Consider the following 72,089-nt stretch of genomic DNA (forward strand, 5'->3'; position numbering starts at 1 on the left):
AGAAAGTCAATCATACATCAAGACCAAGAGCAGCATAGACTAAAAGATACTCTGGACGAAGACAAGTTGTTTGCAATACTGACTATACCATCAACATCAAATACTCAGATGAAGAACAAGACAAGAGACACATGAGCTTAACAGACGCAGACGAAGACTTCCGCGCAAACACTTATCAAGTCTCAAAAGATTACTCAAAGCATTGTCTATGATCACACAAAAGCCCTCAACGTAAAAGGCGTGATCTAATTGAAGGAACAAAGGAGAAGAGAAGCACGCAAAAGCAGAGCATACATGTGTCAGAAAAAGTGCATCACTTTTTTAGAAAAGGACAACGGCTATATTGTTGCATGACCAGAAAAAGACAAATAACTTCTAGGTCTCAAATAAAGTCAAGCATTGCTGGCAACAAGACAGAGAAGAATACACGAAATGTCTAAAAACAGGAAGCAACATTTAATACAAGACCAAATGCATTAAATGAAAGGATCAAACTAGTCATGAACAACTATATTAGCTTTAACAGACATATGCAATAGGAAAATTTTACAGGCCTATAAGTATGCAATAACATCAAACCGAAAAAGGTTGGCAAGGAGCAACAAAGAGATAATCATAGGCTTTGCCCTGGGGAATTGATGAAAGAGATGATATCAAGCCCACAAGACAGAGGTACCAGAGATGAACGTTCATAATCATATACACAATGTAATATAACATTGTTATCTCTGTAGACTAGGGTGTTCAAAATGTCAGTCATGAACAAACCTTAGTGAGTGTTGTAAACCTATGTACCCGCTCCGTGAGAGTAATCCAAACACTCAAATACAAGCCTTTATAGGACTAAGGTAGTGAAACCTTAGAGAGTGTAGATTCCATATGTATCCTCTTTGTGAGAGTAAACTATACACTCAGACCAAACTTGTCTAGCCAATACATTGTAAAGCCTGAAGAGGCTAGGAAAAGAATACTTGTAAAGCCCGAAGGGCCTTTGCAAAGAATACTCACTGCTAGCCAGAAGTGGCTAATAAGAGAATACTAGCGTTGGTGAGTGAAGCCGACGGGCTAGGAGTGGTCGAGAATACTTGGGGAACCAGAAGTGGTTTAAGAATACTAGCATTGGTGAGTGAAGCCGACGGGCCAGGAGTGGTTGAGAATACTTGGGAACCAGAAGTGGTTTAAGAATACTAGCGCTGGTGAGTGAAGCTAGCAGGTCAGGAGTGGTCGAGAATACTCAGGTCCAAGAGTAGACGACAATACTCAAATGTTCTTCATTTTGATATCTAGTGGAACCCTTCAGTTGAAGGAGACTGGATGTAGCTCAGTTGAACGAACCAGTATAAAAATAATTGCTTTATTTTTCTTGTTTAACTAGGAACAAATCTTCCCTACTAATTAAATCTTTGTGAAAGACTTCGTCCAATATTTACATATCATTAAAATCATGTCTCAGACGAGATGCAAATATGTTTAATAGATATATTACAATGAAAAGATTTATCTACTGCTTGTCTCTAAAACGAAACTATCTTGAGAAAGGAAAATGTAAGAACTTCAATAATTATCATTATGAAGCATTTTCCCTAGCAGACGATAAACCCTTTAGACACATTGACCTTATGTTAAATAAATTTTGCATAATAGTCTAACGTTTAAAAGTGTTTTGGACGAAGAACATTACTCTTGGGAAAATGATTTAGAAAATTCTTTCGTACACACACACACATATTCAACCCCCGCTATATGTGTTTTTTCGCTAACTTCAAATCGAGCTCCCTATGAGGAAAAAATAAGGTAGAAGAAAACTCGCTCTACAACTCTCACTAAAGCTCCCACAACTTTATTCCTCGAGAATCTTAGCTCTACAATTTTTCTTAGGCTTCAAGATCCACCAATCCCTATCTCTAGTGAAGATCCACTGCCTTAGAGTCACTCAGAAGTTGGAAATACAACTCGAAGTTACTAGAGACATTCTCTCTAGAAACTTGAGTTATAACTTATGAAGTTCATTTATCAAATTTTCACCTTATATACCTCAGTTTTCCATGAAACAACTCTCACATATTTAAGTTATATCTTCTATAACTTATTCTTAGGGTTATTTCAACTCTGACTCTCATTCCAACATAAGCAAAATGACATGTATTAACATAAAACATCATTCTAAATTACATATATGAATAATGAACTTAATTAAGAAAAACATGGTGTTACAATTACCACCGAATTAGATTGATTTAATGAAAATTTTAAATAATATGTAGAATAACTTTATCAAATAAAATATGTGAGTCTTAATTATGCAGTTACCACGGCCTATGATTGACTTAGTGAAATGTTGAAATAATATGTAAAATAGCTTAGTTTGTCAAAAACAAAAAAAAATTGTGAATCATAATTATTCACTTACCATTGATTAAGATTAACTTAATGAAATGTTTTTAAAAAAAATGCAAAATAGCTTAGTTTATATAAAAGAAAAAGAAAAAAATGTGAGATATAATTGTACAATTACCACATGCTAAAATCAACTCGATGAAAAGTTGGAATAATATGCATAATAACTTAGATTATATGAAAAAAGATGTGAGTCATATTGACTTAGTGAAAGGTTTAAATAATATGTGACTTAGGAATGGTTGGAATATTACGCAAAATGGTTTAGTTGATATAAAAAAAAAAATGTTAGTTATAGCTATACAACTATCATTGACAAATATTGACTTGGTGAAAGGTTTGAATAATATGCAAAAACAACTTAGTTTATAAAATAAAAAAGTTGAGTTATAACAACGCATTTATTTATGACTAAGATAGACTACATAAAATATTTGAATAAGGTAAGTAACATTTTTTGTTTCAACTTTTTTGTCGGTATTGTACAAAATAGTAAATGTAATAATGAGCTCAATATCTTACGTTTTAACCTTTTGTCAGTATTATACAAAATTTATAATAAAAAAAAAACATACTTTTACATTAAAAAAATTGAAATTAAATTAACTCTTAAAATTATAAAATATAAAATATGATCCTTTATTCATATTTTATAATTTATTTGAGAAATTTAATCTATAATTTTTAAAATTAAAAGTATCAATTATTTAATAATTTTAAAAATTAGTATTAAATCATTTATAATTTCAAAAGCTAATTATTTTTTATAAAAAATTCAAAAGCTAATTTACTTCAACATATTTTCATTTCTTTATTATTATTATTATTATTATTACTATTATTATTATTATTATTATTTGAACTCAATATCAAGAAATTACAAAAATTTACTTACACTATTCAACCAATTCATTCATTCATTTATAATAATTGCTCAACCTTTAAAAAGAATCTTGATATCTAAGAGATTAGTCCTTAGATTTTGAATGAAAATACATTTAATTATAAATAAATAAAATACAAGTCATAATTATGTACTAACCACCACTTAAGATTTACTTAGTGAAATGATCGATTAATATGAATAAAGTTTTATGTTTTAATTTTTTTTCCGGTATTGTACAAAATAGTAAATGTAATAATGAACTCAATATCCTATGTTATAACCTTTTTATAGGTGTTGTACAAAATATAAAAAAAAATTAACATAATTTGAAATTAAATCAATTAACTTAATTCTTAATATTATAAAAAATATATCAAATGTGATTCTTTAATCATGTTTTATACTTTGTTTGAGGAATTTATTTAATAATTTTAAAATTTATAAATATTAATTACTCTCGCTGAACTATAATTTTTTACATTGTTTAAGGTTCTTGGACATCACTTAAGAAAAGTTTAATAAATGGTATGTTAAATCTAAAATACCTTTATTTAATATCTTAAAATATGTAGAGTAAGAATAATTATGGTTATCAAGTAGGAATATTAATTGTCAAATAAGGATATACATGAAAAAAAGAGTAATAAATATCACTTAGAATGTGTAAAACATAAGTTTGGAACCTCTCCATTTCTTATCCATTTATATATTTTTAGGTGTATAAATGATATTAAATGTTATTCAAAAAAAGTAATTAACATTTAATATCATTTATACACTCCAAACTATAAAAATAGACAAAAAAAAAAAACAATGGAGAGAAAGAAATGGACAAAATCTCCATTTGTAAAATATCAAAAGTTTTGGATCAAAAGGAAAAGTCTAAAATGCCAAAAAATTATGGTTGGAAAGGAGTATTTAATAATTTTAAAAATCACTACAATATATTTGTTTATAATTGTGTTAGGAGAAACATATTTGTTTTATATATTGTTTATAAGTTTTAATTATTTAAAGAGAAGGAAAGTATAATTGTAGTTTATTTGATTACTTAATGGGTTAAACGTGGGTTAAGGGGTTTACGAGGGGTTACACCAATTTATGTTTTTATATGCTTCTCATTTTTTTTTTCATTTTATGTTTTAGTGCTCTGAAGAACTAGGATAACTAGATATCATTAGAGATTACCTTGGAGATACATGCCTTGCATCTAGTGTTCACCAAAGTAAAGGGAAATGAGTAGTCTCGTCCTAGGCGTAAAATATATGTTGGGTAGTGAGATTAACCTCCAATCTTTTCTTTGTCATGTATGTTGTATAAGGGAGCAATCCCAAATTCTAATTTTAACTTGTGTTTTTGTATTTTACGTTATTCTCTGATATTCTAATTGATGTTGTTGATTTGTATGTGTGTTTAATTGTATGTAATTACTGATCTTATGAATCTTGGATTGTCCATAAGTTCTTGTGGTAATTGTAAGGAATGATCATATTAGGTTAATATGAGATAATTGAGATGAGTATGTGAGATTATGTAAATTGATGACTTAATTATATAGTAAAAGACTTTAATTTGACATTTTATCTATTGGTTTTGGATTTTTAAGGTGTTAAAAAATGTGTAAGGAAGGTTAGAAACCTATGAATAGTTTAATATCGGATTTTGGACTGTCGTAGTTTGCTCAAGTGAACTTAAACTTGCTCAAAGCGAATTTAGGCTCACTCAAGTGACCTTAGGCTCAGTCAAACTAGTCCATGACAGAGTTTTGGGTAATAGCTCGCTTAAGCGAATTTTAGCTGACTCTCGCTTAAGTGAATAAATGATTGAATTTGCTTTTGTGGTCTTCGTGAAAGAGTTTGACCTAGATGTTATCTTTCGATCTCCATTGGAGTGACCCAAAAAGGAGGTTTAGAGCACAAGTTATGATCCAAATAATGAGTAAAGGTCAAGCTGTTAGGTTCAAGTTAAAATGTGATTTTGTAATTTTTAAAAATAGTAAACAACAAAATCAACTCTTGAGGTTAACATAAAAGTTGTGGATAATTTTCTTAACTTTCTAAAACAATTAAAATCAACTTAATAGCATGTATATAGCTCTAGATATTGTTTTTGGAATACATGAGGTCATAAAAGATTAAGTTACGAAAATGTAGTTTGTGAAAGATGAAGATGATAAATGGCTTTACCCTTTAAGTGTTTGATCTTATGAATGACTTGAGGTAACTACATCAATTTTTAGGAAAGTGAAATTATGATAGAGAACAATTGTGAATAAGTTATGATGTGAATTGATTGTTAACAACTTGAAGTATTTTGGTAATAACGATACTGATGAAATTGATGTGTAATATCAATAATGTTGTCAAACTAGTTAAATTATTAATTTAAATGCTTTATTTGTTATTGATATCTTAGTGACTATGGTTGAGGTATTAATATATGATTAGATGATTTCATAATAATTCTATCTTGAGATTTATCGAATGATGTGTAATTGTTGAGTTGAATTGCAAACATGTGACTCTTGTGAGAAACCATGTGTGTGTGCTTGTGTGTAGACCATGTGATGGTCACATGATGTGAAGTCTAAGTTGAGATGTAGAAAGGTTAAATTTAGGGCATGTTGGCCTAGTAGTGATGTTAGTAATGCATGTAATGTGTACTTGTGATATTGTGATAATATGATAATCACGTCGAGTCTTGTGTGACATGTATCATGTGCATAAGTGTTTTGATGGATACAATACAAAATATGTTGTCAAGGAAGGTCCCCCTTGTGCAAAATCTTAGAGATTCATGATCTTGAGGATAACCAGGTTTCAAAGCCTCAATTTCGTTGTTTGTGTGCATTGGGTGTAACTTGCACGACATTGCTATCCTCATGCACCATGGTGTATCTCCTCCTAATGTAGAATGCAATGAGGGTGTAACCTAACATGTTTTCCTAGGCTACTCTTTGTATGCCTTAGGGCAATGCATCACGATGTAATTTTATTGATGCTACATGCACGTGCATATTATAATTTGTGTCCATTGCATTATATGTGTTCATGTGTAAAAATGTGTTGAACCATGTTATAAAATCGTGATTGTTTATGCTATATTATAGTGAATTGTTATGCCTTATTCTATGTGTTTGGTTATCCGACTATGTTCTACACCATGAGCCAAATTGAGATGTTTCTCACTTTCCTTTCCTGATTGTACCCTTGTGTATGTTATTGTAGGTGAGGATCATCATGAAGTTGATGATATTGGAGATGAAGCCTAGACCTTGTAATAGGTTTTTTTCTCTAATAGGATGCGACATCGAGACAATAATTAGGATATGAATTTTTGTTCTTTACTCATGTTAGGATTTGATGTTAGTTTCAATTAATGTTATTTTATTCAATACTTATATTGGAACACTATTTTGTTCTAGTTTGTAATGTAATGACCCTCTTGAGGACTAAATTTTAATAAAAAAAATTTACTCTTTTAGAAATTTTGTTTTCAATTTTAAATTATATGTTTATAATATGCGGGGTAGATGGTGTTACAAATACAACCTTTATAAATTTTTTTTTTTTTTTGTTCGTCCCTGGAGTATCCACCGCCGACAGCAGTGACTAATCTCCTCGCTACATTGGAGACACCTCAAAAGGTGGGATAGCTGGGCCCAAGATTTACTTATTCAAATTCAATATTAAGGAAATATAACAATTTATGTATACTACTTAATCAATTCAATCATTTTATTATAATTGGTCAGCAATTAAATGAATTTAAATACCTCGAGATTAATATAGAGTTTTCAAATAAAAATAAATTAGTTTATAAATAAAAAAATAGAAGTCAAAATAATACATGACAATTACATAAAATTCGATCGGTGAAATGCTTGAAAAATATGAATAACTTTTTTGTTTTAACTTTTTTTCCCGATATTATACAAAATAGTAAACATAATAATGAATTTAATATCTTATGTTTTAATATTTTTTGTTGGTATTGTAAATAATAAAAGCTTGTTTTTAATTAACATAAAAAATGAAATTAAATATAATTAATTTGATTCTTAAAATTATAGAAATATCAAATATGATTCTTTATTCATGTTTTTTATATTTAGTTTGAAGAATTTATTTATAATTAAAAAAATTAAAAAATATTCGTTATTGATAATTTTAAAAATAAATACAACATTCATAATTGAAAAGACTAATTTACTTCAACACATTTATTTATTTCTTTTTTTTATTTGATCTCAATATCAAATAGTTAAAATAACTTACTATCCTATTCAACCAATTCATTCATTCATTTTTGAATAATTGGCCAATAGTTAAATGAATCTCAATACATCAAGAGATAGTCCATAGTTTTCGATTTGAAATACATTAGTTCATAAATAAAAAATGCAAGTCATAATTATGCATTGACCACCACTTAAGATTCACCCGATGAAATGTTTGAATAACAAGAGTAACATTTTATATTTTATATTTTTTTGTCGTTATTGTACAAAATAGTGAATGTAATAATGAACTTAATATCTTTTTTTTTGGCATAATACAAAATAAAAACATATTTTTAACATAAAAAAATTGAAATTAAATATCAATTAACTTAATTCTTAAAATTATAAAATATCAAATATGATTCTTAATTTCATGTTTTATAATTTTTTTAAGAAATTTCGTTTTGCAATTTAAAAATTTAAAATATCCATCATTTAATCAATTTAAAATTCAATGAACATTTACAATTTCAAAAGCTAATTTACTTTAACACATTTATTAATCTTTTTTATTCACACTCAATACCAGGCATTTACAACTTCCAACTACTCATACTGCTATACCAATTTATTCCTTCATTTCAGAACAATTGATCAATTGTTAAATAAATCTCAATACCTCAAAATAATTAATCAACTACTAAATGAATCTTAATACATCGAGAAATTAGTCCTTAGTTTTCAAATGGAGATACATTTGTTTATAAATAAAAATAATAAAAAATAGAAGTCATAATTATGCACTGACCAATGCATTCACTAGGTGAAGTATTTGAATCTTAACAATTTTTGTGGGTATTTACAAACTTTTCACATAAAAAAATACTTAAACTAACTACAAGTAAACTTAATTCTTAAAATTATAAAATATGATTCTTTGTTGATTATTTATAATTTCAAAAATAAAAAGCACCCATTTTTTAATAATTTTAAGAATCAATACAACAACACTTAGGTTTTCAAAAACCAACTTACTCCAACACATATTTATTCACTTGAGAATAACAAAACAGCCCGTAATTAAAGAAAAAGAAAGGGGGTAATGATATAATAGAGAAACAATGACAAAAAAAATAGAAAGAGAAAGAAGAAGAAGAAGAAGAAGAAGAAGAAGATAGAAGAGAGAGAGAGAGAGAGAGAGCTAAGGTGTCTCGTGAAGCAGCAGGTGAAGAAGCTCAAGCAAAAGAAAGAAGAAAATAAATAATAAAAATAAAAGCTCACATCTTTTCTGCTCTCTCTTTCTTTCTTTCTCTGCATAGCTTTCATCACTCTCTCTCTCTCTCAAACATCACTCACATTCATTCCTCGCTTTCACGAGATCCCCATCACTCTGCCATTGCCGCTGCAAAGAGAGAAAAATAAAGAAAGACACAGTTTTTAAGATACCCTTCTTCTTCTTTCGGCCACTGAGCGAGTGCGTGAGGTACAAGAACAAGAACAAGAACAACAAAAATGTCGCATTCCGGGAACCCCATCTCCGAGTTAGGGCTCAGCGACCGCTTCCGCGACTCACTGAGTTGCTCCGACGACACCAACAAGCCCGATTTCCGAGAACTCGATTTGGGTTCGCCGGTTTCCACATTGCGCCATCGCCACAGCACCGCCGCCACGAGCAGCAGCAGCAGCAGCAGCGGCTCAATCGGGTCGGGTCCGGGTCGAAACGGGAACGCCGCGGTTTCCAAGAGATCCCATTCCGGCGAGTTGTCAAACTCCGGCGAGATCAGCAGTCCGAAACCGGGTCACCGGCGATCCAATTCGGGTCAGAGTTTGAGTCAGAGATCTCCGTCGTCGTCCTCCGCAGCCGTGAATTCGCCGCCGCTGAACGTTCTCCCGGCGGGGAACATTTGCCCCTCCGGGAGGGTCCTCAAGGCGGCGACGACGACACCGGCGGCGGTGAGCCGGAGCTCCCGGAGCGATGTCCTCGGCTCCGGCACCGGGAATTACGGCCACGGGAGCATAATGCGCGGCGGAAGAGGCGGCGGAGGTGGAGATTCGGCGAGTGCGAGGATCGCCGGAGACTCGGTGAAGCGCGTGGATCCGGAGGAGGTGAAGAGAATGGGGAATGAGGAGTATAAAAGAGGGCGTTTTTCTGAGGCGTTGTGTCTCTATGATCGGGCAATTGCGATTTCTCCGGGCAATGCTGCTTACCGGAGCAACCGCGCCGCGGCGTTGACCGGCTTGGGACGGTTGCCGGAGGCGGTGAGGGCGTGTCAGGAGGCTGTGGGGTTGGATCCTAATTATGGGAGGGCGCATCAGCGGTTGGCAATGCTCTTTCTAAGGTGAATTTATTGCGTATTCAATGAGGGTTTGCAAGATTGATTTGGAAGTAAGGTTTTAAAAATGGTGATTGATGGGAGAGTGATTGATTTAGGAAAGCAAAAGCAAGTTTGGATTTTGGAAACTATTTTTCTGATGTGAATTTAGTAATTGAGATTAATGGGGAGTTAATTTGAAGTTAATGAATGTTTGTTAGTGGGTTAGTTTTCATGATGTTGGATTAGATGCCTTTTTTGTTGTTGTGTATTTTGGATTTGTTGCTTTACATTGTATGTGGTGTGTTATATTGATGTGAGAGTTGTGGGGTGAATGAAATCTGAAATGTGACAGGTTAGGACTCGTTGAGGATGCCAGGAAGCACCTTTGTTATCCTGGGCTGCAGCCGGGTCCTTTGGAGATGCAGAAGTTGCAGATTGTGGAAAAGCATATTGGCAAATGCGCGGATGTACGGAGGATTCGAGATTGGAAAAGTGTTCTGAGGGAAGTTGATGCTGCTGTTGTTGCTGGAGCAGACTCTTGTTTTCAGGTACTATTTGATCATATGAATGTGAGTTGAACATGAACATGTTATTGAGGTGTGAAAAGTGTGAAAAGTGTCTGAACTGGTTGGAAATTGAATTTACAGCTCTTTATGTGTAGAGCAGAAGCCCTTCTCAAGCTACACCAGATGGATGATGCCGAATCGAGTCTCTCAGGGATTCCCAAATGTGAGCGGCATCTTGGTTCGTTATCGCAGGCAAGATTTTTCGGGATGATTTCTGAGGCTTATTGCTATTTTGTTAGAGCTCAGATTGAGATGGCTTTTGGAAGGTGAGTTCAGAAATTCTAAGCTTCATCAGAAATCTATGCTGGCAAAGGTATGTGTTGGAGAGTGAGAATGGATGGTGGGTGTGTTGCAGGTTTGAGAATGCAGTCACAGCTGCTGAGAAAGCTAGTCAGATTGATCCCCGAAACGTTGAAGTTGCTGTCTTGCTCAACAATGTGAGGATGGTGGCTAGAGCGCGATTGCGTGGTAATGATCTTTTCAAATCAGAAAGGTTCACGGAGGCTTGCTCGGCTTATGGGGAAGGTTTGAGGCTTGACCCTTCAAACTCTGTTCTCTATTGCAATAGAGCAGCATGTTGGTTTAAGCTTGGGCAATGGGAAAGATCAATTGAAGACTGCAATCAAGCTTTATGCATCCATCCAAATTACACAAAAGCAATTCTTCGAAGGGCTGCCTCAAATAGCAAGGTAAATTGACTTTCATTTTGATACAATTCATTGAGCGCGTTTAAATACAAATTATAATTTCTTTTGAGGACTTCTTTATTGGAAAAAGCTCTTTACTTTCATCGGGGAAGCTCTGAAAAACACTTTTAAGCTTGTATCCAAATAAGTTCAATGTCATACTCAAAGGTAAATGGAATCATCCCTTGCCTTATTATGCAGCTAGAAAGGTGGGAAGAAGCAGTAAAGGATTATGAGCACTTGCGACGAGAACTACCAGATGACAATGAAGTTGCCGAAGCTCTGTTTCATGTGCAAGTAGCATTGAAGAAATCTCGTGGGGAAGAAGTACATAATTTAAAGTTTGGTGGTGATGTGGAGGACATATCGAGTCTTGAGCAATTTAGAGCTGCAATATCCTTACCAGGTAATCAAAATGGATAAGGAAAAACTTATGCAACTCATTTTACAGCTTCGTTATTTTGCAAATCTCCTGATATTATCTCTAACTTTACAGGTGTTTCTGTTGTCCATTTTAAAACTGCATCCAACTTGCAATGTAAACAAATATCGCCATTCGTGGATACGCTATGTAGTCGCTATCCATCTATTAGCTTCCACAATGTAAGCTTCCTTTACACACTCTGTTTGGATACAAGCTTATAATAGTTTTTGAGAGCTTATATGCTATAAATAAAAAACTTTTTCCTGTATAAAAGCTTCAAAAAAACTCTTTTAAGTTTGTATCTAAACAGATTGATTGTATTTTTTAACTTGCTTTCATGATATTTGGCAATTTAGAGATAAAAGAAAGCATTGTGGCAGTTTTTTCTTATGCATTCAATTTTGTGTTTGATCAAAGGTGGATATTCAAGCAAGCCCCGCAGTCGCCACTGCTGAGAATGTTAGGATTGTACCAACCTTCAAGATCTACAAAAATGGCAGTCGAATGAAGGAAATTGTATGTCCTAGTCATGATATGTTGGAACACTCCATTAGGCATTACAGCTTGTAGAACTCCTGACCTTGTACTGCTTCTGATGTATACTGCATTTCTACCGTGCCACCCGAACAAGCCGCAAAACTCTCCACAGTTCATCCAGTCTTATGATTCCCCTCATAGAATGGTCTCTTGATACCTGTGACATATTCAGAAAGCACATAATAATCTTGTTAGCAGCCAGTGCCAGTGGAACCAGGACATAATCTAGTTCCTTTTGCAGTTGTTATTTATTCATTCATTCCTAATTGCTTTCTGGTTCCATGTTCCGCCAACTTTCCCTTTGTCAATTTTCTTTTCTCATATCCTTTTCAGTTCATGTAGACCAGCTGTTCTTGTTTCCCCCCAGTTTCATTATGGGTGAAAAAAAGAGTAGAATTTTATGTCTGTATAATTGATTATATTATCAGTTTACATTTACATTTAAGATATATAGTTAGACAGAAGGGAGAGGAGGTTGATGCTGCTAGAGGAGGGTTCATGTACATGTATATATGTGTTGATTATATACACCAAACAATGGAAAGCCTTAGAGGGAGATAGGATGAGTGGTGGGTACCTAATGGGTTGGTGAAATGAGGATGAATATGTTGTTATTGTTATTATTTTCTGTCTTAGCCATTTAATCAATAAAATTTCCCATTTTTTTTTCCTGCCGTTCCCATATTATCATAACTTTACTGTTTTCTGTGCACTCTTTCTTTTGGATAATCATGTTATGGATATGGATTAATCACCCGTTTTATTGATAACTAATCTTTATTAGAGAATTTGACTAGTTATTTTTAGTGAGATTTCTCTTTTCAACTACGAATTTTTAACTTGACTTGAATTCAATTCCAGATCTTGCGTAAGGAAATCGAGTCTAATGTCATTTAGATTAAGATTTGTTAATTATTTCTTTGTCATTTGAATCAATTAATGTACAATGATATAGAGCCATGAGAATGAATTGTCATTTATTCAATTGGGCAGGGTAGGAAAAGATGACTTGGTCTTGGGATTGGGAAGCAGGTGGTTATGGCATTTAAGTTCATAGCTGGACTTTTAATGTTAAGTTTGACACTAAAGGGCAAAGTACATGTGTGTTTTAAGTGAAGGTTGGTTTTGTTTTAGAGTGGAGTGCACTTGGGTGGTTGATGCAATTCAGAACTCTTAGCTTTTATCACATCCCTCTATGATGAAAGGTGGACCACCAAATCATGTTTAACTTATAAATCTTGTTGATAAAATATATAATAAGATGAGAAACATGGGAAGCACAAGAATAAAAGTAATGTGAGAGAGAAAGGGCTTTGGCAGAAGGGGGGGTTATGTTCACGTGGGCATTTAAGATTCTGCCCTCAAATGGAGCACTCAACATTACCAAAAGACAGCAAAATTTCGTTTGATGTGCTGCTCTGTATGTTACCTGTAGTCTAGGAGGAAATGACAACTCCACCCCACGTTGGTGACCCTTAATAAGGGAGTCATCTTCAATTTTCCCACAAACTTAAAACTATGCATCAAGTTTTGCTTGGCCCCAATTAAATTATTGTTAAAATACATTTCTTTTGTTATTTAATCTTATTATTTTTATTCACTAGTTTGGTTTTTATAGTTTCATGGATTTTAACTTTTAATCTCTACACTAAAATGGTACGCTTGTAATTATAAAGGTTAGAAGATGAAGTTAATGAATATATAGGGATTAAGACGGTACTTTAACATTTTTTCCTTATAGATTAGATTATTAAGATTAAAATGTTTTTTTTTACCTCTTAAAGTATCTTTATTGGATTTTGTTAGTTGTTCCGTTGACTTTCTGTATTTATTAATTTTTATTGATATGAAAACGTTCACCTAATATAATATTTATCACAATTTATCATGTCATCAACTTGATTAAGTTAGTATAGTAAACGGATGAAAATATTAATTTATTCTAACAAATATACTTAAAAAATACTAAAATAGATTATTTTTTTTTAAATATTGGTACTTGAACTCTAAAGAAAATTACCATCAAGATCAAAAATATATTTTAGCTATAAATAATCAAAATTAAATATAATCCCATGATTATTAAAAAGTACAAAGAGACTTTAATTTTATGTTAAATGAATTCACACACTATATTCATATATGAAATAGTGTACAAGTTCATGGTAGGAGTTTATGCGTCAAATTTGATCATGAAAATTATTTGAAGTAAGCATCATGACGTTTCAATAAGTTGTCATAAGTTGAAATACTAATTCAAAAAGTTGTTGTAAGTTTAAATATGCTCTGTAGAAGTCAATTCAAAGATGATTTCATCTAAAGAATTGCAAGAGAGAAACTGGGTAGAGAAAAGACAAAATTACCATAGCTACATGTTTTAGAAAAAGTTTCAATGTTTGAAACGCAGAACTAATAACTTTTAGGAAGAATTCACTTTTTCTGAAGTGATGAGATGTATTTTTAAAGATAAAGTGTATTTATAATTGATTAATTATAAAAATTTATGATAAAATTAAATTATTATAAAATAAAATTTAAAATTAATTATAATATTATCAGTTAATTTTTTAATTAATGATTATTCTCTTTTACTTTTTAAAGTATAATTCTTTTACTCCTGAGAAGTTTAAGACAGATTATTAAACAACATTGTGGGAAACAAACATCAGCCATTGGAAAGAGTGAAAAGAATATTAAACCGGTTGTGATTTGCAAGTAATGTTGTATGGTGGAATGATCTTCCAAAATTAATGATAAAATGACACTTAACAAAATTTTTAAACATAATATTCACTGATTTGGGATTGTTTATTGGACTAATCTTTTGGGAGTCTTCAGCATTTTTTTATTTTTTTTGTCAATATGGGTATATAACTTGAAAACCAATATGAAACTTGAGAAGACAATAACCAACTAATTAGTGAAGGATTGTCAACAGTTCAAAACCAAACTGCACACAGTGTAGTTACAGATCTCACCATTAAGTATAATCAATTTAATTTTAAATTTTGTTTTATGAAGTAATAAAAGAAAAAAGTTAACAGATGAGAATCATGCTGTTTAACTTTAAACTGCAGAGGATCAAAATCCAGAATTATCATATTTAACTGATATAACAATTAAATAAAACATAGTCACTAATTTATCATTATCATCTCAACACCAAAAATAAAATGAAACAACACCAAAAATTTTTTTATCATTATCATCTCTCACACTATCCGCTTTAGATTTGATATATTGTGAATAAAAGTTAGCTATATATTTATTTATTTATTTATTTTGTTAGAAAAAATTATTTTTCATCTTTTTTTTTTATTTTTAAATATTTACTTTAATCCTTTAAATTTTAAATTTGAGTTAATGTCATTTTTCTAAAAGTAATAATCATTTTAGATGTAATTTTCAATATATTTTTAAAAATTGATTCAAAATATTAAACTTATATATATATATATAACATCTATTGAACCTGTTCAAATTAGGTCATAAATATGGTGAAAATAAGTGGGTCTCAAACAATAAAAAAAAATTAAAAGAAAAAGTTAATATCAATTTTTTCTATTGCTTGTAAGACTATATTATGTGTTTTTTCACTATATATGTAGGTCTTTTTTTTTCAATATTAATTAAATTTCATAATTTTTATAAAAATGAATTTATTAGCACAAGTTTCATGTCTTGAATTAGCAAAAAAAAAAAGTGATTGATGTCAAAAGAATAATATTACCTCAAATTTAAAAGTTAAAAAACAAAAATGAATTTTTAAAATATAAAAAATCAAAATATTTTTTTAATATGATAAATGAGGAAAATATTGAAAGAATTATATGAGAATAAAAGCTGTGTCGTAACAAGAATCACTATCCTGAAAGTAAATTTTTTATGAACTTCTAGTACAATCTAATAACATGTTCAAATTCATGCATTTGAAGTCAAATGATCTCACAAACAATGTCCAAAAAATTATAGAGAGAAAAACAATCTAATAACATGTTCAAATTCATGCATTTGAAGTCAAATGATCTCACAAACAATGTCCAAAAAAATTATAGAGAGAAAAAGATGAAATGTAAAGAATAATTTCTGTTACTCCTAAGATATGATGGTTGTATCCTTTTATAGAGTAAAATATTATAATGTTGACATTCTATTGTACTGAGACAAATGTTATAATGTTCTTGAATGACTATTAAAGTGACAAATCAAAAATTAAAGTAAAACAAATGCTGTTAATATTCATAAAATTAGAAGTCTTTATAGTTAAACGAATTTTTTTTTAAAATATTATTATACCAATAAATATATTTTAGTCTTCAAAGTTCATGGGATGAGATTACTTGCCAAGTAGTATTGGATAGATATGTTTCTCTTTTATGAGAAAAGAAAGTAATAGAGATGAGAGATGGGTGGTGCTAAGAAAAGGAAGAGGACTTTGCTGCTCGAATTGATTGAAGCCAAATGCATTTCCACAAAATTAAATCTTGTACCATCACTTCCTTTTCACGTACACATATGCAATGGAAATTCATTATTTTTAGTAAAAAAATATAACCTTTTTAGTAAAATAAAATTGAGAATTTTTAAGTAAAGATGATGCAAAAGCTCTATAGAAACATTTTATCAAATAAATCATTAGTTTGAATCGAACTAAAATCAATCTCTCTAAATATAATCTTGTTTAAATTTTTTTGAATAAAAAAGTAATTAAAAGAAGAGAATTTACCAAATAGCAAATTATATTTTTTTACAAAAATTAACCATCACAAAATAATTAAATGTTTCATATAATACTTATAAATCAGATAAATGTCATGAACAAATTAAAATTTTTAATTAATTAAATTTATTAAAAATATATAATAAAAAATTGGTGAAACCCACATTTTATTTAACAACTTTTTCTTAATTTTCTTAATAAATTTTAAATTATTAAAAAAATGCATTAAGATAAATATTTTAATTTTTTTTTTTTTAAGAATAGGTGGTTTGATGACGATGGATTTGATCGATGATTGGGAAAATCCCAAATCCAACACTAAAGACACAGTCACACAGCATTTGGAATCTCTCCCTGAATTTGATCAAATATCGTGACACCATTTGTTTATTTTTTAATTTCATTTTTTTATTTTTGTCTTTTTATTTTTTTTTTAATGCTCAACCTTTGAATTGCACTGAAAAACGAGTTAAAAAAAAACACTAGAGTTTTGAATATGCATATAGACTTCATGTTTGACCTATCTGCTATAGGGAGAGGACCCAATGAATGGGAATGTTTAATGTAAAAACGTACCATTTCATATTTCCTTTACTTTTCTAAATATAATTACAAATATCTTATTTTATTTTTCATAATCTTATTTTTTTTTTTATAAAAAATGAAATAATGTTTTTGTAACGGGACATGTGATGTTGCTAAAAAGTTATGCAGCTTTTTTTTTCAAAAAAATAATTATGTAATTTAAAAATAATTTTAATTATGGTATAATTGTAAAATAACAATATTATTGGAGTTAAAATAACAAAATTATGTCTATCGTGAATTAACAAAACATGTGGTTCACCAGAAACTAATAAATATTGTTATATCTATGAGTATTAAAATAAATGGTTAAGATTTATTATTTAATTTTTTTTAGATATAATTTATATGATAATATTGATTTTTTTTTTTTACCTTAGTTGTTTGCACATTCTTGCACCAGCTGTTGTCGTCTAACGTCGACAATCATTTTCTCTAGGGAACTTAGGGTTTGGTTCACCTTAACAAGTGTGATATATCCTTGGTTTACCTTTACCTTGTCAAGTGTAACATATACCTTCCAACAATGATGTAATCGGAGTTGTAATGTGCTGTCACATGTTTCTAATCAACATTTTTGTGTGCTCTACTTTTGTTGCAATATATGATTTCATAGTTTTTAACAAATTTTAACTAATAAAAATAAGTGTGTTAAGAGAAGTATATTAGAGGATGTGTTATTAGTATTTTTTTTAAAAGATTAATATATCTAATTAATAGATAAAAGGGTAAACATTTCTTATCCTTAATTTGTGAAAACATCCCTTAACCAATAAACATGCTAGTCTTTTTTTTTCCTCTTACTTTTTAGAAATACCATGACAGAAAAATTGTAGGTGGAAGTTAGGATGTGTAAAATTAACTTATGTCAAGGTGACTGCTGCTTTTAACTTACCTAGCATCAATTTCAAAAATAAATAATTAGGAGTAGCAAAGCGGGGCAGTTTGGTCCTTTTTGTTCTAGTCCACCAATGGCATGCCAAAAATAGATTGGGTTAGGTCAGTCCGCCATTAAGTAACATGCTGAAAAATAGGCTGTAAATGTTAGTTTGTCTCGCCTAAATGCGGGCTAGCAGGCTGGCTAGCAGGCTGGCGAGCCAGTCCACATTACATTAAAAAAAATGCAAAAAAAAAACTACAAAAAAAATTATCAATGGATTGGCGGACTTGACAAGTAGGCAGGTTGGAATGATGAGTCCAACCCGCCAAATTTTAGCAGGCCAACAGGCTGGCCCGCGAACTACGACCCATTTTGTCATTCCTATAAACAATCACTTTTGTGTAAATGATATTAAATGATTTTTTTAATTTAATTATTTACTATTATTTTCATCTTTGAATATATTAATAAAATTATTTTAATTATATATTTATTTAAAATTTGAAAATATGTGATTATCAATTCATACTCTTAATTCTTTTATTTTTTTTTAATTTAGATACTAATATAATAACTTCCAAATTTAAATACCAACCAAAACTATTGATTACTCGAATTTAAGTTATAATATGTTTTCAATTGAGTCATATGACTAGAACTATAGTAAAAAAAACGAAGGTTCAGTTATCATGTTTCACTAATTAGTAAATGGTAATAGAAATTTCAACCCTGGTTGAAAAGTATTACTTTATCAACACTTTAACATTTTTTTCATTATTTTATTGAAATTGATTGAGTGAATAACATTGCTCAATTGTTGGTTATGGTGAAAGAGAATAAAAATAATCAAAATAGTGAATAATAATATAAAACTTCAATATAGAACTCAATGGCTGTGACTTAGTTAACAATATGTCGTGAGGTTCTAGAAGATGAGTTGAGATTGATTCATGCAAAGTACATCCTTAGAGAAGGACAAGAAACCTTAATTATAACTAAGTCTCAAAAGAGGATAATTAATTTCACAATTGATCCAAATAACCAAAGTGGACTTTACTTACATTTTTTTGGTCCAAAAAACTTAAAGAAATTCGAGCTCAATTCTACTAAAACTTACATGTATTTTTATAATTTTTTAATAATTATTGTAAATATGTGTTTGGACTTCATGATAAGACCCAATATATTTTCACAAGCTATAATTCTTTGAGCCTGTGAAAAGTTTTTGAAGTAAATGAATAAATTATGGTTATTAAAGAGATATTTTTAATTTTTAAGTTATAAAAATAAATTCTTCAAACAAAATTTAAAAACATCAATAAAGAATTATATTTGATTTTTTATAATTTTAAAATTAAATTAATTGATATTTAATTTCAATTTTTTATATTAATTTTTTTTTATTTTGTATAATAACGACAAAAATATTAAAACAAATATATTGAACACATTATTACATTTATTATTTTGTGTAATAATGAAAAGAAAAAGTTAAAACACAATGTTATGCATGTTATTCAAATATTTTACTGAAACATATCAGTGATCAATGCATAATTATTACTTGCATATTTTTTTATTTATTTATAAACTCGTGTATTTTAATTCAAAAAACTAAGAATCTATTATTTTTATTTAAAGGTTGACCAGTCCAATTATTTATAAAATGAATTGGTCAAATAATGTGCATAAGTTATTGTAATCTCTTAATACTACGTTCAATTCTACTAATTAAAAAAGAAATGAATGAATATATTAAAGTGAATTAGGTTTTTGAAATTATAAATGTTTATTGATTTTTAAAATTATTAAATAATGGATAGTTTTAAAATTTGAAATTATAACTCAAACTAATTAAAAAAAATATGAATAAAGAATCATATTGCACGATTTTATAATTTTAAGAATTAAGTTAATTGATATTTAGTTTCAAATTCTTTTTTTATATAAAAACATGTTTTCCTTTTGTATGATACCTGAAAAAAAGTTTAACACATAATATATTGAACACATTAATACATTTATTATTTTGTACAATATTAAAAAATGTTAAAACATAAAACATTACATAATTATTCAAATTTTTCATCGAGTCAATCTTAATCAATATAACTGCATAATTATGATTATATAATATATTGAACATATTAGTACATTTATTATTTGTACAATACCAACAAAAAAAAAAGTTAAAACATGGAACGTTATGTATATTATTCAAAGTTTTCATCAGGTCAATCTCAGTATAGTAACTACATCATTATTATTTACATTTTATAAACTAAGTTATTTATTCAAATATTTTATTGAGTCAATCTTTCTCACCTCTTTCAAGAATGTGTTTATATGAGAGTCAAATTCAGATCCTCACCGCAAGCTCAACATGTGCTATATTTCTACAACAGTATTTTATATAACCTCTAAAACACATATATTTTTTTTTATCATGCTATTATTAAAGTCTAAAATTAATCTTCTTCATACTTACATTAATATTATTTCTTTTAACATTATTTTTTTTATTAAATCTAAAATTTAAACTCAAGACTTAGAGACTTGAAAAGTAATCGTAGTATCAGTTGGACCAACTACCAACGTTCATACATCTAAAACCCATTATTTTTTATAAATGTAAATCTATTGTTATTTTCTTTTAATAAAATTCTTATATTTATTGATTATTTAATTACTGTAATTGAGCTCACTGATAACAAAATGTTATGAAAATATAACCTTTGTGGTCAAGACTCAATTTAGATACAAGATTGCATGCTTTGAGAGATAGGGTGATGTGTTGCCCTGTCTTTTGTGAACGTGATGCATAGAGGGTCATATTCTTGGTTGCTTCTTTCTTTCTCTTATTACATGCATGACGTGATTCTCGTCTTCCAATATGATGATAAGGGTTTGATCATGTTAATTTGTCGTAAGTGGTTGGAGTTTTGCCTAAAAATGCCATGTTTAGAAATTAAAGAAAGAACTTTGTTTAGTTGAGCCACGGAAGGAGTAATGATAACAAAGAGGTCCATTAATAAATACATGGGAGTACAAGTTCTCATTTATTTACCTCCTAAACCCAAACAATAAAGTTATTGCTTACTTCTACTTTTTAATATTATTAAGGGTGTACAAAAATCTAAATTGATCTATAATTCATCCGATTTAGATTAAAAAAATTTAATCCATTTACAAAAAATCTCAACCGATTCTTTTTACAAAATTTGTTCAATTACTCAATCAATTTTTACTAGGTAAATCCGTTCGATTTCTTAAAAAAACCAATTCTAGATAATCATAATAAATTAATTTAATTTTAAAAAATTTGATCCATATTTTTAAAAAGTCTAATCGATTCATTTTATAAAATAAGGTAGTTCAATTTAGTTGAATTTTAAAAATATACAATCTAAACATTGTGTTTTCGTACTTTGCTATTCATTACTTTATACGTCTAAATTGTACTCTTTTTTACCCATTTCTCTTGCAAACATTTAAGAAACAAGTGGGGAAGTGTTTGATAATTGATACTAGTACTACAGGGTGAACAACAGCTTTAAATAACTAACCGTTAATATAACCGTTAGTCACCTTCATCTCACATTGGGAAAAACAAATGTAAAAATACTTCAGCGTTGTTAAGATAAATTTCTCCTACAAACTATAATAAACTACAGTTTTTAGAATAGTTAAATAAATTTAGTAGTATAAAGCAATTTTATCTTATAAAAAAAATATTCAAACAAGACTTTGGTTCATGTTTGTTTTATAGGTTAATGTCCTCCAAGGTTCATTTTCATTCTTTTGTTACTTGGGTGTTGAAGGTGCATTAGAATGACTGCTACCACAATTACAACCTCAATACAAAGATACCTTAACAAATCTCCTCAATTGTTGAATTGCTGTGGAATTTGTTCTATAATGGTTGCAAAAATTGTTTAAAGCTATTGAATATGCACGATTGTTGTCTTCTCTACCCTACTTTCTTACATGTACTCTTGTGGACCACAACAATTATTGTCTTCTAAAGCCTGCATGTTGCTTTGTACGTTCACATTGATAAAAATTGAAGAGATAAGGAGATATTTATAACTTATAACGGTAACCGTACAAGTACATGCTTAGCCTCTTGTAAATAAAAATGGCTAAAAAAACTATATGCTTATTTTTTAAAGCTCTTGGAAGATTGTTAAAAAGAATTATTTCTTTAAAATAAATTGAACTAAATACACAGTACACCACTGCAAGTCTGAGGACGAGTATTTCAGAAGAGGCTAGATTGAGAAGGTTGAATGGGAGGTTTAAGGAATTATAAGGACCTAAGTTTTTGAAATAATTGAGAATATCCAGCAACAAATGACTACACGTTCAGAACCAATGATATTAGTTACTCTGACCAAACAAGTCTTGGAATGGTTCATTGACATGAACTCTAATGCTTTATAAAAAAGCATAAACTATAACTAATTTGTGCATAATTTATTATTATTTTTTTTATATCAAATCATATCCAAATTAAAAGTTAAAAAATACCCCCTTTGGTGTTAAGATCTAATTAAAAAGTTAACATCTAACAAATGTTTTTCTGCAACAAACGATTTTCTATACACAGATCGGAAATCAAATTCCTAATCACTTATCTATTAAATGTTACACTTGGTATTTGTGTGCCGCAAGTTAAATCAACTTTTAGAAAAACTAACAAAATCTTCTTTAAATTAATTTATAGATAAATTAATTTTTAACTTGCAAAAAAAAATGCTTTATTTTTCACAAAGAACAGAAACTAATTCACAAATTTAGGCCTTTGATGTTTGTGAATAACAAATTACTTCACAGACGATGATTGAAGCACGTTCCAAATTGTTTGACAGATAAATGATCACATTCATACAAGTTTGATGATTGAAGCACGTTCCAAATTGTTTGACAGATAAATGATCACATTCATACAAGTTTCAAGATAACGCAGCTTCCAAGGGAAGAAATTAACAGGTAACTGGAAGCTACGAGGAATATTAACTCCCATAGTTGATACATGAATTTCTCCAAATTTTCAATATAAAATGATGATTACAATTGTTATTTGGAGCCATAAGTTTGAAACCAATCATCAGGCGCCACTAGCATACAATCGGGTCCATTCCTTTGCTGCAGAGTTCAATGCCACATTTAACAAAAAGAATATGTAAGTAGCATGTTTGATGGCATCATTATCAACTAATTTTTTATATACAATCACACAGAAAAACACACCTGTCTCGACAGCCTCGGCCTCATTAGATTTCCAATGTTTGGCAATGTTCTCAGAAAGTGGATCATCTGGGTTTGGTGCACTCAATAGAGCTTGAATGCTACAAAATGCCAACAAACCCATTATTAGTACATAATGGTAATACACCTTACTACTGATAGCATGTTTATAAAATAGTTTACATTGACTTGCCCCACAACATTCCCCTCATTGTGCGGCATTCTTGTAGGCCACGTTAAGAGGCAAGCACCCCATGATTAAAACTAAAGGGTCCTTTGGTTTCAGAAAACATTCCGTTTTTATTCTTTAATTCACTTAGTTTCCTGAAGTTTATAAAGGAAAAAAATGAAAATAAAAGGCTGATTTTACTGTTTCTTACATAATTTTTTTAAAAACAAGATAAAATGAAAATAGAAAATGTTCTCTTGAAGACCCAAAATAAGTCAAAAGTCTCAAGGGCACAAAGATTCTATTTTCTCAAAAAGTTATACCAACAAAAAAGAAAAATCATTCTTCCATACCAGCACAGTGATTAATATATGGACAAAACTTAAATACAATTCCTCAAGTACGGTTAATGTTGTTCTTCAATTAGAGTTAGGGTTTTACTTTGGTAGTAGTATATTAATGAGATTTACATTAAATGCAAGTGCATAATATCGAGGTAAAACTCCAATTCTGATTGAAGAACAACACTAACCACACATAAGAAACTATATCTAAATGTTGTCCTTAATATATTTTAAAAGTGTCTTTTCCAGACTCAACTTAGTATGCATATATGTATTTTTCTATATATGTATGAATGGCATGTTTTAGGCAAATTCTACATGAATACAAGACTGTTGTAACACCAACTATTATTAGGCCTGTCCCACTTCATGATAAACTGGTCGAAGAAAATATTAACATTTAGTAGCCTGAAATTGAATGATAACAATATACCTTAGTAGAACAGTGCGTATCTGAAGGGCAGGACTCCACTTATCTTTAAGAATATCCAAGCATATCCTGCCAAGCTAAATTAAAAAAGAACTTGTAAGAGAAAAATAACTCCTGAAAAAGAAATGAGAATTTAGGGGAAGCAAAAATGCACCTTATCGATGTTCGGATGATATATTTTTGTTAGAAACCTGACCTGTGAAAAGCAATGCACATTTAAAACCATTGAAAAGGTATCATAGCCAATAGAATAAATAAGAGGAAACTGAACAATACACATGATTTTGAGATAGAGACGCATAATACAAGATTTTTGAAAAAGGAAGAAATGAGACCCGAGAGCAACTGTGGACAATTCAAATCCCAAGAAGATATACAGAAGAGCTGTAGGTACACTATTTTCCTACACTACGAAATAAATTCATAAATTATGGTCTCAGGGTGCTAATTAGTACCTAGTTCTATATCCTAAAGGAATCATGCAACTTACAACTGTAACTCAGACCACATAGGAAAGCTCTTATGAATTTAAAGGAAATATAAAAGATGTTATAATATTAATTCATATCAGATACAAGTTCTTATTGAGCCAGTTTCAAGGGAAGGTGTGAAGAAAAAGACAGAATAGAGCAGAAGCATGTTCTAATAATTGCTCAGAGATCCTATACATTAGATCTCAAATGCCAAAAACTAAAAAATATACAGTTACTAAAAATCTTAAACTATAAGCAATTATAAAGCTAACACTTTTATACTTTAGTTTCATTTCCATTTGGTGTACAAAAATTTGGAAGAAACTTCACACCAAAAGAATACTATGGTGCCATTAGAGAAAGTAACATTAAACAAGTACCTTTGGAGCAGCCATCGGATATTCTTCTGGCAAAAATAGTTCTAACTTGAAAACTCCACCTAGTGATACAAACAATAAACATGTAGATTAGTAACAACAAGAATAAAGGACTAGTACATTTTTAAAAGAAGACAAATATCTTCACCATCATTGATATTAATATTAAATAAGACAAATAACCATCCACTCCAGCACTCCCAAACCCAGAATCAAGAAAGTATGAACAAACATCTGATCTAAGAAAAACTTGCTACTTTAAAGTTGAAGTTAAAAATAAGAACTTTAAATTAAAAGTTAAAGTTGTTTGGTATTTCTATAGCCTTTTAAGCTTAGAATTACTCAAGTTAAAATTTATTAGCTAAAGTGTTTTTGGATCTTGGGATTTGAAATAAAGAAAGAAAAGAAAAAGTATAAGCCAACAGCTCCAAAACTGGCTTTCTTAAAAGCTCCATTTATGAAAAAAAAAATCATTGAAAAAGCTGCTTTTTTCAAAGCTCATCTTCTTAAAATTCTACTTGGTCCAGCTTCTCCTCCTAAGGAGAAGTTCAAAATAAACTGGGCCAAAGGCTACCTCATAATATAGCAACTACTTAAAAAAGACAAGCAGTCAAAAGAATATAATCTAGATTGATAATTCCAAAACCATGTCTTTCAGGTATGAGTGCATGACCAAAACCCAGTCCCAACACTCCATACTGGGAACCAGAATATATTGAAGTTATCAATCAAAATAGAAGCTCAGAGCAGCCAGCCCCAAAAATGGGATAGTGGATATCAGGACGACCACTATTCTAATACTTTTTTTATATATATTAAATGCATAATATATGTATATATATATATATATGCTCAAAAATAGAAATATAAAAAACTCAAAATTCATAAACTATTCATAGTTAATAATAAAAGGTCATCGTGCCAAAATGAAACATACAAGTGGCTGCTGCTGGGTAGTAAGGAAAAGAAGAAAAAAGAAAATTAATAGTGAACAGTTAAAAAACGATAGAGAAAGAGGGAAACAGAGAACAAAAAGGAAAATAGAAGTAGATGTAGAAGAGGAAGGAAAAAGAATAAACACAGCACAAAAGGAAAACACAGCACGGAAACAAAAAAAATCTGATAGTGTAAATTCCCAGAATACCCCCACTAATTATCACTTAGTACGGGTACTTTGGGGATCTATAAACAAGTTCCACGGATCTGAAAACAACTTCGGGGGCCACACAACTAAACTGAGATGTGATGATCTCCTTGTAGCGGCCCAGTGTTGCTCTGGCATGATAGCTCCACTATTGATAACTATGGAATATATAAGGAACAGAGGATAAACAAAGAGTTCACCCATCAAATCTTTTTCACATTAAATTTACATATTTTATTTTGTTTCTTCCTAAACAAGTATTATGATCTTCAACTTCCAAAGGTAAACATTGATAACACTGTAAGCAGTAAGCACGAACAACATTGAATCTAGTTTGATCATCAAAAAATGTTTTAGGAAATAAGAAAAACTTGGCCTCGCTATTTAATCTAATGCAAGTGAACCTACAAATAGCTAATGCAAGTGAACCTACACTATAGATGAACTATAAAGAGGTTTCTTTACACCTGAGAAAATAACCCTATTGAAATTGATCATCTAGATTGTAAGGAAAATAATGTCAACAGTCAAAAAAAAATGTTGGGTCACTGTTAAGGAAGTTAATAATAATGCAACAGACATTTAACTTGATAGAAAACAGTCAGACACTCAGACTCAAGTGTAAAACTGGGGATTAAACACATGATAATAAGACAAAAATACACCAATCAGAGAACTGGTATAAATTAATACTCCATATCATGTCACAAACGGTACATCCAGAAAACTACCAGCAACCTTTTATAAAATAGGCCACAAGTAGAGTAATAGTTTGTTGAGTTTCGCAAGTAGCTCAAAACTAGTGTAATAGTTTGTTTGGTTTTGGCAAGTAAACTATAAGCAGGGTAATAGTTTGTTAGGTTTGGAAAGTAGACCACAAGTAGAATAACTGTTCATTTGGTTTGGCAAGTGGACCACCGGTAGAGAAACAGCTTGGTTGGTTTGGCATGTAGGCCACAAGGCCCACAAATGGAGTAACAGTTTGTTTTGGTTTTGTATTTTTGAAATCGAAACCCACTTCTGAGTTTTGAACATGATTTAGTGTGTGCTCATAAAATCATTCTCACACTTTCCAACACATTAGAATGTGACTGAAGGAAAAGGATGGACCGGTGTTGAACAGAGGTATAAACATAAAAACAAACACAGCTCTAATGTTTCAAATCTTGTTTGGCTGCCTTTTCATCTAGTTTGGCCATGAAGGGGTTTGAAGAGAAGCAACATTTACTCGCATTTAAGGTTGGGACTTGAAGTTTTAGAGGAACAACATTAAATTTACATTTTATATTACTTTTCAGATAAAGCTATCCAGACATAAATCATTTCACTCCATGCCCATTTCACCAAATCAATTTTACAAAACCATCCAAAATAAACCTTGCAAACGCTCACTCAAACACATAGTTAGATAATCAGCATACAGCTAAAAAAAATTAAAATGTAATAGCGCTCAATTTACGTGGCAAAAATTCATTCCCAGAATAAATTTGACTGTAGAATTTATTCGCTTACATAAATTCTCATATACTTCCTAATTCCTAAAATTACCCAAATCAAAAGGAATTTTGTTCCACATAATTGTTAAGTATTGTATAAACAGAGAAAAAATATTTTAAGTATTTGAAGGTGGCATTATTATGCTCTCAAACTCGATACTACCTTCATAAGGTGATTGGGTCGGCCCAAGGATCATCACATTGAAATATCGCATGTTTTCTTCAGAAGGGGAAGCACTAATTCCCGGAGCTGCATCAAAAAATCATTATAAGATCACTGAGACAATCAAGTAATAACATAAGAATAAAACATCACAACCCTTGTATCATTATTTGGATCATTAAATCACCTAGGTAAAAATACTCAAGGTGTCTTACAAGTTACAAGACACTAAGTAAAGCTAAAAAAATCGACATGTACTATTCAACTTATGGCAAGCTTCTAAAGCACTAAAATCAACTGAGAACAAATTTCTCATACAAATCAACAAAGGGAAAGCTCGAATAACAAGTTACCTGGCTCACTGAGCAATCGCTGTGTTTCCTATTGACATAAAAAAAGTGTTAAAAAAATTCACAAAGATCAAAATTCATATACAAAAATTAGAAAAACCCAGAACAGCAGTTCATTTCCAACGAAGATCAAAAGCAAAAGGGTAGCCAAATCCCCAATTTTTAACACCAAAGAGGCTTCAAAAAAAACTTATTTTTATTTCCCTTCTCGTCGCAACTGAAATCAAGCAAAAGGCCAATTTGGAGATTCACATGTGATAGCGGAAAATCCATGAACAGATTTCGAGTTTTTAGTTTACTCAGCAACTAAATAAAACAAATCGATCAGAAAATGATATTGGGGTAACAACTAGAAAATGGGTACGGACCTTGATGATTCTCCGAGGGAGGTTGCTGTTCGCCATTATCGAGTTCGTTCGATTGCAAAAAGTGCAATAGGGTTTCCAAACAGAGAGAGATTCTTTCACTAACAGAGATATGAACGGAGAGAGATTGAAAACTTTATTTCCAAGCAATAATTACGTCATTAAAAGAACAGAAAGTAACTTTTTTTTTCTTTTTTTTTTTCTTCTGGTTGTTATAAATAATTCAAATTACTAGTGATAACTATATATTTTATTTAAATAAATGAAAGAAAAAAAATGAGAGAATAAAGAAGTTAAAATAAAAGATCTAATTATATTTTTTTGTTAAAAGTATTATTTGATTTTGTCAAAAATTATTTTTTTAAAATGTTGATTACATTAATATTACTTTTTAATATTATTTTTCTATCAATTCAAGATTTAAATTTGAAATTTGAGGATTCAGACCAATTGTAGTATAAAAAACTAGTTATATATAATTAAATCAATAAAATGGTTCAATAAAAAATATACATAATAAAAAAAATCACTTTTCTTAATCATACTAGAATTTTAGCATGTGTATTTTAATGATTAAATGTTTATTATATATAAAAAAAAATTATAATAAATTATATATATAAATAAGTATTTTATTAAATATTTTATTTATTTATACATATGATTTTAAACATTCCTAGATATTTTTAAACATTAATATTATATTTTTTTATTTTAGATAAATAATTTATATTGTGATATAAAATTATTTTTAATTATTAATTTATTTTAAAAAATATAATTTAATTTATAAATAAATATGATAAATAAAAATTGAATTAAAAAAAAGTTAAAAAAATTTCTAAAAGTATTATTATAGAAAATAGTTCCATCGTAGAAAAAAACACTTGATGCCTCCGTACATTTTTTAAAAAAACAAAAATAATTGAAATTCAATATGAGTGAGCAACCCATTAAAAAAATATAAGGGGTAGTTAACAAATTGGGATGTGAGAAGTATGGAAAATTAATTTATGGGATAGTAGAGAAGAAAGAGAATAAACACAAAATATATAAATAAATAAAATAGAAAAAAAATCAGATAAAGATTGCTTCAAAAGGACAAAATGATAATAAAAAAAATATACACAAAAAAATATTATTTTTTATCAATATTAGTGTGGTGGAAACACTTTGTGTTTCTTTATTTTTCAAAAATAAATTAAGAATTTTGGAGATAATTGTGATGAAAAATATTTTTGAAGGCTATAGAACCTTTAACAAGAGCAATGTCAAGAAAAATGTAAAAGGAGTGAGCTCAAGATGAAGGTAAAAGACTTAAGCTTCTATTGAGCTATAAGTTTATTTCATAGTTTATTTTTTTTTTTTTTGTATATTTTCGTTGTAAATATTTTCCTTTACTTTAATCTTGTATTATTTTTATTTAAGGGTATAATTAGTAGATTAAGAGAGGTGTAACTAAGTCTTGTTAGACTAATTTGAGTTTGGATAACCCAAACTCCTTTTGACTCATTGGTATTGGACGTCCAATTGCTTATGCAAGTAGTTTGGATGTCTAAACCAAGTCAAACTTGTCATCCAAGTTACAAATTAAGTCACATGACTTTGATAATGATATCTTAACAAACTTGTTAAATGTAATCATTACTTAGAATTGTAATGATTAGATTAGGTAGTTAGAATTAACTTAAACTAACCTAAGTTATTCTTAAATTAGGATTAGTTTAGCTTACTCCATAAGTTTCTAGACAATTAACTAGACTTTTAGAAATTTAACCAAAATTGGTTAGTTTAAGTACAAGATAGTTAATCATGATTAGACTTAATCATGGTTAGTCTAACTTGTACCATAAGCCAACTAAATTTTATATATTGTAACTTTGACCCATTTTGTATTAGTTTTTGAGTAATATATATGATTTGGACGAAATTTCTTTCCAAATTCTCTCTCAAAGCTTGCTTCTCTCTTTGAAATTTTTACTCTTCTCTTGTCCTTTTTTAAGTGTGGTGAGAAATTGAAGAGACTTATCACTTTTTAGAAGTGTGACGTCATCTAAGAGAGATCCTACATGTTCTTGTCTATTAGAATTGACTTCTAACATCAATAAAAGCCATTGAAGAAGCGTGAAGGAGTCCAAGAAGTGAAAGATTCGTCCAAGAAGCTTGAAGGAGAAACTACATTAGTCTAGTCTCTCCTAGGGTTTCCATCATATTGTGTATGATTATAGCAAGAGATAAAAGAGAGGAAAAAAATATAATTGTATAGGTAGTAAGAAGTTTTTATTTGCAACTAGGGATGAGAATAAGTCAGATCAAACCATGTATATATAGGTTAGGTCTGTTCTACAAAATTAAAGTCTAAGTGTGACATATTCTTTATCATAGACTTTTTTTTAGGTTTGACCTGACTTTTTTTAAAGAATTAACATATTTAAAAGCCTATTTTATATTATAATGGTAATTAGGTTAATAAACGATTTTTAAAAAAGAAACAAATTTATTTTTAAATACGTTATTGTGAGTTATTTTTTAATTTATGTGATAAAATATATTTTACTCAATATTATTAAAATTTAAAATTTGAAATATATACAATGTATCAAAAAGGAAAAAGTGAATATTTTTTGTTAGAGGGACAATTCATGTTCAATCATATGTATTGACGTACACTTACATACAAACCATAAGCCTATGAATCTATAATGGAAAGGGATAATTATATAAAAAATATTTTCTCTATCTAATTTGATTTATTCTAAATAACTTACTCATATTTTTAACAAACTAAAATAGTTATGATAACAATTTATAAACTAAAAAAGAATACTCATTATGCATGAAGATTTCACAGGTATCGAGATATACAAAGTTATAAAGAGAGAATAGATGAAATTATTTTCTATTAAAAGGACAACTCATGTACATTTATATACATTAATGTACACTCACGCACAAATTATGATAAAAGAGGGTAATCTTGTTTGGATAATATATGTATATTAATTTTTTATTGTATTATACAAATAAATAAATTAACCTATCAAGTTTAACAGATTTTTTTTATAAGTCTATATTCAACCTTTTTAAATAAATATGTTTTTTTTTTTAAGTCTAAACTTTTTTTTATTAAACGTGTCAAACTTTAAAGAGGATAGACCATAGACTCTTATTTAAGACTTGACCTATTCATATTCTTATTTACAAAAGAAATATAACATAAGGAGATTAAAAGCCTAAATGTGAAAACGAAAATTTTGGTATAAAAAATTGATTTATTTTTTTTATGAGAGTTGTAAAGGACAAAATAATCTCATTAGAAATAGATACCAAAAGCAATGGGGAAAAAGGTACACCTTTTATCTATTATTATAGATAATGTATAACTATAATAAAGATGATAACCTTTTTTCCATGTATACATTTTCTTTTCGATTTTATGCTTTTAATCACTCCTTAAATTACTCTACAAACTATTCACACCATTTGATTAACTATCTACTAAAATATAATTTTCATAATTTATTTACTTATTTATTTATTTTAATAACTATAATAAAGGTAATAGTTTTTTTTTTGTGTACACAATTTTTTTTTTGATTTTACCCTTCTAATCACTTGTCAAATTACTCTACAAACTACACACATCCTTCAATTAACGAGTTTTTTTACTCAAATAATACTATTTTAAAATTTTTTTACCCAAATAGCAACGGTGCAAATTTATTTCCCCAACTAGCACCATTTACTGTTCACGTTCAGAACGAGCTGTTCGGAAACCAGAATGGGCTGTTCCAGATTAAAAAATAACACATGATGAATGGATTAGAACGAACCGTTCTGAATCCAGAACGGGCCGTTTTGGCCTATAAATAAAAAAAATTTGGTTCAATTTTCACTTATCAAATACCAAAACTCAGAAACTAACATCAAATAATTAAATTTATTGAATATTAACATTATAATTATAACTAAATAAATTTATTAAAATTCAATACAACAATAAAGATCAATGGTGGCTGAAACTGAATTCATGACCAATATTTGGATATGTCTTCCTAGTGTGACTAGTGGTTTCATGACCAATATTTGGATATGTCTTCCTAGTGTGACTAGTGGTGTGACCATGCGAGTAAGGGATATGAACTTTCTGGAACTTGCTGCAATCAAACCACATTACATTTAGCATTACTATAAATCTCCTAGTGGGTCATGCGAGCAAGGGATATGAACTTTTTGGAACTTGTTGCAATCATACCACATTTCATTTAGCCTTACTGTAAATCTCCCAGCGGGTCATGTGAGCAAGGGATATGAACTTTCTGGAACTTGCCGCAAATCATACCACATTTCATTTAGCCTTACTATAAATCTCCCAGTAGGTCAAACTTCCCTCGGATGTTGCATTTCTTCCAACTTTGTGGCCAAATCCAGAACTCAAGAGAACTTTCAAGGGTCGGTCAAAGTCCAGTAGGATTATAACAGAGATGAACATTAGAGAACAACATAATCGTGTAAAAAATTGTTCCTACTGTCACACCCCTGGTCATACTAGGAAGACATATCCAAATATTAGTCATGAATTTAGTTTCCGCCACCATTGATTTTTATTGTTGTAATGAATTTTAATAAATTTATTTAGTTATATTTATAATATTAATATTCAATAAATTTAATCACTTGATGGTAGTCTCTAAGTTTTGGTATTTGATAAGTGAAAATATAAAAAAATGGTATGAATCTGTAGGTCAGAACGGCTGGTTCCGGATTTAGAATGACCCGTTCTAGTTCCACTTTTTGTGTGCTAATTTTGAATTTGGAACGACCCGTTTTGATCCATTCGCCATGTGTTATTTTTTAATCTGGAAGAACCCATTCTAATTTCAGAACGGCCCGTTCTAAACGTAAACAATGAATGGTGCTAGTTGGAGAATTAAATTTGCACAGTTGTAATTTGAGTAAATTTTTTTTAAAATAGTATTATTTGAGTAAAAAAATCTCAATTAACTACCCACTAATATATAATTTTCATAATTTTTTTTATTTTTTCAAAATAAAGAGGCACAAAGTATCTTTTTTATTAGTATAAATAAAAAATATAAGAAAACATAAGAGAGAAAAGGAAAGTTAAAATAAAAGAGGAAGTTAGTAATAATAGAAAATAAAAAATGGTTTAATCAAAATATGCACATGAAAGAAAAAAAAAATTACCTTTCTTAGTAGTATAGAAAAAATAAGAGAGAAAAAATGAGAGGGAAAAATGAAGTTAAAATAAAGGAGGTAATTAATCTATTCTAATATATAAAAGGAGTAATCCTTTTAGTAATTATCTTGATCTCCATATTTTGTAGACCAATTGGGCCAATATATTTTTATTATTTAATCTCATTTTTTTTTTTCATTTTCATAGAGATACGAAGTGTCTCAATCTCACTAGTTATAATAAAAAGAACAAAATGGTCTAATCAAAATGCTTTTAGACAAAAGAAGGAGATCACCTTTATTAATAATATAGAAATATAGATATTATATATAAAAGTTTAAATTGGACACTTTTATATATCACATATATATTATTAATAAAGGTGATTTATTAATAGTATAGATTAATATCTATATATTAAATATGAATAACTATCTTGTGTAAGAGTATTTTTAGTTATATTTTTTATGAGAGAGTTTTTAGAAATTCCTTTAACTTCTTATATAATTTAGTTTTTATTTATCATAATTATTTATGAATTAAAATTTATTATTTTAAAATAAATTATCTATAAATAAAATTAATCTTGTACTATAATATAAATTATTTATCATAAATTTAAAATAAATTTATATCTTTAAAAACATTTATTTATACAAATTTGTTTGTATATATAATTTATTATAAATGTTAGTTATATATAATAAATATTTTTTAAAATACTAGTTATTACTAAATACTAATGGGAGAAAAGATATTCATTGCTTTTATATATTTATTTTTTAAGAAATGTTAGCGAGACTTATTCTAAGTATCTTTATTATTATTTTCAAACCACAAATTTTAGTGAGTCCTACTATTAAATCATGAGAAAGAGTGATTAGATGAGATGTTGACTCCACAAAATTTGTGATTTTCAGCCAATAAGAAAGAGAGATTGAAAACTAAAGAAGAATTAACTCTTACAGGATACATATGTAATAAATTAAAAAGGGTAAGAAGACTTTACTCCTTCCTTTGCCAACCAATCCATAACAGAATTGTCTTGTCTCAATGTATGTTTGAAAGAGAGGTTCCCAAGAGAATTGCATGGATGCATGAATAGTATCACATTGCCAATGTTAGAGTAATAAGCTACAACTACATTAGAAATGAACTAGACTGAAAGAGTTGAATTTGTTTCAAAGTTTACATGTTTGTACCCAAATTCTTTTGCCACTTTGAGACCATAATAGATAACATAAGTTTAACAATGGTACTTGTCGAAAAACTACAACTTCCCAAGTATCTTGAAAGCCAATTACATAGAGCATCACAAAGCACGTCTCCATATCCAATTGCACCTAGATTTTTGAGGAAGCTTTTGTCACTATTAACCTTGATGATGTTGAAAGGAAGATGACCCCATTTCACGAGAGTTATTGGTTTCATATGTTGTGAAACCAAATTAACTTTTGGAGTTACATGCAATAAGCATATAATTTGATTATGAATGTACCATGTGGATCATATATTATTGTTAAACATTGTTTCATTTTGTGCTTGCCAAACAAACCATCTAACAAGAAATTTCAAACGTAATTTGATGTTTGCTTGAATGTGATGATGAAGACAAAGCGTCTCATCCATAGTGTAAAAAGATGGGTCTAAATCAAGTTGCATCATTTTTCTAATTTTTTTGCAAACAAACAATCACAGATGTTGGGAATCCAAGTATCCTAAGTCATTTCACACCTACAACAAAAGATACCACAAAAAGATGAAAGAGTTAGTTGGAAAGCTTCCCCAATTGGAAATCTAAATGAAAAATTTTATATTTTCTAGATGCTTAGATTTCCACACCCAAGATCATGACTCTGCACAAGTATGATGAAAATTTAGCTCCTAGTTTAACCATGCATAAGTGTATTTCTTATCATAATTACCTGAAGATGAGTGGCTCCATATGATAGTATCATGCACAAAATGATTTAGGAAAATATGAAGGAGTGTTTGATGAATAAATATCATGAGAGATTTCGGTGGTCAAAAAGTCAAAGTGCCATTGTTCAACAACATAAACATCATGCACATGAAGGTGCATATTTCTCATAAATGATGTTAGTATTACAAAACAAAGTTTCCCTTGACAAACAAGGATCAAACCAAATGGATGTACTACAATGGTAGAAAAAATAATAGACATCGATTTTCAAACCTTTCAATTATGGCTCAAGACTTGTTAAGCATCCCTATTACTATTGTTGGATCTGAATTTTCATTTAGTATTGGTTCTCAAATTCTTAACAAGTATAGAAATCACCGCTTATCTAAAATATATGGAAGCATTGATATGTACTCGTAATTGGTTGCATGAGTTTATAGATGATAATTTATTTAATGAGAATGTAATTATTTATTATTTATTTTTCATAACCATCTATTGCCTTAAATTATTTGTTTTCTTCAATTAAATATGATGTAGATGAAGATAAGGAAGAAAAAGATGAAAATGACGGAAAAGTGGAGCTAACTTTTTCCCAAAGGTGCATCTAATGTCCTTAATGTGGAAGATGATGAATAATTTGTATTTTATTATTGTATGACACTTTATTTCATTTTTGAAGCTTACTTTATGGTTTAAAATATTAAAACTATTTTGTATTATGGTCTTGTAGACTTGTTATCAAAGGACTTATTTGTAATGGTCTTGAAGTTGGAGAACTATTTTTTTTATATAGTTTTAAAAGACAAGTTTATAATAGACTAACTAGATTTATATTGGAATAATAATTTATTCAATTGAGTTTTTTTTTTAATTTGGGTGGATTGAGGTGGGTCAACCCATCAAAGTAAGCTAACTCGCCAACCCATTGCTAAGTGTGGTGGGCTTCATTTTACAACCTATTTTTCTGGGTGGCTAATCCACCCTGCCCACTTAAGGTAGATTGACCCACTTTACCACACCTACTCAAGGTCACCCTAACAAAGACCGCAATGAGGTGAAAATGAAGGTAATTTCACATATTCCACTTTAGAGACAAGGAAATAGTAGTGGTGTAGTTCATAATCAAATCAACAATATTAGTAGGAAAATGGTCAACCTTAAAAAGCTCCAATCAACACATTCATAAGCTATCCAATTTTAAAAAATGAAAACAATTTACTATTTAGCCTCCAATTTAAATCAACATAATGAGTAGTTACATCCATATAGGCTTATGTAGTTACAAATGTCCGCACATCAAAAGTCAAACATATTCTACTTGGAATAGTAGTTAACTAATTCTGTATCTTTTCTTCAATTAAAAACACTTTATTGCAATCAATTGTTGAAGTGTTTATACAATTGGGTTTAAATTAAGATTTAATATTTTATTTAATAGCCAAATCCCTTCAAATTTAACATAATTATATGGAAGATCATGAATGATAATAACCCTAGTAAGTGCATCTTTATAAGTCTTAAGATCAAATTTTCATTACTTCAATAAACTAGCTTTATTATCCAACATGACCTCAACATCATGGTACATAGGAGATCCAACACATTTAATAATATGACATCTTCAATAACTAGTACTTAAAATAACTTTACATGTATATAATTTCTCACAACCATTACATTTGCATTTACCTACCCCATCAACTAGACCAATCTTTTCATAATAATTTCATACCACAAAGGTATTAGACTTACTTTTCTTAGCCTTTTTAGTATCTTGGTCTTATTCATTGATAACCTTTATCTTGCTTTTATTACCAATAGTAGTAATATAAGGATCAATAACAATAGTAGGTTTTTACTGTGTTAGGTGAAGTTTCCATTGTATCTAAATCATCTTTCATACTATTAAAAATATCATCAACATTCATGACTGCAATATTCAAAATAAAACAAGTTTACTCATTTAGTTTCAGTTCCCACAATGGTTTAACAAGTAACAACAGGCCAATATAATTCTTAGTTTTATTCACAAGCAACAACAACAATCAATAAAGCAACATCAAACTAAAATTCAATTCAAATTATTAGTCCATACAACACAAGACTTAAAAAATAAAATAAACATACTTAGTATTTGGTAAGAGTTGGAACCAAGGGTAGCACCAACAATAAGCAATAAAGTAATAGATGATAATTGAAATGAGATAGGAAAAATGTCAAAACAAGAAATAGAATCATTAGCTAGATAAATATATTTGAGCAGTTGAAAAGAAAAAAATATATATCATAAAGAGAAAAAAAGTTTCTTACAGAGTGAAGTGGTATCCTATAATCCTGTTGTCTAATTGGTGACAGTGAGTTGTTATCGTTACTCTATAAGCACAAGTGTGAGCGTGACTGCGTTTTCATCCTCTTCAACAAACAAAATAAACATGATGAGTCATGAGTTCAAGCCATCAAGGGGCAATGTGAATAGCAAAACTCTCACAGCAGCTAACCTTATCTCTATGCTTGTATGTTGTAACCACAACTTTGTAAGCAAATACAAAAGAGTGAAAGACTATTACTATTATGGTATTATTATATTTTATTCTATTATTTTTATAACACATTACAAATGGATATTAATTTAGATTATTTCAATTATTAGTTTAATGGGCTATCCCATAAACTTGTAGGCCATCCCGACTTAGGCCCATTTGGCTTGTTAAGCTTAGTGGGCCAAGTCAAAATGACCTAATTCTATTTAGTTCATTTTTTAAGGCCTAACTTGACCTTATTTGTGGGCTGGCCAGGCTGAACCCAAACTGACAACCCTATCCACCATGCCAAAGATAGCATGACTATCAGACACAACGCTTGCCCAAAAATAAGCATAGGGTGCATGAAACCACTTGCACTTCATCTCAACAAAGCTTGACCACCCAACTTTTTCAATGTAGTGCTTCACTGGGAATTCTTCAATGGTTAGCTTCATTAGATCCATGAATTTCCCAAGGAGGAAGTTAGCCTTAAGAGACTCCTTTATCGAGACCTTGGTTTTGCGACCAACAATCTTAGGTGGCATTTAGTAAAGGCAAAAAAGTGCGGGTTTTTTAGAGAAGAAAGTTCTTTAGAATCAGAGGTTTAGATGAGAATAGTTAAGTGTTTGAATATGAAAGAGAGAATATGGTTGGTAAGGTGGACAAATGTGGAAAAAGAAAAAGTCGGTCATTAAATATTGATTCAACAATAACTCTAACTGTTCCACTTTTCTATCACACATTTATCCAAAACCCTTTTTGCAATCATCAACAACATTAAATGCAAGACAATGTGTGTACTATCTTTAGTCTGTCATATACTTCAAGTTAAGATGATCTCTAATGAATCTAAAACATTATTTAGCTAACACTTTTGTAAAGATATGAACTCATTAATGATCAATATCTATAAATTTTATGTCAAAAACTCCTTTTTGTACATAATCTCGAATGAAGTGATATCTTATTTTAATATGCTTTGCTTTGAAATGTGGTATGGGATTTTTGAAAAGATTAATGGTACTAGTATTATCACAGAAGGCATATTATGTTCAAAATGTGAATAGTCTTCTAGTTGATACTTCGCCTAATGAAACTAGAATGGATATGGTTGATGTTCCTCTTCAACTAGCTTCAATGTATGCCCAATCTCCTTTCATGGATCATAAAACTCAAAAGAAAACTTCAAATGATGAAGGAGGAAGGAGGAAGTAGGTGTCACTTCAAGTGAAGATAAGAAGGAATGTGGAGAACTTGCCATAAAAAGGAATTCCCTTATAAAAGTTCATAAGGAGATAATTTATCCAAGAAAAAGAGCTAAACTTTTAAAAGAGAAATCTCAATGTTATTTCTCATATATTTCTCAAAAGTGATCAACTATAATGAGGAGAAAGAATATATAGAGTTTGGTTAGCTTATGGTGCAAGCTAAACTAACCTTGGTTAAGTGTAACTAAGGGTAGTTAACTTGTACTCAAGATAACCAACTCCAGTTACATGGTTGGAATTTCACTATCCTAAGACTAAAAAAACTAATGAGAACTTGTCATATGGCAAGATATCAAAGGTGTGACTAGATAAGGTCATATAGTTTGTTGTAGTCTTGATTGAATCATGAGACATTTTTGTCATCCCTTTGATATTGACGGCTAATCACTTGGCTTACACCATAAGTTGGATGTCTACACCAAGGATATGCATCCAAGAGATGCTCTCATGGGTCGTGCATGGACTATGAGTGCATGAGATGCTCTCATGGGCCAATTAAGCCCAACAAACTCAAATCTCCATTTCTAGTTATACCCCTCCCAAAATATTAATTACACCCTAAAAATACAAATTACAAGGAGTTAATTTCCTACACTACTTGACCCAAAAATATAAAGTCACAATTAAGAAAAATATTCACAAGAAAAAATATGTATAAAGAAGAGAAAGTAGGCTACTAAAATAACCCAAAACTCAATAAGTGTTTAGGCCTTATTCCTTTAAGCCTAGCCCACTTTTCTTGGCTCCTTTAGGGTTTTGCCCTCCTGGTATGATGTTATCATCCCCTCTTTCCTCAAGAGGATTTATCTTCAAATCACAAGTCCCTTCTTCTTCTTTAATACCTATAAAAGAAAGTAAAATGCAAGCATTATAAATGATGTTTTCTTTATGATCAAAGACACTTAACTTATTTATCCTCTTCAACTATGGGATGGACCTACCCTTAAGGATTTTTATTTTCTTGGGGTCCAATCCTTCTAAACCCCTATAATTCCCACTATACAATCTATACTCAAACTATATTTTTCAAATGTTTTCTTAAAATGGTTTATTACTAATTAACTTCTAAAAAGACTTGCCTTAGGTGTTCCATGTAATCACCTAAGCTCCTAAAATTAAACTATCTACAACTAAATTCCCTTGTTTTCCTAGAGATTGAGGTAATTTATAGCCACCATGACTAATGAATTTCTTAAGAACAAAGTGTTGTCCCCAAGGTTGGAAGGCTTGGATAAAAGTATGGGACTCTTTGTTATAGATGTGGTAGATGAGAGTGGTACCAAAAGAAGTTATTTTCAAAAAAGCAATAGAGTGCCCACCTTTCAAAAAAACATCTCCCACACCTAATTTAGATGAAAAATATTCTAGCTCAATTTTTTTAAAAGAAAAGATTTGGAAGAGCTTAAACATTTGCATGGAAGAATTCACCATGTAAAGGTTGAAAAACTTGTCCAAGATTCTCTTCCTTAGATGAAAAAGTGATGTTCTTCACCAACTTATTGAATGGTGTAGCATGGGATTGTCTAAGAGAGAGAGTTCTCTTGATTTGATTTTTTTTTTATAGAAAAATGACTTTCTTTCTTAGCAATCACTTCAAAAGAAACATCTTCCTCCTTTTCATTTTTTTCACCCTTTAGGAATTATTTATTTTTCTTTTGTATTTTCTGATTTTCTTTTTCCCTCATAAGTTTCATTTGTATTTCATCCTCTTCTACTTGGGTAGGTGTAAGATAATGTAGTACAAATTTCTTATCTTAGTGAGTAAGTTATATTTCATTAGTAAGATTATTATGTATGATTTTTTTATCAAATTGTCACGGCGTTCCTAACAAAATATGGCAAGCTTCCATGGGAACTACATCACATAAACCTTTATCCTTATAGTTCCTAATAAAAAACATAACCTTCACTTGTTGACTAACTACCATATCCTCTTTTTAATTAAGACATTGAATTTTGTAAGGTTTTGGATAAGGCATGGTAGTGAGGTCTAACTTAGCAACCAACCTTGTGCTACAATAATTATAGCTCGATCCAATATCAACAATGAAAGAACAAGTTTATTCTAAAGTTTTACATTTTGTATGAAAGATTTTCTCTCTTTGTGAAGTGCTAATTTCACAAGGTTGGTTCCATGAAACCTTCAAAGAAATAAGAGATCGTCATCACAAGGATAAACATTCTCTATCTTAGAGTTTATCCCCTTCTTCTTCACTCCCACTAGAGGTGGAGGAAGAAGATATAGTCTCATCTTGACTACTATAGTGGTTTATGTTCCTTGAGACTATGGTCTTTTTGGTGAGGCATTGAAAAGTAATGTGGCCTCTCCCTTAACACTTAAAACACTTAATACTACTAGTCTTAAAATTAGTGTTAGGAGTTTTCTTTTCTTTTGATGGTTCACTCTTGGAGTATCTATCAGAAGAGTATTCCTCCTATTTATGGCCTTTCCTATGATGTGAAAATGATGATGAGGAATACTCTTGTGAGAAATTTTCCTCAATGGTTGTTGCTTAACTTTGATGCACAATTGGACCAAGTCATTAAGGTCTCTATATGGAAATAGCTCAACTTTGTCTCTAATGTCTATGCTCAAGCCACTAAGAAACCTAACAATAATGGTTCTTTCCTCCCCACTAATATTTGCCCTCATAATATACAACTCCATTTTTTGTTTATATTCCTTTACACTCATGTGTTTTTGACAGAGCCTTTAGAGCCTACCCATAAGCCCCTACCATAGTAAGAGGGTATGTGCCTCCTTCTCATAACACTTTTAAGGTCATTCCAATATTTAATACTAGGCTAATTGTGGAGCCTTCTCTCTCTCTCTCTCCAAGGAGATCCATCAATATATGGCATACCCTTGGAAGCTAAGGGTTGTTAGTGAAACCTTTCTCTCTTCACTCACTTGGTGGCAAACAAAGATTTGTTTCACTTTCATTTCCTAATCTAAGTAAGCCTTGATGCCATCTTTCCCATGTGAGGGAGATCCACCTTGGATTCCCTTACTCTATGCTCTCTTTTAGGTCTATGATTTCTAGGCTCACTAAGGGAGTAATCGTCTATGTGGATGTTACTTTCATGATGACTTAAACTAGTGCTTTTAGAAGAGCCCCCACTATGTGAACTACTACCTTGCTTTTTCTTATTCTTCTTTTCTAAGAGCTTTTGTTGTTCTTTAAATGCTCTAAGCTCTAGCTCTACACGTGCTTCCATTTCTTCCATCTATTTTTTCCCTCTTTTTTTTCTAACAGTTTTTCTCCTCTCCAAAGCTTAAGTTCCTTTAGTTCACTCATAAGTTTTGAAAGGTTTGGAGGTGAAATATATTCATTACCACTTTGAGAGGTGTGTGAAGTGATCTTAGGTATGATACAAGTTTGTTAGAAAAAGGTTTTTCTAAGACTGAAACGTAATGCAACCTAAAGTGTTGTAAGGAGTCTTTGGAGCCTCTTAAACACTCTAACATTTGACAAGAAAATTAAAGAAAATGATAAAGAAAGTAAAGATGGAAACTAAACATGTTCCTATATGAAAGTTTGGATGGACAATTGTGAGTCTCCTAACACACTTTCACAAACACTAACGAATTTGCAAAACAAAAATACAAACAAATTAGAAGTTTTGAGTATGCACTTAGAACTCAAAATCACTTTCAAACAAAAGACTTTTACAAGACAAAATTAAAAATTAAAAACTAAAAATTGAAAACAACATAAAGCAACAATTCTTCAAAATCTTCAAGTCTCCTCCTACACAATGAACAAACTCATTAGTGTAAGAATCTTCTAGTGTTTTCTCTCCTCTCAAGGTGTTTGGTCTTCATGCTCTTCAAAAAAAAAAAAAAAGCTTCCCCTAAGGAGTCAAACCTCCTAGGCTTTCAACAACATTTCAAGAGGCTACCTTGTGACAAGAATCTTGTTTACCTTCACAAGAATTTGAACACTAAAACAACACTAGAGAAAAGTTTAGAAGACAAGCTATAAAAGCACAATTAAAATAAGATAAAGTCTAAGAGAATTAAATATGACAAAACAAAAGAGTAACAAGAGCATAGACAAAAAAAACTTAAAGCACAATTTAATTAGAAGCTAGAACATCAAAAGGAATAGTCTTAGGATTGATTGTAGAATTGAATTACAAAAGCAATAAAGACTTAAATCCACTTTAAAATTAATTACAAATTTATATGAAATGAAATGTGACAAATATTTTTTAAATATTTTTTCACAAAATGATCCACTTATATTTTTTTATATCAAAAATATTTTTCTCTTTTTCTTGTAATTTCTTTTATATTTTCTTTTTCATTTTGTACACTTTTGTTTTTCTTTCTTTTGGAGTTATTTTGTGACTACTTTCTTTTTGTTCTAGGTACTGTATCTATGACATAAAATATTCCAAAAATAAGAATACAAAATTGCAAAAAAAAAATAATTAGAAGGAGAGAAAATTCAAAAGGATTCCAAAAAATTGGTAAAAATTTGACTATACTATTGTTTTCACTTAGGCCTTTGATTTCAAATTTTTTGAACTTCAATGAGAGAGTTCAAATGTAATGTTACTGTAGCCTCAGGAATTTTTAATGCTTTACCAAAGTTTTAAATCAATTTGAATCACAAAAATTTCAAGGAAATAAGAAATAATGAAAACTACAAGACATATTGAAACTAACTCTACTATAGAACATTTTAATGATCTAATAACATGCAAGAACTCAAAGTTTATAAACTAAAAGTACATTAATCAATTTGGTCTAGGCATGTATAGCATGTATTTTGCAAGATTTAAAAAGAAAAAAGACCGAAAGAAGTGATGACAAAATAAGGACTATACATGACATCTATACATAAGCATTTGCATATATTTTAAAATAAAATTGACACATAAATCACACAAATCGTACTCATGCTTTGTACACCATATATACACATCAAAAAATAAAAGAAAGATTATAAAACAAGAATCCTAAGGTAATACACAAAGATTTGATTCATAGAAACTAGTACTAAAATTTTTTGAACCAAAATTTTTTCAAGACATTTTATATCTATCATATATCATACAAAAATTTAGATCTATACAACAAACACAACTCAAGACATGTAAGAAATACGAGACAACACGAAAAAGTGTAGAAGAAACCTTCATGGAATAACCAAAACTTATGATACCAAATATGATGAAACTAGCTTAGAGATGGTTGATATTTCTCTTCAACTAGTTTCAATGTGTGTCAAATCTTCTTTCATGAATCATAAAACTCAAAAGAAAACTTCAAATAATGAAAGAGTAGTTTGGATAAAATTAAAAGGAGTAATTATCAATTTTTTTTATCATTTTAATATAATAAGCTGACTAGTATTAGTCACACTCATATGGCAAAGAAAAAAAAATAAGTTCTTAAATTTAACAAGGTATGCTACAAGTAAGATCCATTAAAAATGAGTTAAAATATATTAAAATGATAAAAAAAATTATAAACAATTATTTAAGAGTAATTTTAAAATAAAATAAAAATGAATGGTTACTTATGAGTAGTGAATAAAATAATAATAAAGAAAAAAGACGGGTTGATATAAGAGATGGTGGTTTTTTTAGACTTATATCAAATAAATAAAGTTTAAAATGATCCATATTAAAATAGAATACAAAAATAGTTATTGAAAATAATATCACCTTTATATAATAATATAAATATTGATTACCATGAAAAAGTTTGATTTCTATATACGAAGATATGAAGATGAGAAGGTTAATTTTATTGCACTTACAAATTAAAATTTCAATAATTTTTTTTTTATTCTCTTTTACCAGATATGACAAACTTATACCTCGTGATGTTCTCAACCATGTTAAAATATTCATTGCACTAAATTTTACCTTACATAATTAGATGTCCGGGTGGACTTTTTCTCCCTAATGACACACAATACATATAATTTGCCATCTTAAGCACCCTATTGTGTAGAAGTTAAAACATTAGTGCATGTCTACTTCTACGTCTTATTTACATGTTAACATTAAAAATTACGTTAAAAGTAACAAAATATGGGAAAGCAACGAATGTTAACTTGTCTTAAACGTGGATCCAATTGACGTGATGTGACATGAAACATGCAATTAATTAATGTACCAAAATGTTACTAGAAATAAGTGATACAAATAAGTTCTTTTATTTAATTTTTTTTTGTTTATTTTTGGATACAAATAAGTTTAGCAACTAGTAGTACTCAGCATAATTTCGTGTTGGAACATATATAACAATCAGCTATAGCTCTTAGTAGTAAACATGGGATAGAAGGGAGAAAAAAACAGCCTTACGTTGCATGGAACTAAACTCGTTATTTCCGACAAGGAAAAGCACAACAAAAGTGGAACAAAAGATGAGTCAGAAACTGGATCAAACTTAGCCAGTGTTTTGCAAGCCAGCAGCAATACCCTTCATGGTGAGAATGAGGGTGTCTTCCAAGCCAGGGGCGTATTCACTTGTGGGGTTGAGTGTTATGAGTTCATCAGCAGGCTTACTTATCTCTATGGACTCTTTGGAGATGTGAGGACGCAGCTTCACGTTGTAGTTTGGATCACGGATTCTTTTCAAGGTGTAAGCTTGGCACACGTTTAGGGTTGTGATGTATGAATCACGCAAACGGAGTCTTTGCTTCAGGTATGGATCTCCTTCAAGAAGATCCCTGTGGGCAGCCACCTACAATACAGAAAAATGAAAATCAGCTTGTGTGATGATATTAATCGGTTTCTCATTCTTAGGATATAGACATATAGTTCGATATTTAAGAAAGAATTAAGAAGTATTACATACTTAGATATGGTCAGTGTTCTCCAATTAGAATTGAAATTTTACTTCAATAATATATATTTACATTTAATGTATAGTATACTTTAATAATATACATTTATGTATATTATAACCGAAGTTAAACTTCAATTTTAATTGAAGAATCGTATCAACTATATCTAAAGAATTATATCTAAATTCTGTCCTTCAAAGAAAAGTAATATTAGAAATCCTTCCTAAACTTAAGATTGAATTATGCATGATACCCTCATTCTATTTTATATAATAATATGGGTAAATGTGGTCTAGGTCTCTTAATTTTTGGTTGAAATTGATTTTATTCCTTATACTTTAAAATAATGGCTTTAGTTATAGCTGAATTTCGTCTCTTTATGGAACTTAAGATACTAGGGTAAGGAACTGAATTCATCAATTAAAAGACTGATAGAACTATAAAATCATCGTTTCTAAAGTATTAAAACTAAAACCAATTTTAATATAATACAATGTATCTTTTCCACTAATCCAAACCTCACCTAATTTATTATGAATAAAGCTTAAATGTAGTTTTACATGTTGATATTATTTTTTAATTAAAATTTGAGTTTCACTTATATAACCGCAATAATATTTTGATAAAAATATTTATTATACAAATGATCAAGGTGAAACTCTAATTTTCATTAAAAAGATACTACTAACAATATATGGTAATGTATGTAAGTTTTGCACATTTATTAATTGAAGGGATTTTTTGCAAAGGTGACCAAAAGAGGGATATCAAGCCTAATCTGAACTAAGTTTACGTATGTGAATGGTATTTGCCTTAGAGTAATGATATTTGTACAAACATTTTTATGTCTATCTCTCTCCATTAATAAATATCTCTCTCTATAATGAATGAAGTGATGAAAAGGGATTGATAAACATAAAAATGATGTTTCACAAGTTGGTATACAATTTTGTTGTACATATATCATTATTCTTTATCCTAAATAAAGTGTTACATGGTAAAAGTAGCTTTACCTGAAGGAGGAGTTCCTTAGTTTCTTCATACTTGGTCCTCAATTGCTCCGCAAATGGCCACAGATCCTTTGAAACAAGGAGCCTATCATACAGAGCAGCTATCCCTGGGTCTCCTTTGGCAAACACCATTTCCACTAAATCAAGAGTGACCCTAAAGAAAGGCCATTGATTGTACATCTCTTGCAGCATATGAATGTTCCTAACATCCTTCTCAATAACATGTTTAAAAGCTGCACCAAAGCCTAGCCACACTGGAAGATGGAACCTTGTTTGTGTCCATGCAAAGATCCAAGGTATAGCACGCAGTGTCTCAATACCTCCACTTGGTCTCCTCTTTGCTGGTCTACTTCCGATGTTCATCCTTCCATACTCCAACTCAGGTGTAGCCTGCATTTTCCAAGGTTGACAGTCATTGTTAAATTCAAATGCAAGTTTTCCTACAACAACCATGTCTTTTTTCACTAGGTGGAATCCACTACATGAATCAAATGACACCATAATATTATATTGTAAATCATGTCTGTAAAATAAATCATCTTAGTATATGGATCAAGTCCACTTCTTAATAGGGAGAAAGTTGAAAGAAAAATAAGTAATTCAACATATTTGGGGTTAATTGCATTTTTTGTCATTCCCATTTCATGATTTTACAAATTTTGTCACCTAATTTTTGAAATTGCACATTATCACTCAACTTTCAAAATTTTGTACATTTTTTCACCTTGTTAATTGATTACTAATTTAGCATGTTCACCATCTATATGACACATTATGCCACGTCAGCATTTGTAATTAAGTCAACTAACATAGATGAAAAAAGTGCAATTAAGTCATGTTATTTAATCCCAGGAAATTTTTTGCTATTGTTAGTCTTTATAAATTTAAAGTTTTGAAGTTTTAAAGATCAATATAACATGTTTCTAGACATGCCACATCACATGCCATCGCAGAGTAGCCACTGATGTGGCAAATCTAGATGCATGTCAAGTCATCAATAAAAATGATGACAGAAATCATTTTAGAAAAAGTTAAACTTATGAGGACCAAATCAACAATAATATTTTACATGAACTAAAACCAAACTCATCATAATTTTAAGAACTAAAAACATATTTAGACCAGAATAAGTTATAGGAACCTCACCAGGCGGAAATACTCAACAAAACGTGGTTCTTTGAACACAATGGACCGGTACTCCTCAGTGGCAATGACAGCCATCTCATCCATCAAAGCCCTCCATTCTGGTTTAGGAGAAATTGGAGGGTGCATTCCATGTTCTAGAGTAGCAGCAGTGTACCTTTGCAGCGTTCTGAAACATAAGTGCTGCTCTCCAAAAGATTGCTCAATAACTTCACCTTGCACAGTCACACGCAGTGATCCATGAATTGTATCTGGAGGCTGAGACAGAATAGCAAGGTGAGTTGGACCACCTCCTCTTCCAACAGTCCCTCCACGACCATGGAACATTGTCAGCTTCACACCATACTCCTTAGCCACCTTTATGAGCTCCTCCTGAGCCTTATACAGCTGCCACGCTGCCGAAAACCTTCCGGCATCTTTTCCTGAATCAGAGTAGCCAATCATCACTTCCTGCTTCCCATTGATCCTGTTTCTGTACCAGTCTACTGAGAACAACCGTGCCAGCGCCGCCGGCGCTGCTTCTAGATCAGCTAGCTTCTCAAACAATGGAACAACTCTTAAGGGATGCTTGACATGGCATTCCCGCTGCAGAAGCTCAACTGCTAGCACATCAGATGGTGCAGTTGCCATTGAGATGATGTATGCTCCAAAGTTGTCTGCTGGAAGTTCTGCTATGACATGAAATGTGTCCAAAACGTCTCTGATTTCTTCTGTTTGGGGAAGGTCAGGGCCAAATAGGGGTCGTTTGCCACTCAACTCAGATAAAAGCCATTGTTGTCGTTTTTCCTCAGACCATTCCTGGTATGAGCCTATTTCCAAATGCTTGGTGATGGCATCTAAGACGTCAGTGTGGCGGTCTGACTCTTGCCTTATGTCAAGCCTCACTAGGGAGAGTCCAAAAGTGGAGACTTGCCTCAAGAAATCAAGAAGGCTTCCATCGGCAATTGCGCGATCGCCACAAGCACAGAGTGATCTGTAACACAGTTCAAGTGGTTCCAAGAACTGGACAACATTTTCACTTTCATTAGCATCAGTAAGATAAAGATATCTGATATTTTCCACAGAATGATATATAACAGTAGTAATTTAAAAGGTCTTTTTGGTCCCTGCTGTAATGCTAGTAACACTCTCTAACCTAGCAAAGTTTATGATTTCAAAATAAAATTCAGTCAATAGTACTAGAGAGAATGTCATTAGCATTCCTCTTGTGATCTTTGTAATGTTCAAACTTTCTACTTATGTCCTTTACATTTGTTTCTACAACAAAATCGTTAACATGGCTAACAGAGTTCCGATGACAGATGAACTTTGTCAGCCATATAAGCGTTTTTGTAACAGAAACTGCCAGAAAGGACAAAGATGTAAGGTTTGGATGTTACGAGGATCATGAACAAAAAATTATGTAGAGACTAAAGAGTGAAAATTGGTATATTTACATAAACGAGAAAGATTTTTGAGCCAATAGTATCTCTCAGCCAAAAAACTGACATATAATGGAGTTGAAGTTTTCACATGTCCTTTTTCTGTCTGTTCTCTACTTAGTCACAAGCAACTAAATTGAAGAACAAGTTTACAAATAAAAGTTGTAGTGTATAAATATTGATTCATAATTCAACAGTGTTAACAAAAATATTTGAGAAAACAAAACTGTATTAACAGCTATCCTGTTCTTGAGAGCTTTTCACAAACTACATAAAAAAAATGGAGGCAATATTTGCATGACATTGATGATTTGTAGTATTTGTAAAAGACAGATAGTGAAACAAAGAATGTACCTCCTCAACATTGGTGAAAGTTTCTTCCTCTGGAATGTCAGAGTGGCCATGAGCTAGCAAATGGCGCGAGCGCTCACGAGTCTGGTAAAGCCTGTCCCTTACCTCACCCAGTAACACACGATATGGCTCATTTGGAGGAATGGTTTTCCAAAATTCTGTGTCATAAATTCAGTAGAGTATCACAAAAGTGAGCTAATGAACCAACCTCAAGTTAGATACCATACTTTTGGATGTTTTTACTAAATAAAGTACATTACTTAATACTTATTCACTGAATTTAAAGAAAGATTTTGGTAAACACCTATGTAGTGTTTTGCAACTGCATCTTTTTTGGAAGATCTGTTAAGTTCATCTGCACGGACACGTAGCTCATCATTGCAGCGCCACATTGACAGCTACAGAAACAACATGGGAAATCAGTGTCAGGGTAATAAACCAACAACAATGATCATTTATAAGATTTGTAGAACTATTAATTACTTCAAACATAAGATCCTCTATCTGGGAATAGTACAAATTAGCAGCCATCATTCTAGCCAATAAGCAAACATCTCTGGTCACTTCAGGAGTAACTCTTGGATTGCCTGCATCACATTGAACATAATTAGGCACACATGAGCACCTTCAGAGAAACTTAATAGAATCATGACAAAATTAGTTACTAATTGAAATAACCTAGCTAACTTCATAAGACAAATTAGCAGTATTTATAATTTTAAGCTTCAGAAACACCCCTTGTTTTTCATTGAACAACTATTTTGTTTTAAAATCTTATAGGACTATGCTGTAGTATTTTGAAGATAATTAGAAGATGCTTCCATTTTATTTTAAGGACATAACAACGAGTTTCTTAAGTATACTGGCTGAGAAATTAATAACTAAATTCTTTTTTTATTACAAATCATGTTAAATATTATGACTAAAACCTTAGCCGTTAACTAGTTCAATAACATCGTGTGATCTATGTAGCTGACCTTACTTAATGACCCAACGGATTTAGGCTTTGTTGTTGTTAATTAGAAATCATAGTGGGGTTACATTATTTTGTACTGAGAAATATTATTGGTCAAATATGAGAATCATACCATCACGATCTCCACCCATCCAAGAAGAAAATTGAATGAGAGGAGCATTATAAGGGACACGTTCATTAATCCCTATATTCTTCAAAGCTGTATCAACACGACGCAGAAATGTGGGTACACCCTTCCAAATTGTTTCATGGAAGTAGCTCATCCCTGCTCTCATCTCATCTTGTGGGGTTGGAGGGGTCCTCCTGATTTCATCAGTACGAAATGCAGCTTGGACCTACATGAACACAAGTAAAAATAATTAAATAGTTTTAAAAAAAAATACCATTGACTTGAGCCTTATCCTTAATTATGGTAAAAATAACTTCATGGCAGTCAAAATATTCTTAATAACAGATTCAATGAGGAAATTTCTTCTTCTTTTTTTTAATTATTATTATTGTTTTTGTTGCTGTTGTTCTCACTTGTAGAAAAGTCTTCATGTAAGGTAGCAAACAAAAAGTCAAAAACTCTCCCTCCATGTGCTATTTGGGAAATAAGGAGAATAAGTACTCCATACCAATGAAGATTCTGATTTCTAGGTCATAATTTAAGCATTAAACGTTTTAAAGGTGCAATTTTGTTTGCTCTATTAAGGGAAGCCAAATGAGAAAATGGAATAACCAAATTCATCTATGATTTTCACTACTAGAACTTCACTTGACAAATTTGACGATGAAGTTACCAATATCTACATTTAGTTTTTATAATATATATTAGTATGATGTGTATACAGTAAATATATCCTTCACTTTGCTTGAATGTATATAGAAAGGAAAGTTTTTATGAGCATTAAGGGTGTCATTTTTTATATATGCATTTTGGGAGAGGCAATAAAGTAAGGTACTGGCAGCTAGCAGAAAAAACTAGGAAAGACAATCATGTTCTTAATCGATCATGAACATGCAACACCTCTAGTTACATTAAGGAGTAAATAACTTTCCTCATTATTCTGTGGTTTTGAGTGGATCAAATAGCATACAAATTATCAGTTGTGTGAAATTTCTATTTCTATGTTTAAAAGTGTAGCTGACACCAAGAAAGGTGTATAGACCTTGGAATAACTTACTAACTCCATTCAGGACAAAAATGGTAATAGTTGTACACAGATCTATGGTGATCTTGTATAATTTAAGTCCACATTTTTCTTCACATTCAATTTAATATACGGCTTCTTTTGTTATTTTTGATAATCATGTTATTGGTACGAAGTATTCATCAGTTTCACTGATGACTAATCTTTGCCAAAAAAAAAACAAACTGGTTATAGCTTTTGTTATGAACACAAAAAAGAATTTGATATTAAACAGAGTCCTTGGAGTTTTGATATTCACCTCCCTCTGTAGAGCCTCATCAAGTTCCTGCTTATCATCAGGAGTGATGTCTTTGGCATACAACTGAGTTAAACAATTTCTTACCCTGCAAAACAGAGGAACACATGAAAATTTAAATTTCTTCACTTCAGTAAATCTATTCATCAAAAAACAAAAAAGGAAAAAAAAATCAACACAATACAAACCTTCCATGCTTTTGAAGCAAAGATCTTCGGACTGATTGAGTAGGATGAGCAGTAAGAACCAGATCAACGGTCTGGTTTTTCAGTGCATCAAAAACTTCCTGAGGAGACTTCTTCAAATCCACCACAAGTCTCTTGAGAGTTTCTTCAATGTCTGATTCAGTTGTGGCATTGTTCTCATCAGCAAAATCTCCTTTCTTCAACTTGTTCCTTCTGCGGTGAGCAATTTGGACCTCTTCAGCTAAGTTGGCCAAGTTAAGCATGTGGGAAAAGGACTTGGCAACAACAATGGAATCTCCAGCATCCAAACTAGTTATCAGATTTCCAAGTTCCTCCAGTTTCTTTGGGTCATGCTTCCCTTCATATTCAGCAGAAAGCTCATACACCTCTTGAACCTGTGCAAGAACAAATTAAGCATCACTATAAAACAGTTTTCTAGTTCATAATTTCAAGGAGAAAATTTCAAGGGCATGTACGACCTGTTATATAGAAGTCAAGGCCTACTTAAAATGAATCAGAAGACCAAAAGATTAAGAGCTTAATTAGATACTAGTTTATAAGTATTTTTCAAAGTTTCTCTACTAAAACTAAAAGAAATTTTCAGTAAAGAAGTTCTCAAAAGTACTTCTAGCATGTATCCAAACTGAAGTTAAGTCATTTATAGTTCTTATTGCTCATTTCTTTTCATAAATTTTGTATCTATCTACTGCTGAATCTTCAAGCACCAAGGGGAATGGATTCTCTTTGGTGAAAAAGAAAAAATAAAAAGCTTGACATTTTCAAGTGTCATGATCTCACTGTTTTATTATTTTAAACATCAACTTTATAATAAAAATATATTATATTTTATTGATGGATTAGGATCTCGTGCCGTGATAAAGTCATAAGATCCATTCCCAAGCAACAAGAGACTAAGGGTCATGTTTTTTCTCCTTACAGGTAAGATACACACAGAGTCAAAGTATTTAAAATAAACAGAGGTTGAAATTGAAATGACACCTAACCTTATGGCTCTAGTTTTAGTTTTACCAATTAAAATAGTTGATTCACAAAATTGAAACCAAAGAGTCAACAGCCCAATTTGAAGGGAGCAGTTGGAATTTCAACCAAAAACCAAAAGTCAACTCTAGCATAACCAAAGGATATAACCCCTCAAGATTCCTTAACACTTCCCAAACCAATGGACACAACCCAGTACCCAAAATCCTTAACCACGTGTAGAGTTCCATGCTTTTTCCCACCAATCTAATCACATGAACTTTCACAACAAAATTGAGACACATGAGACTAAAGGGTGAGCCATCAATCCAATTTTGAACCCCACAACAAGGCCAAAAGAATTTCCAAAGGCTTCAAATTAGCAAAAACTGAAAATCTCACCGTTTCCTTCAGATCCTCTCCATGTAAATCCTGAAGAATATCAAGGAACCGATCCAAGAGCAAAGCATCATACTCAACCAGTTTATCATCCTCACTCACTTTGGCTGGAACCAACAGCCGAAGCTGAGCATCAATTGAAGCCATCTTTTCTAAGTTCCTGTTAGCCATTACAACCTTTCAAATGCCCCCCCACCTGCCAACATCAAAAGGGTCACACCAAAAGATCCAAAACACACAATCAAGTTGAAAATCAAGACAAAATCTAAAGTCGAGACATTCACAATGAAGACTTCGTGGTTGGAACACAAAGTAGAAGGAAAACAAGTGCTTATAACCACAGCAGGTAGAGAATTAAAGGGAAAATAATTGCAACTTTTTTATGACAACCATGATGAACCAATCATTGGGATCTAATGTAGTACCAGTGTTGAGGGCCAATTGGATAAGAGGAAGAAGAAGATGACGGTGATGAGAGAAAAACCAATGAAGGATAGAGTGAGAGAAGTGAGAGAGTCACAGATCCAGAGCGGTGCAGAGTGTCATTATATAGAAAAAGGAGACAAGTACATCAAAAAATAAAAAAGGAGAGAGAGTTGTGAAAAACTCTTTTTTTTCTCTCTCTCTCTCTCTATAACTTTGGACAAGACTATAATAGAAGTAAAGTCCAACTACAAAACCTTCTACCAGTTGTAATGTTTTCGATAGTGACTTTATCAGTGTATGCTCTGAAATCACTCCAAATTTTCATGAGATGGAAAAAGAATATGCCTTCAAATTTTCAAAGATTCTCTCTTTCAAGGTCGTTGGTAGTTTTTTTCACTGTTATATGTTCCCCTGTCATCATGGCTACACAAATAATTCAAAATTTAATATGTACTTACATTTTTTATGACGTGAATTTAATACATTACACTATTAATTTTTATTTTGATGAACATGTCTATTTAAAAACATCATTTAACGTCAGAATGAACTTTATTTTGTAAAATTCTTCATTCCTTTCTATTCCAAGTTTTGTTTCGAGATAAAATTCAGTTTTAAATCAGATCTAACTGAAAATCAAATAGGAAGCTTTTTTTTTTTTTTTCGTTTTACTTTATGAATATAAATTGGGAATTTTCTAACTGGAAAACATGACACAAGTCATTTGCGTGAGAATGGATTAATCTTGGGTTTACCAGAAAAGACTAGTACTCGCAACATGGTAACCCATGTTTTTGAAGAAAATATTAGAAACTGGAGGTCACAATTTTAAAATTTGCTACTTAAAGTAGTGTCCTAAGGTAGCTAAACATTATGAATTAAGTAATTAAAATGATGTGTTAGATAATATTTGGTCACAAAAATCACATAAAGTTAGTACATATTAATTTTTAATTAGTAATTTTGAGATATTATATGATCAATTGATTAAAGATATAACCATTTTTTTTATAATAATAATGTATATTATTTATGTGTTTGGATTATTGTTTGTAAAATTACTTATGATTCAATGTGATTTTATATAATTGATTCAAGTGAACGTCAATTTAAAGTAACATGATTTTTGTTGAATGACATACATTAAAAAGTAATTTTTAGATAGAATTTTATTTGAGAATGTATGACTAAAAATTGTTAAATTGCATTTTTGATCTCCTTATTTTTAGGCTCCTTTAATTTAAAATAGAATCATTTAGTCTTTTAACTTAAAAAATATATATTATAATTTTTTTTCTTACCATTTATTGTTAATAATTATATTTAGATGTTGATCCACTTGACCGTTAAGTTTATACATTGACCAATGACATAAATTAAGTAATGATAAATATTTAAATTAAATAATATTTTTACGTCACATAAATAATAATAGGCTATGTGGTCAACAATATCAAATTAATTATAAGGCTAAAATTGCATATATTTTAAATTAGAAGATTAAATATCTCTATTTTAAATTAAGATATCAAAATTATGGATTCACAAAAATAAACAAACTAAAAGTACAAACTAAACTTATTAAAATGAAATTTTCTGTCCATATATGCTGTATTTGTTTTTTCTACTTTAACATATTTATTTCTTATTTGGGATATCTATAATCTACACAACCCTTCCCACCCAAAACAAAAAGAAGAATCCTAAAGAAAACTAGACATCCATATTCATTCGTATATGCTTATTTTGGTATCCACGCGTTCCAATATTTAAAAGTCACTTTTGAGTTTCTTTGGCGTTATACTTTCATATATGACGATGAACATGTATAACATGTATATTAATTAACTTTGTCATATTCGAAATTCCACTTTAGCAGAATTGTTATGAAATTCATTTTGCTTCATTATTATATATATATATAATCCTTATCGTTATATATAACTCGTTGTATATAAGAGGAAAGTCATAATTTTTTTTTGGTTCGTCCCTGGAGTATCCACTCCCAATCTCCTCGCTACGTTGGAGGCACCTCAAAAGATGGGATAGCTGACCCCAAGATTTAACGCGGCTGCATACACAAAATAGGATTCGAACTCCTGACCTTGCTTAAGCGTGGATCAACCCCTACCACTGAACCACACGCTTGGAGTTAGAGGAAAGTCATAATTTGTATTACTTGTTGTACGTAATTTCATTTTTAAATGTAGCATATGATTACATCTAGGAATAAGAACGCATTTATCGAGCAAAAAGGAAACAACGGAACGGGGAAAACGCCATGTTCAAGTAAAAAAGAAAACATAGGTTTGGAGCAACTTGGGTATATATATATTATATAGTAATATCCATCCATAAATTTGTTTCTGCATGATGACTCAACATGCAATAACCATAGGATATTCTTTCCATTTCCTAATCATAGAACGGTTAACCAATTAAAAAATGGGTTAAGATAAACATCAATAAAGAAAAATATAAAAAAAGATGGTCCAATAATGAGATCTTGTAAGTATGTTAGAATATAATTTTTTTATAACTTACAAATTCTATGAATAATCTATGTTAAAAAATTTAAGTTGGTCACTTTTAATAAAAAAATATTAATTATAACTTTTTTATTCACAATATTTAAATTTGAAATTTTATTTAAGAGAATGGAATCTTCATTTTTATTCACAATATTTAAACTTGAAATTTTATTTAAGAGAATGGAATCTTCATTTTGAATTATGTGTATGATCAAAACTTTATGGAGATAATTTTTTTCTATGATAATTTTATGCTTTAACAGGTATTATCTTTCTTACTAAAAAAAAAAACGAAGTTAACATCTTCATAATTATTTTTATATACTTAAAGGTTTGTTTACTAATTAAATATATGACTAAATATATTTTTAGTCTCTAAATTTTTATCAATTTTTTATTTTAGTCTTTAAATATATTTTGATTTTTACTTTTAGTCTTTAAACATTTTTTTTACTATGAAAGTTTTTGATCATGGAAAAAATTTTCACGAATTAAAACTAAATAAAAAAATTTCAATGACTAAAAATAAAAATTGATAAAAGTTTATGAATTAAAAATATAGTTAATCCTTAACTATATTAAAATCACAACACAATTACCATGATTCTTTTTTATTGTGCCTTCATTTTAATCTTATAAAAACAATAGTGATTAAAAATAATTTTAATTCCTTGGCTTCATTGATGATCTTTATTAGAAAACTTTATTGATAACTTTTAATAGAGTCTGCTTCTAATCACGTTTTTTTTTTCATTCACAAATTTGAGCTCGAAGTTTTACTTAAAAAGACTGAGTCTTGGTTTTGGATTGTGTGTATGATATTTTTTTTTTTTTTTGCTTTATGAAGATTTTTTTTTTCAAAATAAGAAGTCAACATTTTCATAATTTTTATACACTAAAGCATTTGGGTTTCATGATATTTTCTATAAACAAATTCATACTATTTTGTTGTCTAGTAGGTCATCCTTTAGTGTGAATAAGTTACATGGCTTGTAAGCCGGAAGTGCGACAAGGTGATCCACTGTCTCCTTTATTGTTTTGTTCAACTAAAGATGTTTTGAACAGGGGATCTCTTACTTGGTTGATCAAATTAAAGTTTCTTACTCATATGACTAGTCCAAAAAAAATTTCTACTTTTTCTCATGCACTCTATGCAGATGAAATTTTGGTATTTTGTTGGGGCACTGCTTCCAATCAAAGAAATTTAATGAGCTTATTTAAAAATTATAAGGATGCCCCTAGACAACATATTAGCTTGGAGAAATGTAGATTTTATCAAGGTGATTTTTCATTTGTTAAAGTCGATTAGGTTTAAGATATTATGGGCTTTGCTTCTGGTTGTTTGCCATTTATTTACTTAGGTGTTCCTCTTTTTAAAGGCAAGCCTCGAGCTCGTCTTTTACAAGGTGTGGTGGATAAAATCAAATCTAAGTGATCATCTTGGAAAACGCTACTCTTATCTATTATGGGTATATTGTAGTTAATTAATCATGAGGTGTCTGACATATTACTGTATATTTTTCAGCTTTACTCTTGGCCTAAAGCTCTTCTTAAAAGTTTGGACCGTTGGATTAGGAACTTTATTTGGTCTAGAGATATTGATTCAAGGAAATTGGTCACTATGGCTTAGAAAAAGGTTGGTCATCATCTTCAAGAGGGTGATCTTAGTCTGCGTTCCTTTGTAGTTCTTAATGAAGTTGCTTCATTGCGTCTAGCTTGGAATTTTGTACACTCAAATGCTCATTGGACTTCTTTAATGAGAGCTTGCTTTTTATCTCATGGTTTTCTGATGGTTAGCTATAAAGCTTTATCTATTTGACCTATCATCTTTCTGTCATTTGAAATAATGTGAAAGCTAACACAACCTAGGTCTTAGAAAATGGTTCTTCTATTAATTTTTGGATTGATGTTTGGTGCATGGATACCTTGATTGTTGATGCTTTACAGATTCTTGTTAGTCTTCAATCAATTTTGAAGACTCTTGTGAGTTATTTCATTCTTAACTCAGCCTGAATCATCCCCCAATAATCTTATAGAAACTCCCTTTCTAGCTAAAGGAGGTACCTGTCCCTAGTGGCCTTAGTCTTGATCAACTTGTGTGGTGACCAACAAGATCTTGTATCCTTTCTTTGAAAACGACTTCTATTTATGTTTATCCTCTTGATTCGACAGTTGCATGGGCTAAGTGCTTGTCGTCCAGCTCTATCCCTCCTTCACATTCATGTTTTGTTTGGAAGTTTTTGTAAGATCAACTTCGTACTAATGATCAACTATGTGCTAGAAGTGTGGCCTTGGTATCAATTTATGGCCTCTATGGATTATCTGGTGAATCCTCGAAGCATCTTTTTTTGAGAACTTTGCTCATTCACTATGGACTTGGTTGCAACATGTTTTGAACTTGTCTTTGGATCTTTCATTTGTGAACTCCCTATTCTCGATTCTTAATAAGGGATGGAGTTCTCATGTGAAAGATGTTATACTTTTTTCCTTGACTCATGTGTTTATGGGTGATTTGGTTATCAAGATATAACTTGTGGTATAAAAATATTAGAATCTTTTTTTCTTTTTTTGTGCTTTTTATGGTAATTTCGACAGTAACTTTATCTTGTTTGCTCTTTAAGGGTCATGTTTCTCGCTCCATAGTTGAGTTTTGTATTGTTAAGTATTTTCTTATTTATATTCATCCCCCTAGGCTTGCTCAAGTAACTTAGGTGGATTGGCACCCCTAGCTTGTGACTACATTAAATGTAACAAAAATGGTGGTGCAAGAGGTTCTTTAGGGCCTATTGCTAGTTGTGGCTTATTTAGGGATAGAAGTAGGGCTTTCTTAGGTAGGTTTGCTTTATACATTGGTGTTGTTGATGCTCTGAAGGTGGAGTTGGTTGCTGCTATGGTGGCAATTGAATATGCCTTTTCTATAGGGTGACACGGGTTATGGTTGGAATGTGATTCGTGGTTGGTTTTAGAAGTTTTTCATAATCCTATCTTGGTGCCTTGGTCTATTCGTAGCAAATGGAAGCATTGTCTGTTTTTGTGCTCCAAGATGTAGTGGAAAGCTTCCCATATCTTCAAAGAAGGTAATCAATGTATTGATAGATTAGTGACCTATAGTTTAGCTCACAGGAGTGATTTTGTTTGGTGGGATTTGTCATCTTTTTTTCAATCAGAGTTTCTTCGTAATCATTATAGTCTTCTTTCTTGTAGATTTTGTTAATTTTCTCACATGGTTTTTGGTCTAGTCCCCCATGCCTTTTGTTTTATTTTCTATTTTTATTTTATTTATTTGGGAGTTCTATGAATGAATGGTAGGTTGAGGTGCCAACGTTATTGGGGTATCTTTGTCCTATAATGATGTTGTGCATGCCTAACTTTATATAAAAAAAAATGTTTTGTTTACTAATTAAATATATTAAAAACACATTATGATTACTATAATTTGTTTTTATTGCACCTTCATTTTAATTCTACATAGAAATTAATATAGTGATATTTTATATTTGTATTCGGTAAGATTATTTGATAACCAAAATCTTTAAAGACTAATGTAGATCAAATATATTAATTTTAACAATAATTTGATGACAAAAAATTATAGACAGCTATGATAAAATAATACTTAAAAGATCAAATTGAGAGTTTGAATAAAAATATATATGATCACAAGTACTAATTAATAATTATAGCATGTGAGATCAAAAAAAGAATGATTAATTGTTTAATTTTTAAACCTAATTCATTATTTGATGTGTTATTCATCAAAGCTTTTAGTCTTTATTTTTATATCCTTTATTTTTTATGCGGAGATAAAAAAAAATTGTAGGTCTATTTTATAAAACAATTCATCATAGGCTTCAAATATACAATATGTTTTAATTATTAAGAATAAGACAAATATTTAGATCCATTTGATTCCTAATCTAAATGTTCTTAAATATTTTTTGTAAAAATTTTGTGACAATTAATTGTAAACATAAACAAAGGTAACCAATGGCTTTATGGTTCTTTTCCAATTGAATTTCTTGATAGAACCTTAGTTTCTTTTTAGATGAAGAGAAGGGATAATGAGTTTTTAATGATTAGATATATTCAAGATCATAGTTTTCTTATAGTGTGTTAACTGTGACACTCTTTACACCTTATGATATTAGTTAATATGAATACACATGTTTGTGGAATAAGGAAAATGTCATGTGTTTTCTAAGCGTAAGGTAAAAGATAACACATTGTAATTAAACTAAAAGTCTAATATTCACTATTATAGATGGTACTTTTAAAGCAAGTTAAAATAGACTTTCTATGTAGATTATTGACACAGGTCCAAGTGATATAGGTGATGCATTTTTTTGTCGATTATTTTTAACCATCATATAATGAATGTTATATTTGGTGTCATAGACACTTTTTGACGTCACTTTTTATGTCGGTTATTATCATAACTAACATAGAAAGTTTCATTTCCTATATCAGTTAACAAAACATCCAACATAATGTTTTCCTTTCCTTTATAACAAATAGACAATGAGACGATTCAATATGGTATATGGTTGACCACCAGCAGCCCTATATAATATCATCAGTTTAAATATCCCAAAACAATGTCAACTACAAATCATGCGTAAAAAACCTTATAATCAACTGACTTGATGTAAAATAATATATATGTACATATGATAAACATAATGAATAATAAAGTTCACAACATAAGCATCTTTAAACTAAAGGAAATATGATAATCATTAACAAGTTATCATAAACACTCAAAAAATGTTTGAAGCTCGATGTGTGCGGATGTTTTCCAAATCTTCCTCTTTGATATGTATTTAGTGTAGTGGATGTAAATTGTTGAATATCTATGAATTCAAATTAGAGGGAAAAAAATCACCTCATAAATTAACACTCGTATGTCATTTAAATAAGTAACTTGGTTTATAAATGTATTACCTCCTTCTATGAATCAATAATATCGATAGATAATTATGATCACGTGTTTCATCATGTAATATCAAGACATAGTTAACTGACTGTCTTAGACATTACAAATTGAATATATTTTAAATTGTTATTGAATGTGAGTTTGACAATCAACTCACATTTGGTGTCAAATATGAAAACTTCCTCTTAGATGAAATTGAGACTTCTTATAGCCTCTGATGTGCTTCCATAGCTCTATGATAAACAATAAAAAATGAAATGTACTAATTATTGAATTTATGATTATTAAAATATATGATAAATTGTATATAAATTAGAAACTTACAAATCAAATATGTTTCTAATGGCCAAGGTTTTTTTAAGGAATACAAGAGAACCACGACATTTTGTCAAGCCACAATAATTTAGCAATGTCAATGACACTACATTTTACAACACTATTAATAACATATAACTTCCAATTTCAAATCTTCTAAAAAAAATCATAATTTCAATTAAAAATTTAAATTTGTACTTATTGATGTAAGTAAGGTGCTAAGTAAGTCGTTTTATTGTCATTTTGTAACTTGTCTTATGCTTCACTTGCTTTGTTCCCTACACTTTGAATGGTGATAAGATCAATGAAATCATACATGTGTATGTTCCTCTCCTTGGTGTAAAGGTGATGCAGACACCTTAAATATTGAAATAAAGGCTAGAATAAATACTTTATATATTAATTAAGTAATTTGCATGAATTAAAATTATAATTACAATAACCATAATTGTACTACCAATAAGCAAAGCAAATATATGTCGCACAAATGTCAAAAACATCCCTCTAGCATAAAAAAAAAAGGATGGTTGTGCTCTTGCCTACGACATCAGGACCCATCTCTATTTGTGTTTGATTCCTTCGAATAATCATTAACACTACACTCGAACATTATTAAAGATAAAACTGGCATTTTGGATCCCTAGCATGAACTTGTTTCTACTTTCTAACATCATCATAAAAAAAATCAAAATTAAAATAAAATTATTAAAAATAATTAAGGTATTTTAATTGAAAAGACAAAACTATTTGTTATACACTATATATGCATTTAGGAAAGAATAAAGTATTTTTTTAGAGTTTAATGGTCATGCATCAACAATGTAAAGTAGTTTTACATTGTCAACCAATTAGATATCATGTTGTTACGATTTTTTTACTCATTTATTATTTTTTTAGTATAAAATCTAAGTTAGTCTTATCCATGATATAAAAGTGAAATTGAGTAAAAAATCTCTAATTACAAAAGTCAACAACTTATCATAAATGATAATTTTTTTATTAATAATTAACAACTTACCATAAATAATAGTTTATTATTGATAATAGTATAAAACTATTGTACATTCTTAATGTATCACCTATTTTCTCAAACTTTTATATACTATCAATACATGATATAAGAATAATGTAAAGAATCTCAATTTCAATAGAAACAAAATGTCAGTAAAATTTTGCATAAAATCACCAATGTCTCAACAAAATTAAATGCATTAGTTTTATGATCAACTAAAAAATAATATTAATATTTCAATAAAAAAATTTACATATAAAAAATTTGAAAGACAAATTTTAAATAAAATTATAGTAATTTTAATAAATTATTTTTCAACCCTTGAAAAATATAAATCGTTAGTTTTTTTGTCTCTAAAAAAGAAATGATTTTGGTTTTAATCCCTATACAATATTTTTCTTTGATTTGTATCTCTATAAAATCTAAAATAACTTATTTTGTTCTCAACGATCATTTTAAGATAGATAAGTATCAACTTCACTTGTATGATTTGTTCATGATCCATTGAGTTTAATCCCTTGTATTGTATTGCGATATGAGGACTGCCTCTAGAAAATTCTAGTTATCTCCAAGTTAAGAACATTCAAAAAGTATAACCTATCTCATCAATCCTAAAAACTCCCATATATGCAAAGATCTCATTTCAAGCACATATTTGTGACTTTATGCACCATAATTTCAAAAGTCACAACATTATTATTGTTGTTGTCATTGTTGCACATTACTTTGCAAATTGCGATGCTATAATTTGTTTAATTTGGGGCAACGGTCGACCATTGACCGAGTTCCTCCGTATGAGAAGCTTCTCAGGTGTCCATCAATCTGAAGAAGTCAACCCTTGAAGTTTGAGTGCTATAATGTTGGAAGATTAAGTGAAGAGAGGTGTCGGTCGACAGGGTTCTCAATGACTTGGTTAGTTAGCCACTTGCCATGGTGGGTAAGTCAACCACATACATAGTGGGTCGATCAACCTTGAGGTGATCGATTTAGGAAGGTTGACCTAGAGGTTGATAGCTTGGGGAAGTCAACCTGGAGAGGTGGTTGGCTTTAAGGAGGTTAACCTGAAGGTGATCGGCCAACCAGCTACCATGATGGTACATAACCCCTCAGCCTCAAGCGCTAAAGTACAAGGAGGCTTAGAATGAAGTGATCAATCATCCACTTACCTTGACGAGTTTAATTGGCCTAAGATTTGGACTGTACACATTCTTAACAATTGGTAGCATATTTGATGATTTGACTAGGTGATTAACTTAAATGAATATTAAGTGAGAGAATTGGTGGTGGATGCAAATATATGGATCTATTATGATGAAAGTTAGTAATGGTGATACAAATATCTAGAATATATTGATGATGATAATTAATCTTTAAGGATCACCATTGAAAATTTATGGATAGAAAAAAGATCACTAAAGTGGAGCATGCTATGTGAAAGATATTCACACTTGAGTCAAAATTGTTAATATACAAATGTGAATGAGAAATATCACATTAGATAGAAATGAATATGTTAGAAAAGTATACAAGTAACAAAAACAAATAAATATGATGTCTTAATATTTCAAGTTAAAATACAATGTCAAATCAATATACATAATTTATTCATGATGTATCAAGAGTTTTTTCATGTATTTAACTTTTTTCTTATTCTTAAGCATTACTACTTTATTTTAAACTAAACATGATGATATATATATATATATATATATATATATATATATATATATATATATATATATATAAAAATATAAATAAATTTTACTTATTTTATAGATTGAAAAACATATCAAAGCCTAATAATTTTTTTTGGTGAATACTAATAAATTAAATATACAATAGTCTGAAGTCTTGATCTATCTTGTGTATTTATTTACCCATTTTACTCATTGTTTCCAAGATGTTTGGTGGTTTCCCTTTCAAGAGTCCATTGTTGGATGCCAACAAATGTCAACACTCATTACTACCCGTTAATTTTCCTTACGTAATTTATACCTTTTCTTAAATAAAAAAAAATGTCTGTCATTTTCAGTCTTAGACTTTTGTATCAAAATCACCGTTAATTTGTTTTACTTTTTATTAATATGATACTCCATTATTCTTAGTTTCTGACGATAATAATCACAATGAGGAAAAAAGAAAAAGACAAATCATGGTCAGATATATCCCCCTAATCAAGTATGCCAAATAATCCTCCAAAAAAGTTTTGAAAATTTAAAATCAATTAATTTATAATAAATGTAATGACATGTGTAAATTTTAAATGAGACCACTATTTTTTTGACTCATATTTTTCAAAGAATTAGGATATCTCATTCAACAAAGATGCTTCTCCATTAGCTATTCAGCATTATCACAGTTATATATATATATATATATATATATATATATATATATATATATATATATATATATATATATAAAATTATTAATTATTAATATAAATAAAACTGAAGAGACTGTTTTAGTTATAAAATACACTTTTACAGCATATTATTTTAACATATATTTTATTATTTTCTTCATAAAAAATATAACACTATATTTTTAGTGAATATCTTTTTTCAATAACTTTTATTATTTACAAAATTTGAAATTAATTTCTTTTTTTGACTAGTAAAAGTCATGTTTTATAAATACAAACTAGTCTTTTTATCATCAACTTCAAAATACTATGGGAATTATATCAATAAAAGAATATTCTTGTAAAAAAAATAATTTAAAATAAATAAATAAATATGTTAGAAAAATGTATTATTGACTTGTGAATTTACTTGCGCAACGGTGCACGCCTTCTCATGAGCGAAGCGTGAAGCTGACTTGCAAACGTTTCATTCGGTTGCAATTTTCAAACCTTTTTTTTGAAATTTCTTTTGACTTTTCCAACCACGTCACGTCACGTCAATAGCTGTTATTCAACTCCGTTTTAAATGTGCAGGCTGCTACTTTTCACGTTCAACCATTTCTTTTTTTGTAAAATAAATTTTGAAATAAATATTTATTAATGTTAATAAAATTTAACTTTTTTATAATTACTTTAATAAAATGCATGTATTAAGTAACGAAAAGAATTATTTCAAAGTAATCATTAAGTGAACAGTAATATTTAACCACTAGGGTTAGCTAGTGGTTGGATGGGGAGAGGTTGGGATAGTTAGAAGCATGAGGATCTAGGTTCAATCCACGTTGCGACCATCTTTGTAATCTTTCTTATCTTTACAAAAAAAAAGAACAGTAATATTTGGTCTGAAGATACTTTATTTACTATTTTAAATATAAAATAAAATTTAAACTTAAATATATTTTTAATTCTTTAAATTTAAGATAAATTTATTTTTTATCCTTTAAATTTAAAATTATTATTTTTAGTTCCAGTAATTTTTAAAAATATTATTTTAGTCTATAAAATCACTAATAACATATTTAAAAGTGATAAATTAAGATAATTATGCAGTATCAATTAGATTTAATGTGATGTTTTCATTAACCAAGATATCAATAAGTAGATTTTATGTAATAATATTTGATAAATTTCTTAACAAATTTGAATATAAGAACTAAAATAATAATTTTTAAAATTATAAGACTAAAAACAATAATTTTAAATTTGAAAGACAAGAAATAAATTTACCCTAAATTTAAGAGATTAAAAACATACTTAAACTTAAGTAGTAGCAAATTAAAATTTCAAACCCCACTAATTTTTTTTCTTCTATTTTTAATCTCTGACCACATGGGATTTATTTCCTAAAATGTTAATTTTAATCAATAAGTTTTAAATTATTTGAATTTACATATTGATTAAATTAAATATTTTTTATATTCCAACAGATTAATTATATTTATATATAAATAAATTGAATGATTAATAAATCAATCAATTAATTAAATTAGTACCCCTTTTCCACGGGCATCGTGATTGACAACCTAAGTCAACTATATATAATATATGTCTTTGTTGACCCGTCATACATTTAACTTAGTAGCTTATCATATATGATATGTCCAATAAAATTGTTCATATAACTTATCAAATCTCTATACTATCAGATGGGATCTTATCATATATATAATCTTATCATATATATAAGTGAATTTTATTACAATTTATATTGAATTGCATATTTTTATATTATGGACGCAATTTATTTTTAAGTCTAGCCTTCTCTTTATATATAATAATCTAGAGTTCATAAAAATTATATATTAATTAAGGTCGGTTTAGTAATAAGAGACTTAAGGAAGGATGTATATATATAGGTTTTAAACTTAAAACTTATTATAATTATGTAATTCTTACACATAAAAAAATTAGAGTTAAAAATAAATACAATATTTAATATTATTAATAGACATGGCAATCTAACCCGTTTTCATGGGTACTCGCCTGAACTTGCCCCGATTTGGATGTGAAAAACTCGTGTTTATTGGGTTCGAGTTTTTCCTGATTGATAAAATCGGGAGCGAGGACGGAGATGTTAATATCCACATGCCCCGCCCTGCTTAATAATATAATTAAAAAATTATTTATATATATATATATATATATATAAATCAAAATTAAAAATATTTATATGTAAAAATTTATATTATTTTTTTTATTTAACTTTTTAAAATTATTCATATTTATTTAAAAGAAAAAAAATAAGAGCGGGGACGAGGGCAGGGCGGAGAGGGGAAATCCGAATCCTGCCAGGGACGGGAATGAGGACCTAAATTTTACCATCGGCAGGTATCGAGGACGAGAGCGGAGACGATTTAAATTTGCGGGGCAGGGGCAGGGAACGTAAAACCCGCCCCACCAGGTTGCCATGCCTAATTATTAATAAGTTGAAAAATTAATAAATGCATAAAAAAATTAAATTGCTACTCCATTACCCCTTTTCCACCGGCAAGTTGGTAAGTCAACAATAATACAATGTCCTTGTTAACTTTTATATACTTTTAATTTTGTATGTTGCTTATCATGCATCCAATAAAAAAAAATCCATATAAGTTATCAAGCAGATATGACCTATGAGATGTATAAGGCAATGGGTGGTTATCATAAATGAATTTTATTATTAGAGTTTGGTGATTTGAGAGGATAATAACTAGGGTTGGCCCACTAGAAGTCAATAATTATGAACTTATTTATTGCTGATGCAATGTGATTTATTTTTTTCTTGGACGGTGAAAGCTATGGCTTCTCTTTATTTAATTCCTTTTTTTTTGTCTGTGTTTATATATAAAAAATAAATTATGTCGATGATAAGACTACTGATGTAACTGTCGAAAAAGATAACATATTATTACCTAATGTAACTGTAACAAAAACTGAATTACAACTTTAGTTTATACATATAAAATCTAGTTATCTAATTTATCAAGATTAGTAAAAATAATTAATTTAATTGATAATAATAAATTTATTTTATTTATATATATATTTTAAAACTTTTATATAGTTATATTATTTTATTTTTAATTAATATTCATATTTTTTAATAAATTAGAGTTTGTATTTTTTAAAAAGTTTATAATTAATATATTTTATTAAATTAAGAAAATACACTTTAGTTAATATACGAGATAATATGAATTGATTCTTATATAAAAAAAAATAATTATTTTAAATTGAGGTTTATAAATAAGAATGAAGGTAATATTATAATACTTTTTTCATCTAATAATGACTGAATTTTAAGGTTTTTTCATACATATTAAGAACAATAATAAATATATTACTTTTTTGGTTTAAATATGTTTTTAGTCCCTCAAATGTAAGACAAATTTATTTTTGGTCCCTCAAATTTAAAACTGTTATTTTTAGTCCCTGTAATTTTCAAAAATCTTTTTTAGTCCCTTAAGTTACCAATAACATATTTGAAAGTGACTAATTAAGACAGTTATGCAATATCAATCGGATTTAATGTAATATTTTCACTAATAGGGACACAAATAGGTATATTTTATGCAATAATGTTTGATAAATTTTTTAACAAAATTTGAATATAAGGATTAATATAAGATTTTTTGAAATTACAGGGACTAAAAACAGCAATTTTAAATTTGAGGGACCAAAAACAGATTTACTCTAAATTTGAGGGACTAAAAACATATTTAAGCCTACTTTTTTTATACAATTTTACTAAAGTACTTTGTAACAATCCAATTTCTCCCCTTATATTATACGACACAATAACTAATAGTAAAAACATATAGCTTCAAACTATAGATATATAAATATTAAAACATGTATCATCCTACAAGTATATAAGAAAACTCAACTAAATAAATAAATACAATATAAATACAGTAATTCAATAATGCAATCTATACATCCCAAGTTGATAGTCAAGCAATTATCCTATCTCTACAAAACTACCACCCGTAGGTAGCCATCAAAACATTTAGCTCCAATGCCATTATATGGCCTCCACTCCAACACATCAATCTTATCCCTGCCTTACTCTCATACCATATATGATCATCATAGTCCACATCACATAAAAACATTGAAGGGTAAGTTAGAGTAAAAAGAAACAACATAAACACATCACAGAAACATCACATCATCATTTTACCTTGAACAACACAACAACTGAACAACATGATATACAACACATAAATCAACATAGTGCAACTCTAACTATCATCACAACATCATAGATCATCTTAATACAACATAACATATGAACAACACAATCAACTCAACACATCATATGCTTAACACAACAACTCGTATGCGTCATCACGCATTTCAATTAGGAGATCTCCTACAACACAGAGTGAGTATTTTAAGTGGTTTGACCTACCAAACCGACAACACAGAGTGATCTTTTTGAGCTTGTTAAATCAACAACAAATTGGATATAAATCCACAACACAACAACTTAACTTTTCAAATGTCACCACTTAAACAAGGAAATATAATACTAATGTTAGGATAGAACAACTAGATACAGGCCTACCACAATATTAGCTAGCTTAACCAAGCCTCCTATGGGATTAGCCCACTAATTATCCTCCAAAAACTACAACCCTTCGATACTCAGTTAGGAACTAAGTTTCCAACTTCGTACTTTACTTAGTTGGTCACTTGTAATCTATAAAGCTTGACCTAACCCCTATACCATGGTCGCTTCATACACGTGTGTCTCGACTTTACCCACACACGATACCAACAAAGTCTTGAGGAGAACAACACAACATTCACTTCAAGGGTCAACTTCCTAGGAAAGGTTTTTCAACAAATTGGGTTCTATGAACACCACAATACAATATTCACACAATGAGATATGCAACTTCTGACATCTCCACTAATTCTAAGTGGTCAACATAGCTCAACAACACAGTAGCTCATTATAGTTTTCAACACAACAACACAATCACCACACAACTTTACATCTCATAACTCAATCATCATAACTCTTTTTCAACTCTATAATCAACTAACATCTCAACAACATATGATATATTCAAAACACTACACAACCAACATACAACATAGTCAGCACACAATTCACATCGTATATCTACTCCTCACCTAACAACTCACAACACAATCATCACATATTATTTCATCTCTACAACTCCTTCATTTTGTCATATAAAAACTCAAATCAACAAGAAAACAACACTTTATTAGCCATACCATCATGTTTTTACTTCAAAAACTCACGTTTGGCGCTACTCACCTTGTGCCTGACGTCATCCAAGTAGAGAGCTTTTTGCCCCACCCATGCCCATCACTTACAACTTGTGCTCGGCATGGCTAAGGTAGAGGACCCTAGGACCTCACACCTAGCGTGGTACAACCCCACGCCCAACCCTATTTTCGGTAGAGAGTCTCTACCTAATTCTTGCTCAATGTCATAACCTTGACGCTTGGTGAAATTCAGACAGAGAGCTCTAGCTTGGCCACACTAGGCACCTTACAACATTGGGCCCGACGTCACCAAGTCAAAGAACTCTCAAGGTTCCCATGCTTGGTGCCATTCAACCACGCCCCAACATAGTTCCAACCCAAGACAAGTCTCTTTCATAATGCTCGATGCCATCGACCCTACGCCCAACATGATTGAGATAGAGAGCCTTGAGTTAGAACAATGTTTGGCATCTTGAAGGCACACCTGGAGCGACATCAAAATTTTGTATATGCAAAATTAGATTTTGAGCTACAACTTGAAATCCAGAAATTCTCCAACACATGCAACACAAACAACAAACATATTCATCACAATCAACTCAATACATCTTATTCTTCACAAGGAATCCAAAACCCCAACTTCTACCTCAACCCACTCAAATTTAATCCACACACAGTTGTGAATGGAAATAATTTTCGTGCAACATACAACATCACAACCATCAACAACAGATCAAAACTTAGAAAGGAATCAGGAAGAATAGAAGAAGATTGAGAGAAAAAGAGTATATGGACCAAGACTTTCTCTCTAGAAAGCTAAAGAAAATGAGTTTATAAGGCTCAAAT

General features: G+C 30.0%; 3 protein-coding genes across 5 annotated transcripts; 1 reads left to right on the plus strand and 2 right to left on the minus strand.

Moving 5' to 3' along the window:
- The first annotated feature begins 8,626 nt into the window (after positions 1 to 8,626).
- LOC109806418 (TPR repeat-containing thioredoxin TTL1) lies at positions 8,627 to 12,702 on the plus strand. Its single transcript, XM_020368811.3, has 7 exons — positions 8,627 to 9,844; positions 10,173 to 10,368; positions 10,468 to 10,652; positions 10,742 to 11,075; positions 11,274 to 11,478; positions 11,569 to 11,675; positions 11,914 to 12,702. The coding sequence occupies exons 1-7, from the start codon at positions 9,018 to 9,020 to the stop codon at positions 12,064 to 12,066; spliced, it is 2,007 nt and encodes a 668-aa protein (XP_020224400.2). The 5' UTR covers positions 8,627 to 9,017; the 3' UTR covers positions 12,067 to 12,702.
- A 10,359-nt stretch (positions 12,703 to 23,061) lies between these two features.
- On the minus strand, positions 23,062 to 28,937 carry LOC109805406 (ubiquitin-conjugating enzyme E2 36). The gene is made up of 8 exons (XM_020367463.3): positions 28,783 to 28,937; positions 28,418 to 28,445; positions 28,065 to 28,151; positions 25,265 to 25,323; positions 24,566 to 24,607; positions 24,415 to 24,488; positions 23,472 to 23,569; positions 23,062 to 23,366 (listed from the first exon to the last, which is right to left on the minus strand). The coding sequence occupies exons 1-8, from the start codon at positions 28,816 to 28,818 to the stop codon at positions 23,329 to 23,331; spliced, it is 462 nt and encodes a 153-aa protein (XP_020223052.1). The 5' UTR covers positions 28,819 to 28,937; the 3' UTR covers positions 23,062 to 23,328.
- A 16,916-nt stretch (positions 28,938 to 45,853) lies between these two features.
- Positions 45,854 to 55,020, minus strand: LOC109805576 (phosphoenolpyruvate carboxylase, housekeeping isozyme). Of its 3 annotated transcripts, none has more exons than XM_020367716.3 (11): positions 54,822 to 55,020; positions 54,400 to 54,592; positions 53,023 to 53,414; positions 52,838 to 52,922; positions 51,519 to 51,741; positions 50,914 to 51,017; positions 50,735 to 50,828; positions 50,434 to 50,588; positions 48,662 to 49,660; positions 47,519 to 47,905; positions 45,854 to 46,402 (listed from the first exon to the last, which is right to left on the minus strand). In XM_020367716.3, the coding sequence occupies exons 2-11, from the start codon at positions 54,565 to 54,567 to the stop codon at positions 46,106 to 46,108; spliced, it is 2,904 nt and encodes a 967-aa protein (XP_020223305.1). In that variant the 5' UTR covers positions 54,568 to 54,592; positions 54,822 to 55,020; the 3' UTR covers positions 45,854 to 46,105. The 3 variants fall into 3 exon arrangements, with proteins under 3 accessions (XP_020223305.1, XP_082918951.1, XP_082918950.1); XM_083062825.1 differs by lacking the exon at positions 54,822 to 55,020 and adding an exon at positions 54,681 to 54,794; XM_083062824.1 differs by lacking the exon at positions 54,822 to 55,020 and adding an exon at positions 54,675 to 54,789.
- Positions 55,021 to 72,089: the final 17,069 nt, after the last annotated feature.

Source organism: Cajanus cajan, chromosome 8, assembly GCF_000230855.2.
Source record: "Cajanus cajan strain Asha chromosome 8, NIPB_CcT2T_4, whole genome shotgun sequence".
NCBI lineage: Eukaryota > Viridiplantae > Streptophyta > Magnoliopsida > Fabales > Fabaceae > Cajanus > Cajanus cajan.

Bases quoted from the DNA above. Each gene is read 5' to 3' on its own strand.
- LOC109806418 (XM_020368811.3), top strand. From the start codon at position 9,018: ATGTCGCATTCCGGGAACCCCATCTCCGAGTTAGGGCTCAGCGACCGC. The intron at 9,845-10,172 runs GTGAATTTATTG...GAAATGTGACAG, and splicing joins TTGGCAATGCTCTTTCTAAG to GTTAGGACTCGTTGAGGATG. The intron at 11,076-11,273 runs GTAAATTGACTT...CTTATTATGCAG, and splicing joins GGGCTGCCTCAAATAGCAAG to CTAGAAAGGTGGGAAGAAGC.
- LOC109805576 (XM_020367716.3), bottom strand. From the start codon at position 54,567: ATGGCTAACAGGAACTTAGAAAAGATGGCTTCAATTGATGCTCAGCTT. The intron at 52,923-53,022 runs GTTTGTATTGTG...TCTGTTTTGCAG, and splicing joins TTGCTTCAAAAGCATGGAAG to GGTAAGAAATTGTTTAACTC. The intron at 51,742-52,837 runs GTGAATATCAAA...GTGTTCATGTAG, and splicing joins ATGAGGCTCTACAGAGGGAG to GTCCAAGCTGCATTTCGTAC.
- LOC109805406 (XM_020367463.3), bottom strand. From the start codon at position 28,818: ATGGCGAACAGCAACCTCCCTCGGAGAATCATCAAG. The intron at 25,324-28,064 runs GTAGTATCGAGT...TTGTATCACTAG, and splicing joins GACCCAATCACCTTATGAAG to GTGGAGTTTTCAAGTTAGAA. The intron at 23,367-23,471 runs GTGTGTTTTTCT...TGAACTCTGCAG, and splicing joins GGCCGAGGCTGTCGAGACAG to CAAAGGAATGGACCCGATTG.